The sequence below is a fragment of the Saccostrea echinata genome, unplaced genomic scaffold (genome assembly GCF_033153115.1).
Source record: "Saccostrea echinata isolate AGI-Se365-2 ecotype Australia unplaced genomic scaffold, CSIRO_AGI_Sech_v1 ptg000054l, whole genome shotgun sequence".
NCBI lineage: Eukaryota > Metazoa > Mollusca > Bivalvia > Ostreida > Ostreidae > Saccostrea > Saccostrea echinata.
Genome location: NW_026889803.1, coordinates 66,948,655 through 67,007,500, shown reverse-complemented (window position 1 = coordinate 67,007,500; position 58,846 = coordinate 66,948,655). Strand labels below are relative to the sequence as shown.

General features: G+C 34.3%; 4 protein-coding genes across 5 annotated transcripts in view; 1 reads left to right on the top strand and 3 right to left on the bottom strand.

Annotated features, from left to right (window-relative positions):
* Positions 1-3,929, top strand: part of LOC133172239 (period circadian protein homolog 1-like) — a 49,793-nt gene extending 45,864 nt beyond the window's left edge. For both annotated transcript variants that reach the window (XM_061307090.1, XM_061307089.1), the window contains 2 exons: positions 44-283; positions 422-3,929. In XM_061307090.1, coding sequence (XP_061163074.1) covers positions 44-283; positions 422-1,468 — 1,287 coding nt within the window. In that variant the 3' untranslated portion in view covers positions 1,469-3,929. The remainder of the gene's footprint in view (positions 1-43; positions 284-421) is intronic.
* A 92-nt stretch (positions 3,930-4,021) lies between these two features.
* Positions 4,022-4,945, bottom strand: LOC133205115 (uncharacterized). The gene has a single exon (XM_061340858.1). The coding sequence runs from the start codon at positions 4,943-4,945 to the stop codon at positions 4,022-4,024; it is 924 nt and encodes a 307-aa protein (XP_061196842.1).
* A 10,566-nt stretch (positions 4,946-15,511) lies between these two features.
* LOC133205744 (4-hydroxybutyrate coenzyme A transferase-like) lies at positions 15,512-21,551 on the bottom strand. The gene is made up of 7 exons (XM_061341612.1): positions 21,364-21,551; positions 20,795-20,947; positions 20,103-20,342; positions 18,662-18,850; positions 17,620-17,835; positions 17,210-17,476; positions 15,512-16,642 (listed from the first exon to the last, which is right to left on the bottom strand). Exons 1-7 carry the CDS (start codon positions 21,521-21,523, stop codon positions 16,458-16,460), a joined length of 1,410 nt encoding a protein of 469 aa, XP_061197596.1. The 5' UTR covers positions 21,524-21,551; the 3' UTR covers positions 15,512-16,457.
* An 8,635-nt stretch (positions 21,552-30,186) lies between these two features.
* On the bottom strand, positions 30,187-53,865 carry LOC133171683 (uncharacterized). The gene is made up of 4 exons (XM_061306468.1): positions 53,664-53,865; positions 44,174-44,317; positions 42,358-42,577; positions 30,187-30,414 (listed from the first exon to the last, which is right to left on the bottom strand). The coding sequence occupies exons 2-4, from the start codon at positions 44,295-44,297 to the stop codon at positions 30,300-30,302; spliced, it is 459 nt and encodes a 152-aa protein (XP_061162452.1). The 5' UTR covers positions 44,298-44,317; positions 53,664-53,865; the 3' UTR covers positions 30,187-30,299.
* Positions 53,866-58,846: the final 4,981 nt, after the last annotated feature.

Here is a 58,846-nt window from a genome sequence, read left to right as displayed (position 1 = left end):
GGCCCATGGGCCTCTTGTTATTTCTAACCTTCTTACTTAACAGGTGGACACTAAGGCTAAAGAAAACAAAAGCAATAAACGACAAACAGAACCACCATGGCTAGAAAACATCTGCTGGAATAAGAAGCTGGCCATGAACTACCAACTCCCAAATCGGAAAAAGAACAGGGTATTGAAGTCAGATAAAGCCTTCATTACGGCGTCTGAAGCTTCAAGTGTTCTCCTACAACAAATGATGGAGCTACAGAGTGATATTGAACAAAGTCAAGGGGCTCCTGTTATTGTAAGCATAACACCTTACCCACTGATTTGATCACTTTTTACGAATCAGAAAAGTGTACAATACAAAGAAACCTGGGATGGGGGGGGGGGGGGGGTGTTGAAAGTGCTTTTCATGTTGAATGTCTTTGTTTCCTTTTAGGATGAAGAATGTGACTATCTGTTCTATGAGGAGGAGGAGCCATTTTCTGACTGTGACAGTAGACTTATCTCCCTTGAAGACATTCATGAAGCTCTGTCTCGATGTGAAAATCACGAGGATGGCATTGGATGCTATAAAGAATTAAAAATGAACTCAGAACAGAATAAAAAACCATTAGGGAAAAAATCAAGTGACCCAAATATGGACGTTTCTTTAGAATCAGAAGTTGTGACATCATCTGTTGTCGATGATAGGATTGCTACTGAGCAGGTGGATGGAATGGACTGTCAAACTGAAAACCAGCCACCTCTGGAAACCCAAACACCTTTAGATTCACAAGAACCACTAGATACTCAGGGACCATTAGACTCACTGACAATGGATATTGAGTCTAATTGTTCTAAAACGTCGAGTGACTTAACTCCGAGTGATGAGAGAAGTAGTGGCGAGGCAGGAAGTTCTGTTAAAGAGTCGGACGCGACGTCATCCAAAGGATCACTAGACGAGGGCAAAGACTCCTCCGAATCAGATGTAGATGTGGGGAACAGCACCAGGAAAGATTTCTTTGACATGTTCTTTGTCATTCCACCAATATTCTTTGTAAATCATTGTACAACACCATTCTGGAATCGTAATTTTGATATGACACCATTAATGGAAATGGAATACACAGTGAATGCAAAGAACCCTGAAAAATGTTTAGGGGATGACATGAGAAGCATTAGGAATGTTGTACAACCAGATCTGGTGAAGAAACAAATGAACTTCATGATGGAGGAATTAAATTTGTTCAAAAAATCCCCAGAAGAAAGTGACACTAAACCTCAAGAAACTGTGACTGGTAGAAAGGAAAGTAGGTGTTCTGTGGACAGTAGTTCAGTAAAGAAACCGGCATCACAACTGAGGTGTAAACCAGAGCCAGTCTTAACTGAGGATGTGTTTAACAGTCTATTTGTGAACATGTTTAATGAGGACTTACCGACTAGTTGTAAAGAGCGATCACCAGATATAGAAGATATTTCTGACTCGCTGGATGAGGTGGATTAAAGTGAGATAAGAGATTACGGATATTTGTCTGTGAAAGTTAGTAGAGATTACTGATATAGGTGTATAAGGGTGTTAAAGATTACTAAATTGTGTCTGTGAAAGTGAGTAGAGATTACTGATATATGTGTGTGTGAATGTGTTTGAGATTACTAAATTGTGTGACAAGAGATTGTTGATTTGTATCTGAAAGTTAGTAGAGATTACTGATGTATATGTGCGAGGGTGTTGGAGATGACTGAATTGTGTGACTAGAGATTGTTGATATGTATCTGTGAAAGTTAATAGAGATTACTGATACTTGTTTGAAAGTGAAGAGAGATCACTGATAGTAGAGATTACTGGTATGTGTGTTTGAGTAGAGATTACTGATATGTAACTGAAAGTGATTAGGGATTTCTGATATTTGTGTCTGTGTGAGTAGAGAGATTAATAATATGCTTGCCTGTATAATTTTTTTTTTTGCTATACCAACAACGAAACCATGATTAACCATTTGTCCTTTCTTAAGTGATTTTTATGTTTAACTATAAAAACTTTTCAGGTGTAACAGAGAAAATGTTAATACAGATTTAATATATTTTGTATTCAACACCAGCAGATTGCAACCAGCCAAGAGATTTATCTACCTGTTTTATTTGATTACCTTTTCTACGTAAAGGGGAGAAATGAGAATGATCCTTGACTTTAGCGCTGGAGGTGTGAATATACTATAGGGGAGTCCAGGGGCATGCCCCCTGGAAATTTTCAGATACATGTTCCAAAAATCTGCATTCAGAGAGCTTATCTGGGGGGGGGGTTTATTTTTTGAAGTATCAAAAATAAATATATTTTAGATGTTACACGTGTAAGTTTAATCAGGAAATCTTCTGTAATTAAAAGGGGAATTTTGAAATTTTTTCCAAAGGGGAAGGCTACCATGTAGTGCTAGTTGAAACAGCATTGATAAATCCCTGAAGCCACACTCACTACTATATCTTAACTGTGTGTCACTAGAAGCACACAGTAGTGATTCTGTCACCGACCATAAATTATTAGACAATCAGCAAGGAAGTCCCAACACATCCCTGACTAAATAGTTGTGATACACACAGGGTACCAGGGGTTAAATAAGTAGATAAAGCATTTCCCATGTTTAACAAAATTTTGTTAAACTCTGAAGTTCCTGCTTTTTGATCTCCTTTAACATTGTACACATGTATATACATATTTTACACATTTCATTGTAAGTTATTTTTGATAAGTCCCCTGAAAGTTGAGTGCAGACATATTGTTTGTATGAAAGGACACTTTTAAGACACAAGTGTTTAAGAAACATGGTATAAAATAAAGCCATGTGCTTACATTGTCTTACTGGAACTATTTTGTTGTCATTGATATTATTACAATGTATTGGTTTGTTTATGTGTTGTCTGTAGATTTTAAAGTAAATAGCATTGTTGTGATTGAATATAGTTGACAGTGTGGCAATGCCATAAAAAATTGTTGTGTAGCTTTTGTGATTTATCATGTTTTATATCAATTTTAATTTTGTAAGAGTTAAATTCCAAAATGGGTCTTGTTTCTGTCTCCTTTGCGACTGACCTGAAATATTCACCCAAGTTATGAGATTTTGTTGCTGTGTTTTGGAACAATGCTTTTTTCTTTGCATACAAAGCTGACTATGTACTTTTACTTTAAAGATGTTATAGGAGGGGGAAAGAAAAATCCTTAACTTTCCTCTTTGTACATGTAAGTCAAAATGATGAGGCACAGAGATTTAACAGAATTTTAATTTAAGCTTTGTAAGCATGATAACAAGATATTTTTATAGGAAATGATAAATCCTATTTAACATGGTCTTCTAGTCACAAAGGGTTATATTTCAGATTACATACTATGTATGTGAGTGTATTTTTAAGATAACCATTATCTTCATTAATTTGTAATCACTCAAATCTCTTGACTGTCCACGAAGCATTTTTCTATTAATTGTGATCCGTTTTCAAGGAATTCTAGGTACAGGGGTACCAATGTACAAGGAAGAACTTTTTTGTGCTGAATCAAAATAAAACCTGTATACCAGGATTATTTCCAATTTTCGTGAATAAAAAGACGAGGAATATTATCCAAAGCTAACAGGTTCTTCCCAAGTTTCTTTTCGAGCACATTTTCTGGGTATCTGTATATGAAAATATAGGAATTATTTATAATGATGTTAATCCTTATTATATAGAAAGGGGCATGTGACTAAATATTTAGATAATCCCCTGATTATCTGACATTATCAGGGTGTCTAAGAGTTTTCCAAACTGCTGGACAGTGATATCCAATTAATTCTTTTTGACCAAAGACCATGTAATTTCTGACATTTACTTCTTAGATCTTTTGTAAAACATCGACATCTCAACCATCTGCATTACACATTTGTTTGTCATTCCATTGTTGTTTGTTATTAATGAATTCTGAATAAATTATTTCAAAATGTTTAGCAATTACTTTTTTATTAAGTTAGATACATGTTTGTTGTTCAGTATTATATAACAGATTTACAGAATCTTTGGAAGTTAAATGTATTCATTGTGTAAGATTGTGACATGTATGCACACCGCAGGTATTTCCTTTTGAATAGCTAATTGTCACAACTCGTAGCGGTTTCCGCTTCCGTTTACAACCACAAATCACAAATAGCAAAGCTTCTCGGAAACGAGTTCCACTCCAGCTGTACAGGTAGAAGTTAACACATCTATTGACATACAGCAAGTAAAACGACATGGATGATATAAATCTCTTCCAATCCTTTTCGCTCCTTGATGCGTCCAGAAGTACCGTGTTCGAATCTATTGTGGTGAAAATTGAGAATGGTAAGGTGCAGACTATCACAGTGAAGGAGTCGACCAGCAGCATGGTGGCCACTTGTCGTCTGCGGGATCCTGGTTTTGTTTTGACAGACTCTGGCAGACATTCTCTGGATTTGTACATTGAACAATTGTGCTGATCTTTTCTGATCCTGTCAGAAATCTTGATATGCCTGATGATGATTATATTGCTGATAATTATAGCCGTAAATGATACAAGAAGGAATATGTTGTGAATCCATGGCCAGACAAACTTCCAGAAAATCTTCAAATTTTCTGAGTCAAGGTAAACGTAACACAAGCGATCGGATTCATTCAGGGCGTAGGTGTCGGACGTGAATAAGAAGTTCACGTCTTTGAGGAACACGAAGATGAAAACCAAGACGGTCACCCGCTTTGCTCGCTTTGTTGTGCACCAAGATGACGATCTCAGAGGGAAGGTTATCGCCAGTCCTCTTTCTAGTGTCATTGCTGTCGTTAACAAAACACCGGAATCACTACTCACCCAGCCGAAGAAATGGAAGAATTTACACATATAGTGAGAATGCTCTCCTCTGTAGATGGTTGATGGGTAATTTAGATTCAACCAATCAACGGTAAGGAGACTAGCCAGACTGAATGTATCCACGACAGCATTGGCCATCATGTAGAATGACGTCGATAAAGAGCGGAAATAGACGCTTCTCATTACAAGAACAACCAGCACATTGCAGACGACGCCTGTCACAATAAGAAATGGCGGGAAATAAAGATCCAGTCCATCTGTGATGCGACACAGAATAGATTTATCCGATACATGAACCATTGCAGTGTAGCTGATGTTGTATTGTATGGGTCATCTGTAATATAGAAACTGCACATAACTTGTATTCTACTTCGTGCATAAGAAACAAGAAATTTAAATCCCACCAACACTTTCCATCAAAAAAGGACGAGCAGTTTATTAGAGGTTATGTATAGCTATTGTACTGAACGGGATTGGGCAGCAAGCTAAGCTTATTGGAATACGTGTAAGGTATATCTGTAGTGAAATATTTCTTTTGCACTATATGCGACAAAGAAAAATGTTCTAATGCTGCCGGTATTTTCATATGTACAAAACTAATTAATATTATCCATTAAGGTGCTTCCACCATCACACTTCCATGGGTTAAAAACTGCATTAATTTGTACTTTTAAAATATATAGCTTAATATACAAGTATAGCATCATATATTCAATTGTCACAAAAATGTATCAAATCTTACTGGTAAACAGCAATTAGTAAAATTGCATAAAAAAGGTTCAATTGACATCCTCTTTTTATTACTGAATGTCGCTTATGAGTACATGGATATTGATGAAACATTTTAGAAGTAAGAATTACTGGCCATTTGCAAAATATACATATGGTGTGTTTGTGAGACACTTAACACCCCCACCCTACCCCACCCCCGTATTGTCGCTGAGCAGCTCAATGTCAAGATTAAAAGTCTTGCAAAAGTAATCACCTCTAAGACCATGAAGAGGTCTAAAATATTTATACCCAAAGAAAGGCCTTGTCACCTGGAATACACGTGTGAAATATGAAAGTCCTAGAACTAACCATTTAGAAACTGTGGTCCAGGTTAAACTCTTTCGAAAGTAGTCAAACTCCAAGATCAATGTCATGTCATATTGAAACTCAAAGGAAGGACTTGCCACAAGAAATACACATATGAAAATGAAAGCCTTACCATCAATCTATCAGAAGTTTTGGCAAAATTTTTTTTTGGTTACAAAAGTAGGTCAAACTTAAAGGTTAAGGTCATTAGGTAAAAAAAAAAAAGATACCTAAAGAAAGAGTCTTGTCACAAAGAATGCAGATGTGAAAAATGAAAGCCCTAGCACCAATCATTCAAAAGTTATGACCAAGGTAATGCTTGGTAAAAGTTTTTTTTAAAGAAGGTCAAAAACAAAGGTCAAGGTCATAAGATAAAACATGTTGGTACCCAAAGAAAGGTTTCCGAATCCCGATTCTTTGATTACGGAGGCATAAAAAGTAATCAATTATAGCAAATATTAATATTTTAAAGAAGGGGTTTCCTTCAGAACCCTATCTACACTGCACACTCAATTTGTAATCAATACAAGTATCCTTAATATTTCAAAGGGCCAAGATAAATTAATTAAACACATTATCTACATGTACTTTCTTCATGGAAGTTAACAACTGTAATTTCTGTTCACTGATACTGTGTTGTGTTTGAACATTTTTCCCGGGGGTAAATGCCACGTACCATATATTAAAAATTAAATAGATAAGCTCAATATTTAAACCTTTATTCAAAATAATTTTCTCGATGTCCAAAAAACATTTTGTACTGGTGTAGAGAGGGTCCTTAAGGCTGTTTTTGGCCCATGTTTCTTACAAAAAATGAAATTGGATTGTCCACGAGTTTAAACTTATTTTCATTATTTTCGACGTCTAATTCTGTTCTGTATATTTTCTGGCGAAAAAAGGATAATATTGGAATAAACGATGAAAGTATGGTACCCTCAACCACTTTAACATTGAGTATATGGGAAAATGTTGGAGGGTTATGTTGTTTAACCTTCTAGTACACCACGTGTTGCATTGGGAACCAAAACCCTATTTTGATATGTACAGAAACATTATACTGGAATATAGTTGTGGTTCTCAATGCAGCATGCACTAAGATACTAATGACTTTGCTAATTTTGCAATTTGTTGAGTTGTGGTTAATTCATTCAAACATTTAAAGTGATCGATACACATTCATAACAGGGTCCAATTAATCAAACAGATTAATTATACCCTGCTCTGAAGGAGAGGGGCGTAAACTTTTTCACCCATGTGTATCTGTCTGTCTGTCTAGCTTTTGAAAAAAGAACTATTGGTTGATGTACACAATTTGGTACCTGCGGTTTCAAAAACATTTTGAAGATACGTTCCACACGAAAATGGGCACAGACATGGATTCAAAGGATATATCTTTAGAATATAAAAGTGTATATAAAAATGAAGTTTGATAATAGACAAATCTTGCATCCAATTTCTATAAATAAAATTTAATATAAAACAAGTGTAAGGGAATCCATAAATCTTTCTGCGTTATGTACATGTAAATAACATATATAACTGCCTGTTTATTATAGTGCATAGTACATGTAAACGCATGTAGGAGTTGCAAGCAAAGTTGTTTTAATAATACGTTTTAATATATGATATTTCTTAATATAATCGTGTCTATTTGTTTTATGTTATTATTGTTCATGACTGTATGCCGACATGGTAATTGTCAATAAAGTGAATTGAATTAATATTGAAAGCTTTTGTTTTCATAACTTATTGTTTTTCATATCTTTTTATGTTATTATAAATAGCAAATATATCGAACAAGATAGCGTACACATGCAATTTCCAATGAATTTTTATGGCTACAACTACAGAAGTTTTATTTCCAAAAAATATATAATCAATTAGCCTATTGTGTTACTTCAGCCCTGTTCTATGTTCCCTGATATACTGTTAATCTTTCTTTGGTTTTTCACAATGAATACTAGTAGTCTACTACATGTAATAAATAGTCATAATTTAAGCCTCTTAGATGCTTTTAGAGGGACCCTTTAGATACCACGTTGGTTTTGCTAATAAATAAAATATAACAGAGGAAACATTACTAGACATTACTAAACAAATTAATTTAATATTCATTATGGGCCAATAAAAAAACCAGCCTTATGGAAACTTGTCCTTTACTTAACTAGATGATCAGATGTCACAAGACAGTAATACCCGCACGTAGGTGTTTGCCTCTAAATGTACTCACCTTCATGTTTGGGGAACAATGGAAGTAACCATATTAATTCTATAAATTAAAAAAAGTCCGTTTTGTCGCCCCCCCCCCCCCTCCCGGGTGAAAATCGAAATTCTGAAACCTTATTGCATATCTTTAGAACACTCAATCATATCCCGAAACATGAATGGGCTACTGTGAAAAACGTAAAAGGAGTACAGGGAGCCATGTTTTTGTAGAAAAACACTTTTTTACAACTCCTATTTTGCCGCCAGAGTGAAAATAAAATGTTCACAGTCTTTTTGCACATGTTCAATCGTATTCCAACAGATGGGTTGGCTACAGCTTAAATGTAAGAATAGTTTGAGGAAGAAGATAGTGTGACAGACCGACGGACCAGGATAACAACCATCTAACCAAACTTTCATTACAATTTACAAAGCGCGGATATAATAAAAAAAAATTTGAGGAGAAAAAAAAAGCCTATGGCATAAAGCGAGAGTAGAAATGCCTTAAAAGAATATAAAGATACTTAAGAAACAAAATTCATGACTAGTTTTCACTTTAAAGTAAGATGGTTTGTATATAATCTTGTCCATTCTCTCTAGACAGAATTTTTTTTATATGTATATATATTACCTAGAGTTATATAAAGATCGCCAGAAGATCTTAAAAAACCGGGAGGGGTGGGTTTATTATGCCCCCACCCTAATTTGTGTCCCCTCAATAGTGACGAATAATGACCTCACTTTCTTTGCTTGTCCGGGAATTTCTGTTCGATGTTGCCAATCTGAAATTACTTCCTAAGGGACTTTTTAATTAATTTGATTTCTCTTCCCACATCAGAGGTTTTAATCTACCATTTTCAAAATATTGCCATAACTTAAGCAACGAAGGAAGAAATCATTACTTATTACGATCGGTTTTGTCTATAAGAAACAATACATAAATGTTTTTTTTAAATCTATCCTTTCAATACAAAAAAACTTATCACCTTCCATTTGAGAGGTTATAGGACTTGAACTTATCTTGGGTAAAATAACGGGCCATACAACAGGTACAAATTAGTATAAAACTGAGAGGAGATTACGGGGGCTAGTTCAATTAGATTTTTTGGGGGAGAGGGAGGTCACAGATCTGTCAAACGCGAGTATGATAATAAGGCAGAAATATACATTATTTAATTGTAAACATTGGTCATCAGAAAAATAGAGGTAGGCCTTATTCTGTAACAACAAAGGGGGGGGGGGGCTCATAACTTTACAATACTCTACAGGAGATCAAACGTACTGCTTCCCTCCCTTGAACATGATATCTTCAAATTCAATTAGTGGTATTTATTGTACAGGCCCGTACGAAGCAATTTCAGTTGGGGGGGGGGGGGGGAGGGGGCACAACTATACATTTTCAGTTGAGGGGGCACTATCAACTACCAAAAATTCCTTGACAAGCAAAAAAAAAAAAAAAAAGGTCATCAGACGTTTTTATTGAGGGGGCACAAGCATATAGTAGAGCTCTATGTTTTCTATAGTAAACTATATATCGGCAAAATTATTGGGGACCCCCCCCCCCCGGTTCCTACGGCCATGTTGTACACTTCAGATACCCAGACTTTATAAGACAAAAATGTATAATGTTCACCATAGTATAAAATGAAGTTAACACAAAACAAACCTTACCGTAGCCTAATGCACATCAAACTGTTAAGCCATCTTCATCCTGAATTAGAGGAGAGATTTACAACCAATGTACCTTTCCTGTTAAGAGCGGGTAAAGCTATTAAACTGGAGATTTTATCCTCTAAAGGCATTGTCCACGATAATTCGATATATAATTATATACTCATGAATGAAATTACACCCCCCGGACACAGGATGTGTTGATTATGTCTATTTTCCGACAAGGTAAGAAAAACAATCGCAGACACCTGAACAAATGGTCCATTAAATGACTTTGAAAATAAGGTACTCTAATATTGTAAATATCATTTGAATTATAAACTTTTTTGGATTTAATAAAAATAACATATCCTATAAGCATGTGTAAGGGACTTAATAATCAGATAATTTTAATCATAATAAAGAATGAGGGCGGACTTGATTGAGATTCTGCAGGAATTAAAAATGTGAGAATTTCATTGATCCGTCACATAATCTTATCTTATTTAGGTAACGCTGGATCGGGTTTTTGTGATATGGAAAGGAAAATACGTTCCCGATATTGGGTTTTGATTTGCTAAAATATGTATTGAAATATGACTAAATGAGTCATTTGGTACAAAATGTTACAATTTTTAAAAACTTTATAAATCTGCAATCTCTAGGTCAGCTCCCCACTATTTTTAAACATTACTCATGTGCATTTAATTTAATTCAAAGAAACGAGTAAACAGTTGAAAAAAAATGGAGAGAGGATCAAAAGACTATAAAAATGCCCCCTCCAAAAAAGGGGGGGGGAAACATTGTGCAGGCCCCTAGGAAGCAATTTCAGTTGGAGGCGGGAGGGGGGGTTACTACCAAAAATTCAAATTTTCTTGACAAGCAAAAAAAAAAAAAAAAACAAAAAAACAAAACAAAAACAAAAACAAAACAAAACAAACAAAAAACAAGATGTGTTTGTGAAACACTGATGCCCCAGTATGGCAACTTAGAGCAAAGGTTAAACTTTCTCAAATGCAAATCAAATATGTTACTGCCCAAAGTAAGGTTTCGTTTTGAGAAATATTCCTTTGAAAAATGAAAGCCCTAACAGCAACCACTGAATAGATATGGAAAAGGCTAAAGTTTTTCAAAAGTAAGTCAAACAGCAAGGTCAAGGTCAAATGGTCAAAATTAATGGTGCCCAAGGAAAGGCCTTCTCACAAGAAATACACGTGACATATGAAAGCCGTAGCACAAATCGTTCAAAAGTTATGGCCAAGGTTAAAGTTTTTCAAAAGTAGGTCAAACTTCAAGGTCAAGGTCAATGAATTACAATTGCTGGTATCCAAAGGAAGGTCTTGTCACAAGGAATGGACATGTTAAATATGAAAGTCCTAACACCAACAGTTCAAAAGTTATGACCAAGGTTGAAGTTTTCCAAAAGTAGGTCAAATTTCAAGGTCAAAGGGTCAAAGTTGTTGGTATCCAAAGGAAGGTCTTGTCACAAGGATTACATATGTGAAGTATGAAAGCCCTAGCACCCACCGGTCAAAACTTATGACCAAGGTTAAAGTTTTCCAAAAGTAGGTCAAACTCCAAGGTCAAAGGGTCAAGGTTCTTGATATCCAAAGGAATATCTTGTTACAAGGATTACATATGTGAAGTTTGAAAGCCCTAGCACCAACCGTTCAAAAGTTATGGCTAGTCGCCCGCGTGGCACAGTGGTTAGAGCGTTCGCTCTAGATTCGTGGCGTAAGGAGTTGATCCTTACGTCGCGGGTTCGAATTCCACTGTGGGACGTGGAGCCCGGTCCTTCTGATGAGACCATATAAACCGAGGTCCCGTGTCACAGTAGATGCTGGCACGAAAAAGATCCCTCACTGCTCAATGGCCATAAGTGCCGAGTATAGGACAAAATTTGCAGCTTTCCACCGGCAAGTGGTGGCGTCTCCATATGAGTGACCCCACTGTGGGACGTGGAGACCGGTCCTTCAGATGAGACCGTATAAACCGAGGTCCCGTGTCGCAGTAGGTGCTGGCACGAAAAAGATCCCTCACTGCTCAATGGCCGTAAGTGCCAAGTATAGGACAAAATTTGCAGCTCACCACCGGCAAGTGGTGGCGTCTCCATATGAGTGAAAAATTCTCAAGAGGGACGTTAAACAACATACAAACAAACAAACAAAAGTTATGGCTAAGGTTAAAGTTTTCAAAAAGAAGGTCAAACTCCGTCAAGGTCAAAGGGTCAAATTTGTTGGTATCCAAAGTAAGGTTTTGTCACAAGGATTACACATGTAAAGTATGAAAGCACTAGGACCAACTTTTCAAAAGTTACAACCAAGGTCAAAGGGTCAAAGTTGTTGGTATCCAAAGGAAGGTCTTGTCACAAGGATTACATATGTGAAGTATGAATGCCCTATCAACAACTTTTCAAAAGTTATGGCCAAGGTTAAAGTTCAGTAAAACTTTGCAAAAACTGGGTTAAACTCCAAGATCAAGGTCAAAAATGTCAAATATGATAGAACCCAAAGAAAGGTCTTGTCACAAGGAATACGCATGCGAAATATGAAAGCCATAGCTCTAACCAATCAAAAGTTACGGGCAATGTTAAAGTTTTTGCAGATAAACGGACACACAGACAGATAGACGGACAGGGCAAAAACTATATAATCCCAAATCTTCAATCATAAAAGAAGGTCATCAGATGTTATTATTGAAGGACACAAGCTTATAGTAGGTATGTTCTCTATTGTATTCTGAATATTGGCAACATTACTGGGGAGGTTTTAGGTTTGATATTTGCATGGGGTTTGTAATATTTCTTTTTTAACAATCAATTATCTGTTTTGTTGATGTTTTACTGATTTATTAAAAATCTAAAACTATTCTGTCTATGTTTTACTGACTTATTAAAGTTTAAAAATAGTTATCTCTTGGTTCAATCACAGACCAGAAGAGCTTATGCGATAGTAATGTGTCGGTCCGTCTGTCTGTAAACAATTTTTCAAAACGCTACTCCTCCTATAGTTTTGTTCCGATTTCAATATAACTTGGTACACAAGAGGCCCATGGGCCACATCGCTCACCTGAGCACATTGGCTAGGCAAAAGCACATATCAGTTCAGTATTGAAAAGGTTACCGGGGGGGGGGGGGGGGTGATACCTGATGATGCTTCCATGTCAATATAACAAATGGCTTCGTGTACTTGAGTAAATTTTGAAAAAATTTTCTCATATAATCCTTTGTAAAAATTTGATCCCCCAATGTGGCTCCTCCCTATCCCAGAGGTCAATATTTGAACAAACTTGAATCTACACTACCTGAGGATGCTTCCATATCAATATGACTAAACATAGCTTTTCTGTTCTTGAGAAGAAATATTTTTTCTGCATGTTCTTATGTAAAAATTTCGATCCCCCATTGGGCATTGGGCCCCACCCTACCCCAGGGGTCATCATTTGAACGAATTATAATTTACACTATCTGAGGATGCTTCCATATCAAAATGACTAAACATGATTTTCAGTTCTTGAGAAGAGGATATTTTCCTATATGTTCCTATGTAAAATTTTCGACCCCCCATTGGGGCCATTCCCTATCCCCGGGGGGTCATCATTTTAACAAACTTGAATCTACACTACCTGAGGATGCTTCCATATCAAAATGACTAATCATGGCTTTGCATGGTTTTTCATCAGAAGATATTTTCCTATATATTTCTATTTAAGACTTTGATCCTCCATTGTGGCCCCACCCTACCTCAGGGGGTCATGATTTGAACAATCTTGAATTTACACTACCTGAGGATACTTCCACATAAATATGATCAATCAGGGCTTTGCTGTTCTTGAGAAGAAGATTTTTAAAGTTTTTCCTATATATTTCTATGTAAAACTTTGATCCTCCATTGTGGCCCCACCCTACCCCCAGGGGTCATGATTTGAACAAATCTGAATTTTTACTACCTGATGATGCTTCCATATAAATATGACCAATCAGGGCTTTGCTGTTCTTGAGAAGAAGATTTTTAAAATTTTTCCTATATATTTCTATGTAAAACTTTGATCCTCCATTGTGGCCCCGCCCTACCCTCGGGGGTCATGATTTGAACAAACTTGAATCTTCACTACTTGATGATGCTTTCGTATAAATATGACCAATTAGGGCTTTGCTGTTCTTGAGAAGAAGATTTTTAAAGGTTTTTCCTATATATTTCTATGTAAAACTTTGATCCTCCATTGTGGCCCCGCCCTACCCCCGGGGGTCATGATTTGAACAAACTTGAATCTACACTACCTGATGATGCTTTCATGTAAATATGACCAATTAGGGCTTTGCTGTTCTTGAAAAGAAGATTTTTAAAGGTTTTTCCTATATATTTCTATGTAAAACTTTGATCCTCCATTGTGGCCCCACCCTACCCCCGGGGGTCTTGATTTGAACAAACTTGAATCTACACTACCTGAGGATGCTTCCACATGAGTTTCATCTTCCCTGGCTCTGTGGTTCTTGACAAGAAGATTTTTAAAAGATGCTATTAATTTTTCACTAATTCTTTATTATCTCCCCTTGAAAGAGGGCATGGCCCTTCATTTGAACAAACCTGAATCCCCTTCACCCAAGGATACTTTGTGGCAAGTTTGGTTGAAATTGGCCCAGTGGTTCTTGAGAAGAAGATGAAAATGTGAAAAGTTTACGACAACAACGACGCCGACGACGACGCCGACGCCGACAGACAACGGACAAATTTTGATCAGAAAAGCTCACTTGAGCCTTTGGCTCAGGTGAGCTAACAAGTAGACTACAATGAGATACTTAATTGCTATAATTACTAAAAATAGAAATTCCTGTGGAATTCTTTCAAAACGCCATTCCTCCTAGTTTTAATTCGATTACAAAATATCTTGGTACACAAGTAGGCTACATTAAGATACACAATATTGGTTTTTGTTTTTATTGAAGTGTTTCCATGGTTCTTTGGTTACTAAAAATAGAAATTTCTGTAAAATTTTTCAAAATATTATTCCTCCTACAATTTTTGTTCAATTGCAATTGAACTTGACTCAGAAAGAGACTAAACCAAGGATCATTTTATTATTTATTGATGGTGCCATAGTTTCAAGTCCAATTGCTACCTTTCTCTACTTTTTTGTTTTAAGTAAAAACTAGTAGAGCTACAGTCTCTTCAGAGACTTCTGGATTGATTTCATTGAACTGTTGCCATGTTTACTAAAAATAGAAATTTCTGTGAAATTCTTTCAAAATGTTACTTCTACTACAGTTTTTGTCCAAACTGCAATTAAACTAACTCAAAATGAAAACTAAGGATCATTATTTTATTTATTGCTGTTGCCATAGTTTCAAGTCCCAAGTGCTACCTTTCTCTACGTTTGTTGAGTAAATACCAGTAGAGCTACAGTTTCATCAGATAATTTGTCCACTAAGGAGATGCTTCATCTTTGTTTAGGAGGAAGATTTTTGAAGACAGTGAATTTTGGCCCTAGTTTTACCCTGGCATTCTAATCCCTAAGGAGACAAGAATACAGACGTTGGGTCCTCTGATTTGACTATTTACAACAAGGAATATTAGTAGGAAAAAGCTTCCAAGGAACCAATAAGGCAAAAACTTTAAAGGATTTTAAATTGTTTCTCTTCACAGAAACCAATAACCATAGATAATGCCTTTTTTTAGTAAATCTTTTACGTAGTATGATAAAATGCAGGATCCCCGGAATTAGCACATACCATTTCATGGTTGAATTGGACTTTTCCACACGGCGAGCAGAGTTTTGACGCTGTTTACGGAGACTAAAGAAAATAAAGACAAGCATGCCATATATGGTTGTGTAGATAAATTATCGTAGAAAACATAGGTATAAACAGTTTGTCAGTGTATTTCCTCTGAAAGTGTAAATGAGTGCGATTCTGGGGGAGGGGGGTACTCCGTGTAATTCAGAGTTAGATACCTTGTGTTATTATTATACTATGGGTTAAAAATTTATTACCGAAACAAGTGCCTGTGATACATATGTACATGTATGTCAATATACAGTACTATGCAAAAGTACACAATAAATAAACAAAAGCAAATGCCAAGCAATAACTATTATATAATTAAAAACTTAGGCAAGTCATAAAATATCCCATAATAAAAGTCCAAGGTACAATATATAGATTTTTTTTTACTCAGTTAAAAATGTTCAGGTTAAAAGTATTCTGATTTTATAACAATAAACCAGAATATACTAAATACATGTACTTCTTATACTTATCATAACTTAAACAAGTTGAAACGTACAATATAGTTTAACTGTCCTGCAATTAAACGTTTCCATGGCACCAATAAACAAATCATATTAAATATCCAAACAATAAATCTAGCTTGTTTACTGCAATCCTCTACTCATTCACTGAATAAAGGTACATAGTTACATGATTTTTGATTATGCAACATTAACTGCATATTCAGCAGTAATTCATTAAATGTATTGGCATTTACAAAAACATGAAAAAGAAACATCATCCTTCATTTATAATTAAAACATTCTCTAAATTGTTGAACATTTGAAACAATAAAAAGATCAAAAGTTACTGAAATCTTTTTTTGAAAACAACCATCAGTACTAAAGTTTAAATATAGAAACTGAAAGTTGCCATAAATTTATTGACATGGGCTATCTGACATAAATGATGGGAATTTTGAAGCTATGAAGGTCTATTGGACAGGTTGTTACTTTAAGGCGAGGGCATACACTTCAGTCTGTTGAATGACTCTCTTTCTAACCACTCCCTGTGATCGGGGTGGGCTATGTTAATTAATGCGTAAGCTCGCTGACGGAGGTTCTTTCCAAACAAGTACGCAATACCATACTCCGTGACGATGTAGTGAACATGAGCTCGGGTCGTTACAACACCAGACCCTTAAAGAAACATTGAAGAAAATGTAGGATTATATAAAGCAACTAATAAATTGGATGACATGTTTTACTATCACCTTCTCCAACAACATTTTTATGTGCTAACCACTTTTAAATATGCTTACCAGTTTACTCTTGCCCCTCTTGGTTTTTTATATTACTTTAACTTAACTCTCTTTACTATGGGTACTAGTTTACTCTTGGTCCTCCTGGTTTTGATAAACATACCACTCTTTAGCAAGAACACCAGTTTACTCTCAACCCTCTGTTTTGTATACTTACATTACCACTCTTTAGTATGTGCACCAATTTACTTTCACCCCTTTTTGGTTTTTATATACTCATCACCCTTCAGTATGGGTACCAGTTTACTCTCGTTCCTCTTGGTTTTTGTCTACTTACCTCTCTTTAGTAAGGGCACTTTTACCCCTCTTGTTTTTCTATACTTACCACTCTGTAGTATGGGTACCAGTTTACTCACAATCCTCTTGGTTTTTATATACTTATCGCTTTTTTAGTATGAGTATCAGTTTACTCACACCCTCTTGATTTTTATATACGTGTACTTACCACTCTTTAGTATGGGCACCAGTTTACTCTCGCCTCTCTTGGTGGCTGAAGGCATTGCAATGATGGCTTTTCCCTCGCCATCTAAACTAATAGCAGCACCACGTATAAAATCTATCTGACCTCCAAACCCTGAGTAGAGTCTTTCTCCTATAGAGTCCGCACACACTTGACCAGTGAGGTCAACCTCAATACATGAATTAATGGCAGTCATTCGAGGATTCTGACAAATTATGGCCACATTGTTGGTGAATTCCACATCTCTCATTTCTAAAATAACATTCAAATAAAGTATCACAACTGGCTTAAAAGAATGTTCTTACTTACACTAATCACTAATATAAGCCAAGTCAGTTAAGTAATTTCTACAAGTGTTTAATGTTCTTTACAGACAACACCTTACAGTGCCTTACCTACAGAGGGATTGTTATCAAGGAAGTTGTAGAGTATTTTGGTACCAATGGAGAAGCTGCTGACCAATCGACCAGTCAGAATGGACTTCTCGGAGTTTGTGATGACCCCCCTCTCCACAAGCTCTACCACACCATCACTGAACATCTCAGAATGGACCCCCAGATTTTTATGATGACCCAGTTGTGATAATACTGCATCTGGAATGGCTCCAATACCTGCAGAGAAATCAATTACTTAATGTACATACACATAATGGTTCCAATACCTGTTTAAATTCACATAGTTAAACTTCAGTATCTCAAACCCGGATATCTTGAATACCATGGATATGTCATAGTGATTGGGAAGTCCTAACCACATATTTTTTTAAAGTATTTTACCCTCGATATCTCGAACTCTCATATATCTCAAAGTTTTTTCTTGGTCCTATCGAGTTCCAGATAACAAAGTTTGACTGTACAATACACTGCTGATGCTCTCTATTTTCAGTTTTTATCTTTGGTGTTTCATTGCTTTCTCATGTTAAATATGAAACAATTAATGCAGAATAAAATTTATACATGCTGCAACATACCCAGATATCTTTAAAACTAGGAATGGATCCAAAACAATTAAGTAAGGCCCATGGGTCATAACACTCACCTTACTGACAAATGGATCTCAATCAAAATTCCCTTTAGTATATTAAGTTAATACACTACAGGGCTGAGTCATGGATGAAGACTAATTGAAACATTGAATACTTCAATCAGGAAAACTTTTAGCTCAGTTGAGCTGAACATTTTCATTCAATACTCACTTTTCAAAGACTTGACAAAAACTTGTAAGTAATTCATGTTGTCTCATGATTTTGAATTATAAATACTGTGGACCATCAAATTTTCGCAACACCTTATTTCCGCAAGATAGTATTTATAAGCACAACTTCTGGTTATTGTTTTATATAATCTTTAATAACAAAAATATATTTGAGAATGTCTCGCATAATTACGCAATAATAAAGTTCTCACAAATCAGAATTGATTTATTATAGTCTGGTACCCATTTGTAACGTTGCCCCGTCTACCACTAAGTTTTCTGCAATCAGTTTGCCGATTTTCTTTTCCTCCTCCGTCAATGCTCCTCGCCTAAGTTCATTAAGTGGTTCGCTGTGCTCAACCATGGCATCTATGTGAGACTCGTGAATCACACCATCTCCAAATGTTCGGGGCATATGTTCATTAACCATAGCTGAAAATAAGAAAAAATTCCAGAGCCTTAGTGAGATATTTCAGCTCTTAAAAATGATAGAAATCCAAGCATCAACTTGTCACACTTGTTTCCAGCAAGGCAACAATGCTCAAAAAACCATATTGCTTTTGCTGAAAGAATAATTCTCTGGAGTCCAACAATTACAGATGCCAAACATAAGCTCATTGACAAGATTTCATGTATTGTATTCTACCAGGCAATTATTAATGCTGTTTTAACTACCGGTAAATGGTACCTTTCCCTTTGGATAAAAAGGTAAAAATTCCCCTTTAAGTTAGAGGAAATTTCTTGTTTAAACATACATATAACATTTAAAATATATTTATTTCTGATACTCTAGAAATGACTGCCCAGATAAGCTCTCAGAAAGTAGATTTTTGGAATATTTATCTGAAATTTTCCAGGGGGCATGTCCCTGTACTCCCCTGTAGTATATTCACACCTCCAGCACTAAAGTCAAGCATCATTCTCATTTTTCCCTTTAATATGAAAAGGGTAGTCAAATAAAACAGGTAGATAAATCCCTGTCTACTGAATTAAAAATAAAATGCAAATTAATTTAACCAAAGATACATATACTATCCTTCTTGTTCATGACAAGTACATGTACTTTAATATATTCTATATTCCTCATACTCTATATTACATGAGGATGCTCAATTGCTTGCATATGATTAGCTAAATACAATAATTTATTAGTGGCAATGTTCTTCAAGAAACTTATCAAAGATTTTTCCTAATTATTCCTCATATTTAAAAAGATAAGCTGGATGCCTTCTGTGACCTTGCTCTGACCCCTGGGGTCAAAAGTTCACTTGAGCCTTTTTCTTTTTGTGTTTGAGTCTGTGTCTCAGGTGAGCTAAATATTATTATTTATTTGGTTTGTTACTGACTGTCTACAGAAATATATTGGGTTGACATATCTCATAGTGGGCTCCGCCTTGCCCTCATTGAGTTTTATCAACTCAAATCGCTTGTGATGCAGACACAACAAATCTGATGTCATTTCTTAAAAGGACCACTACTCTAATTTCAAAACAAAACATTATGGAAAGTGTTTATAACCATAATAAATTATTTTTAATATTGAAATGTAAACACTATGCATTGACCATTTTACCAGATATTATTTTCACTTGCCAGGCATACAAATACAGCCGGCAGTCACATGCCATTTTTAAACCAATGAAAGTATGAAATTTCAATCTGAAGAAATGCTTGTATTCCATACCTATAATGTATCTTGCATTCTGTATGGCTGATCTGGTACAGTCTACACTGGTACCCAGTGAACAGAATCCATGTTTATCAGGTGGCGCCACTGTAACAAGTGCCACATCAATATCAATGATGCGGCGCCTGAACAAGTGAGGAATTTCACACAGGAAGATAGGAATGGTATCTGCCCTTCCCTCATTGACTGCTTTTCTGGCATTAGCTCCAAGAAACAGGGAGTTTGATCTGAAGATTCCTATAAATTAATGAAATTCAAATGTAGAAATGAAAATTTTGTCATCCAACAGTTTTGATCATTGTGTGCATGGACACACAGAAAACCATACAGGAGGTCTTATACATTTAACCAAACAAAATGGAAAACTCAGAACTAAGAATTACGCATTTTTTCGACGACACCTTAACAAATGTAAACCTATACCCCATATGTAATTTTATTACTATGAAAAAGTCAATAAATCATTGCACGATAACTGCGGTACTGCTCTTTTGCAGGGCAAAATGATGTAGTTTGGTGAAAAATGCCGTAAAAGTAATTGTTTAATATACGTCATTTAATTATCTGTCAATGAAAACTTCGCCAAACATTATTATTTTGCGCTGCAAAAGAGTAGTACTGCAGTTACTGTGAAAGGGCTAATTAAGTTTTTTAAAAAACATTAAAACCACTACCTCTGCATTAACTACCTTCATATTCCGGATTATTGTAGGTGCCAGGCCCCTCTGTATGAATATGCATGATTTCCACATTTCTGAGCCCCGCCTTCTTCCCGTGTTCTGTCATTGCCTCCACGAGTTTGACTGGGGTTGCTGCAGCACCATGGATGTACACACGACTGTCTGTCAAAAAATTAACACTAAGTGAAATCTTTGTCAATGTTCTAAAGTGCATCTCCAAATAGTGACTAAATGCATGCAGACAGCTGTCTAGAGGACTCCACAAAATTGTGTCTACTTTTCATGGTAGTGCTTTTATATTTATTTTTAAAAAAAATTATATGAAGCTTTCAGCTTGATTTTGCCTTTTTTGGAACCCAGTTCCAAGCAAAAACTACCATGTACCACTACTTTAAAAGTTTAATCGTTTCCAATTTGAGGGAACAAAATCTTTCAGAAATCTGTCTTTAAATTCTGCATTCCAAAACAAAACTTTTATCAATGCATGGTATTAAATGTGTCGCCAATAAAAATGAGTAGCTGAAACATGTTAAAGTATATAAATTGACTATGAGCTGCAGGGCCTAGTTATACCATACCCGACTGTATCACTTGGACTGCCTCCTCGGCAGTTTTATACTCCGGAACTCTGTCGTATAACGGATGGAAAGGTTCGGGTGAATACAGATAAAACGCTCTTTTGAAGCATGCATTTATAAGAGATCGTCCAACCGCTGTTCTTTTACAAAAAACATTCATCTTGCAGTTCTATAATTTAAAGCGAAGGAACATTCTCGAGGGTTTCCGAAGATATTTGTTTGATGACCTTTACCGATTAAATTGGTGCGGATCTATACATTTTCTCAATTTTGGAGGTGGATGTTTCCATTCTTATACAGTGATCGCTGATAATGAGGCATTTAGATAAAATAGAGATAAATCTTTTGGAAGAATGTTTTTCAATAGGTGTAATGAAAAATACATGTATTGTTTATAGTGAAAGAATTTTAAAATAAAATATTTTCTATAATATATTTAATCACAGGTACTTGGGTCTTGGTTTATAAATATGTATGTACCTTATTGATATGTAAAAAAAGTACTTTTTTTACATATCAATAAGGTACTTTTTTTACATATCAATAAGGTACATACATATTTATAAACCAAGACCCAAGTACCAGTGTATTTAATCACTTAAAATGGTGCTAAGGGCAATTACTCCTCCTCGTGTATCTTCTTTATTGTACTTTTAATGTCAAATGGTTTCTCTGATATTCACAATTCATGCATATTTATAAAGTAACAATTATTTCAGAACTTTTAACCAGTTTTTACATAGTTTTAATAATACTGTTTTCTAAAAATGTACGATTTTTCCATGCTGACATAAATGTATATACCTCTGTTTATGTATATCTGACATCTTAAAAAATATGGCAACCTATACATTATTTGTGATTATTAATTAATTTAGAATATATTTAGTGAAAATAAATGCACTTTTTCTACTTTGAACCCATAAAATTGTGAGGGTGGAATTATCTTAAACTTTACATTCCACTAACAAGAGGTCCATGGGCCACAACGCTCACCTAAGTCACTTTGTCCTGCTGTTCTTCATCAGCAGATTTTTTTTTAAATTTAACCCCTCTTGAATTTTATTAAAAAAAAAAATTGAGTCTATATTGTGGATCAAAATGTTGCCCTAAGGAAGCTATGATTTATCGAAGTTGATCCACACAACATTGGGATACTTCAATATCAACATGACTCTGATATTCTTATATTATTTGGCCCCACCCTACCCCCAGGGGATCATGATTTGAACAAACTGGAATCTACACTATGCAATGACGTTTTTACATCAGATTAATCTTTTCTGGTCAAATGGTTCTCGAGAAGGAGATTTTTAAAAGCTGCCAATACATTTTCACTTATTCTTAATTATCTCCTATTGAAAGAGGACATGGCCCTTTATTTGAATTAACTATAGAATCCCCTTCATCCAGGGATGCTTTGAGGCAAGTTTGGTTGAACTTGGTCCAATGGTCCTGGAAAAGAAGTCGAAAATGTGAAAAGTTTACAGACAACAGGCAGACGGACACTATTCGATAAAACTCACTTTGGGTCAAGAATAGAATAAAATAGAAAATCTGCATAAATTTTAAATTAATATAAATGTATATTTTTAATGATAATAATTGATATCTCTGATTAATAAATATAGAAAATATATTGTTGTCACATTTTTAAAATGTCAGACATACATCAGAATGTACATGAATAAAAGTACATTTTTTTTGTTTCTTTCTGCTCTTTTGTTTGTTTGTTTTTTGTTGTTGTTTTTTTTTTTTGTGTGTGTTTTTTTTTTGTTGTTTTTTTTTCGACCATGCCAAGAAAAGGACGCATTCTAGTTTTAGAGCGAACTCAATAAAAGCGGAATTAGCGTTGATTTGTGATTTTTCCGCAGGGAGATGTGCGCGAGGCAATTAATTTCAGCAGTTTTGAGGGAAGGATCTTAAGTTTTACTGGTTTTAAATTAAAGCTAGAATACTTATTATTTAGAAGCCTTTGCACCTTTTTTCCCGTTTTTTTTTTTTTTTTTTTTTTTTTTTTTTTTTTTGAGGGAGGGGGAGATTTTCCATGCAAATCATATGCGGTTAAAAAAGTAAAAAAGAAGAAAAAGAAAGTGAAATAAATTATAGTAAACTAATTAATTGTTAAGTAAGAATTAGACGCCTTTCAAATTTTTCAGTGTTTCCATAACAAAATATTTTTTTCCTAGTATAAATTAACATCGGGCACGATGAACTTGGTTGTTGTGGAAGTCTCGCGCCTTATTAAGGTATCATACCGGTAATTGATCAATGAAAATGAACTTAGTCAATTGTAGTAGTTCCATTCATATAAAATTATTATTTTTTCCTTTTGATTTTTTTTTAATTTCCTTCCAGTCTATTTTTACAATTTTGGTACCTGTGTCTAGTGCTTTTTACATATTTTGTAAACAAAGGTTTTTGACAGGAACTATTTTTTTTCAGGGCATAGGAGGCTACTTCCTGGGGTAGAAGTTTATTTTTCTTTTACTAAGAAAACGGAAAACTTAGGATCCACCCCCTCAAATCTGCTGCCGTTAATTGTCTCGCCAGCGTTAGGGGAATATGGGTGATTTGCATCAATTACACTTTTATTGACTCCATCGCTGTGGAAAAATGGACGGGATTTCTTGGCATGTCTGAGAAGTTAATGTCATACTTGATAAAGGTGTAAATATTGAGTTTATCTGTTTTATTTTTCAACAGGCATTTAGCCTCAGAGAAAACGTTAAAAGACAACGTTTTAAAGTACCCCATTATTGATAAGCAGGAATCGTTGTTGTTTACTTAAATGGGGGGAAATACATCCAAATAAAGTGTTCATTTAATTTATCTTGGTCTAAGAAAATGTTAAGAATACTTCCAATGATTTAAATTTAATTGATTTTAGATCTATGGACAGTTCACTCTAACTGTAGAACAATACCATAGAATTAGAGCTCAATCTTTACTTTGTATAAATTATGGATTTTAGGGAAACCATTAAATAGCAGAAATATAATGAAGAAGAATACATTGATAGAGTATATACTTGAATGAAAGAATATAATTAAGAGTTACCGCCCTTTGCACATCATAGACTATTACCAATTTTTTATCGCACCGATTGAAAAAAAATCGTACAAAAGACGTTCTCCTATCGGACAGGAAGTTCAACCAATGAAAATCTTTTGAGATTTTTTTTTCTCAATGTTATCTCATTCACCATTGGCTACATATCTATGAAAAACATTTATAAACTATTTGAAGTTTTGGAATTATTGATTATAGTTAAAATGTTGTATTTCGTTGGTACATGAAAGAATTCTAGTTCCCACAGATTTCAATATCTTGCTAAATTATATTCAATTATATACACTAACATGTTAGGTCACCTGATGCTATACATGTAATTACGTTTGAAAATGAAATATCAGATTTCCAAATTCGGATTTTTGATAACAGTAAATAATTTTTTGAAATCAAGAAATTAAATATTTTATATTCAAAACACCAAAATAATTTATTATATTACATTAAATAGAATATAATTCTTGATACCAGAAAATATGAGTTAAAAATGATATTTTAATATCATGAAATGATCAAGTGTCGAGTTTATTAAACCAGAAAGGAAAGAAAGAAGGCGTACAAGGCGAGGACGATCCCCCGCTCTGAGACAATGTGTTTCTCGGAAAAGTTTCATTTTTCTAAACTTATGTTTTCAGTAATGTCATCTTCAACACATTTGATTCATTTATTTATTTTATTGACAGTACAAATACAAAATTTACAACGTGACAATTCTCATAGATAACGAACAGTGATGTAGCAAAATACGTCTGAAGTTTCTTCTTCATTACAGTGCAGTTGATATTTTACTAGAAGTAAAACTAAAGGCTTAGAAGTACATTTACTGGACCCTGCAGTGTATTTTTGTAAGGATTTTTATGAAGGGCTGGAATCCGGTTTGAGTATAGTAACTCAAATTCAATTCCATTGACTGGTATATCAAAATTTGAAATTGAAACATGATTTGAAGAGTTCTATCTTTTGAAAGAGAATAGTGAGTATTAGTTAGAACACCAGATGAGGAACTAATGCTAATTTCCTCTAAAATGTCATTGTAATAATGAGTCTTACCAATACCGTGTTGTTACAAGCTTTGTCAGCTGGAAGGAAATATGGAGATAACGAACAGTATTTAAGCTCAAAGTCAATTTAAACAATACAAATCGGAAGCAGACTCAGCAGAGCAAATACGGACCTACAAAAATATCAGAGGTAGGATCAGGTGTCATGGAGGAGTGAGCAGCCCCTGCCGACCGGTCACACCCGCCGTGTGCTTCTTGTCATGATCGGAAAAAAATCTGAAGCTTAAGACAATTCAGTGTGTAAATAATGGCCTAACAATTAGTATGAAAAACGTCAGTCAGCATTTGACTCAATGATACATATAGGCTGTGTTTGCTGATAAGGTCATTGTATCGACCACAAAACCAATACATATTCTCAAGTAGTCTTTCTAATTCTTTTGTCACGGAGAGCCTACTGAAAACGGAAGACTAGTTGGTACGGATTTTGTCTTTATACTGTCTTATATATCTAAAACATTTTATGCAATCTGACAAAATTTCGAGGCCTTCTCCTTCATATCTAGTCTATGTCGGCATACTCCTCAAGAGAATTCAAATGAAAATAAAGTTCTGTCGCCATTTGAATGATCGGGCTCCCAAATTTTGGAACTTTTGAAACGATTGCTTTTGGTTCGTTGCTTTTAAATTATAATTATTTTTTCCATTTAGGAGTCTGTAGCAAAAGGGAAAGGGGAAAAACCTGTTGCTCGTATCTTGAATATTAGTGTGTTATTAAATTTTTATGATAATCAACAATGCTAAAGTTGCACCGAATACAATAACCGATTTTCAATTCAAAAATGGATTAAAAATTTATTCATCCTTCAAGATAGAGCTCTGAATTTTGACACACATTCGTCTAACTCGCTATATAGGGACGTTTGAAGTCGCTTTTATCGATTGTACAGGCTTATTTAATGATGGTTCATACAATTAGAGAGAGCATTTATTCAAAGAATGCATTAAACACATACCCCCAACTAAGTTTAAGATCTATTTAATTTGAATAAAAGTTATCTTTAATTCTACAGAGACTCGTTTGTTGATAATGAGGTTTGAAATAAATGATACAGTATAGTCACCTATCAAGAAGAATTTGTCAAATGTAAAATTAAGTCAAGGCTATAGATTTGGAATGTATAATAGTCAAGTATTTTTAAGTAAAGAATATCAGAAGAAGACCTTTGGAATCAAAGATCCAGGGTCTCAAATATAACAGATCTCCATAATCAAAGATATACGGGGGGGGGGGGGTGGTCTCCGACATATAACAGGGTCTTTTGGGTATAATAGATACTGCTATGTTAAAGTAACAACCACCTCGTTTATCTACCTTGTCTAAAAGTTAATGATATAAGGTGAAAATAGCATTTAAAAAAGTAGAACGAATTACACGGCATGATTTATTTGGTGTCATAACTTTTAATCATTGCTATTTGGTTTCAAAATGCATGAAGTTCACCTGCGCAGATATTTTTTTAACACATATAAATTCTTTTATAAGTCTTATAAGAATCAAAAATAGGATTTAGCGAAGTTTTGCAAATTCTCTAAATAATGCTGAGTAGAAAGTAGAATTAAAACAACGGCAATATAAGCGGGGAGAATAGAAGAAGAAAAAATCATATATTCTGTTCAATCTTTTTATTCATTACAAGAAAATATTTTATTCAATTACATCTGATGTTTGCATGAAAAGTATTTCATTTTATACGAAAAAATGTCATGATGCTGAGTTTAAATTTCTCTGGTCGAAAACCAGAATAACCCATGTATGGGTGATGTGTCAGTTGTCTATATGTCTGTATGAAATAGCTGTCTCTTTGACCACAAATACTGGTAAATTGCTAGTCGTCCAACAATTAATCTTGGTGCCCTGTATAAATATAATAACTCTGATGGTAGTGCAGAGTTGAAAAATTATAAATATTATTTTTCTCATTTATTCCAAGCTCTCTGATTGACTGAAACTTGATCACATGATCAAGTATGTAACAGCATTTCGACTTGTGTTACTATTTAAAGATTCTGAAATGCATATCGACTTGATGTTTCTAAAAATGGATATAATCTCCTGTAAAACAATAGTGCTGATTTCACAATAGCTAATATAGTGTATGATTTGATGTTTCTGGTAAAAAAAAAAAAATTATGCTTCAACTCCTGTGATGTTCTGTAATCATTGGTAAGACGTAACAATGCCTTGAACATGTTGAATAAGGATCTACTTTATATTAAAATATATTAGACATGCTTTTTCATAATTAGATACAAAACATAATAAAACAAATATAGCCTTTTAAATTATTGAATTCCCTTAATTACTCTATCAGTATTAAGGAACCACAATCATATTAAACAGCTTAATTTATTTCGATCTCTAGTTTCTATGAAAAACAAGAGAGAAAGCTTGTGGCTTAATGTTCCCACTTCGTGCTCGGTCGATATGCTTTTCTGTGAAGTCGACCTCATGAAAGGGCTATATATGTTATATATATATATATATATATATATATATATATATATATATATATATATATATATATATATATATATATATATATATATATATATATTAACAACACTGTATATCCTATGCGTCGGATCTACTAAATAGATACAAAGTCACGTATGGAAATCTATATAGAGCTCTAAATATGACCAACGACACGAACAATTAAAAATTGTCAAATTTTTGGGAGGCCCTATCCCTTCCTCAGGACAAAGAAAAGGTTAAAAGGTTATGAGAAATCAAAACATATGCGAACAAAACATCTTCACAACTACCTACTAAACCATGTTTTTTACAATTTTACAATTTGAATTTTGATGTTGAAAACTTAATAATTGGGTGGGGAAAACTACGTGTAGAGAGTAGTATTGCTTGGTATTGTCAAACATTTACGCCTAATTGAAATTCATCCTGGTGAAGTCATTCAGTTTGTTAATACCATCAGGGCGGAATGACTTTAGCCTGTGTATCCAGAATTTTTTTGTGCTTTTTCTCTGAGCATTGAAGGTCACAAATAGGAGACAGTATTGGTTATTGACCATGGCCCAAATGGGCCGATGCTTAGAGAAGAAGCTCCAATGAACTTTTAAAAAATTTTTAATCACAAAATTTTATCAAAATCAATAACATCAGAACGTACGATTTTTCAACACTTTATGCAACCATTCCCCACGATAAACTAAAGTCCAGGCTTTTTGACATCATTGACAGCTGCTTTTTTTAAAAAATAAAAATGGAATTCGTAAATTTACTTACCTTGTCATTGGTCATTTGCAAAATCATTTTATTATAAACATTCTGATTGTAAACACAAGTACCCCGAAATTGATATTAAAAAGATGACTTAAGTTTCTGATTGACATTATCTAAGTAGTTTTTTTTGGAGATCAAGTTTTCCAACAATCTTGCGGAATTCCCATGGGTACTAATTTCACCCCGTTATTAGCAGACTTATTTTTGTATTCATATGAAGATAAACTTCCACATTTAAGTAGAAATCTCTTGCTTTGGTCTTCAATTCGACAATTTTATATATCGACGTAGTTTTATCAATTAACAATGGTCATTTCCGTTCTTACGTCGACATGATATATCCCGGTGAGCTTGAGATAAAAGATATCACAGAATCTGACACATCTGTTTCATATTTGGATATTTTATTAGAAAAAGACGTTAACGGTAATCTAACAACAAAAGTTTATGATAAACGTGATGACTTTAACTTTTCAATCGTCAACTTCCCTTATTTATGCAGCAATATACCCTTATCACCTGCATACGGGGTTTATATCTCTCAGTAGATTCGATACGCAAGAGCATGCTCTACGTATGAACAATTTCTAAAACGGGGTAAATTATTGACAAACAAGTTGATGAAACAAGAATATCAACAGTCTCGTTTAAAGTCATCATTTCGTAAGTTCTATGGTCGATACAATGACTTTGTCAGCAAATACAATCTTTCATTAAGTCAAATGCTGACTGACTTTTTTCATACTATACTAATAACAACAGGTAATGCCTACTCTTCCATGGTACCTCTTACATGTTCTGATCTGCATGAAGTATAAATTGTCCAATATTTTCAACTTTATTCTCTATTTATGTATAATCATGAATTGCTTTTCCTAGATAAATCATTTTTAGCTGGGTTTTTTTTTCCGTACGGATTACGCTATAAATGTTTGCTAAATAAATAAATCATGAAGAAATTCCCGTTTGGTTTTTTGGCAGGGGGCGTCAAGTTCACAAGTACTTAGGACAGTCATAATTTAAATAATCCGAAGAGCAAACTAAAATTTTGACCGTGTTTTGTTTTGTGATTTGTGTTTAAAACTTAAAAGCGCATGAATTTTATCAATCAATCATCTGTATTGATGGGGAATATTGCGTTCATGTGTGTGCGAAAATTTTTAAATTCTTACTGAAATGATACACTTTATAGGAATTGATGGCTGTGATAATAAAGAATGAATGTGAAGTCTTCATTGATCAGTATTAACCCTCACGAGACAGAGTCTGTTAAAGATCAGAATGATTGTTTTGCAATTGCACTCGAGATATGCTTCTTCTTTTAAATATAATTTGATTCTTTTTAAATAAATAGTATTCTGCATTTTGTCACACCCAAGGCGGAAGTTATAAGCACACATTCTTCAAGGTTGAAAAAAAAAAACAACAATATGAACGCCGAAGTATTGAAAAGCACCTTTATTTAAAATCAAATCCTATGATAAAAATAAAAGATGTAGATAATTCATTTGAATACCGGCGATAGTTATTGCAGATAATTAACAGAAGGTCGTGTTTCACGTATTGGTAATTAGGTCCTTCTCATATGGTCGTGAAAATGGATAGAGTTCATTATCAAGCAAGTCTTCTGTCTCTTTCAGAAGTGACAAACGATCCGCCTGAGCAGCATCTCTGTAAAAAAAAACAGAATTAATAATTCTTGATGCTTCATATATTACCGACTCAAATTTGTCTACTGCACAGAAAAACAACAACCAAATTTAATAAAATAATCTTGATTCTTCATAAATTTCTGGCTCAAATTAGTCTATTGTACAGAAAAAAAACAGATTCAATTAACCTTGATACTTCATAGATCACCGACTTTAATCAGTCTACAGTAGGAAAACAGAATTAACCAGAAGTATTTGTGAAACACTGATGCCCCTGTAAGACATCTCATGGCAAAGGTTAAAGTTTTTCAAATGCAAGTCAAACTCCAAGGTCAAGAAATAAAATTTATACCAATGAAAGCTCATGTCAGAAGGAATACACATGTGAAATATGAAGGCACTTTCTGCAACTATTCAAAAGTTATGGTCAACGTTGATTTTTTTTTATGAAAAGTAGGTGAAACTTCCAGTTCAAGGTCATGAGGTCAAAGATATCGGTACGTACGAAAAGGAGTTGTCACAAAGAATAAATCTTTAAAATATGAAAGTCCTAACCCAGCATTTAAAAGTTACAAGGAGAAAATTTTTCAAAAGTAGGTTTAACGCCAACGCCAAGGTCAAAATATCAAAATTATTGGTACAAAGAAAGTTCTCGTCACAAGCAAAACACCTGTGAAAAATGAAAATCCTAGCACTAACCATTCAAAAGTTATAAACAATAAAAAGTTTTTTTTTCAAAATTAGGTCAAACTCTAAGGTCAAGGTCAAAATGTCAAAATTGTTTGTACGTATCTAAGGGATAGTATTGTCACACTGAAAAAGTTAAAGATAGCGAATAGTGATCGATCTAAAAAAAAATCTAAACAATGCAAATTTGTGAACAGGGCATAAAACACGGACCCCCGGAAAGTCCTGAGGTGGGATCAGGTGCCTAGGAGGAGTAAGCGTCCCTTGTTGACCGGCCATACCTAAATCCCTAAAATTTAACCATTCAAAAGTTATGGTCAAGGTCAGAGTTTTCAATCCTCACAACGTCAGGGGTACTAGGTCAACTCGTTTCCGTTGGACCTCTGACAAATTTCATTCCATATCTTCGGCCTTGCCTCTCTCATTGAGAAGCACCGATCAAATTGAAGTAGACAATATAGACAGAAAGGAATCAGTTGAAACTTAAAATGCACTTGTTACGCATTGTTTATGACCGAAAGGCTTACTTACTGTGATTGGTTGAGAGATAAGAAAAACAATCAAAATTTATAATTTTTCCGGAAGACTTCGCTGCAGTCAGCCCGCAAGATATCAAATGAAATTTGTCAGGGGTCCAACCTCAACGAGTTGACACAGGACCACTGACGTTGAGAGGATAAAATTTTTCAAAATTAGGTCAAATTCCAAGTTCAAGGTCAAAAAGGTAAAAACATATGTCCCCAAGGTAAGGTCACATCACAGGGGATACATGGAGTATGAAAGCCCTGGCACTTAGTTATGACTAAGGTTAAAATTTGTAAAATTTTGCAAAAGTGGATCAAACTCTAAGGTCAAGTGGACAAATACATTAGTATCCAAAAAGATCTTGTCACAAGAAATACACATATGAAACACATGTATGAGATCAAAAGTTATGGGCAAGGTTGAAGTTATTTCAGACAGACAGACAGGCGGACAGACAGAGCAAAAACTATTTGCCCCAAATCTTCAATTGTCTATTACCGAAATAAAATAAAATCAAGTAAGTCAAGTAAATAATGTGGCAAGGTTGTTGTGACTGACGTTTATCATACTAATTGCTAGGTCATTATTTATACACTGAATTGTTGACGGATTTTTCCGTTATTTCTCATCATGACAAGGAGCACACAGCGTGTGTGACCGGTCGGCAGGGGATGCTCACTCCTCCATGGCACCTGATCCCACCTCTGTTTTTCAGAGGTCCGTATTTTATCTGTTCCTGATTTGTATTGTTTTAATGGATTTTGAGCTTGAATATTGTTCGTTATATCCATATTTCATTCATGTACATGTCTAATAGATAAGCACAGTGAAGCACATTTATGACCAAATAGCTATTCATATTTCTAGAGTTATGGTATAGTCAGTGATGTGCTGAATCACAGGAAGTATATTTTACCAAATGACCTCGAACCCGATCTGCATTTATCCTAATATGGAATCTAATTCAACAATAATTTACAGGCCTTGTATCTCGAATGTTTGCAGCAGATCTGGAGTGTTAAATCCGTTTATTAATTATTCTCTGTCAACAAGGCAATTCTCCAGAGAAATTACTGTTATTAACAATTTAACAGAGAAAATGTGAAGATGAGGTTTAGTGTCGAGAGTACGTCAAAAAGGGAATTAATTCAGTTGTGGGACATTTCAAAAAGAATTCTACTTTGACAGTGTAACAGAATTATGCATTTGAAACCTGTATTCCCTATGGTCTTGATAATTTACAATACACGGACAATCTTCTTTTAGTGTGCCTCGAGTTAATCTATAATGTCTTTTCGATCTCTCTTCAAGCAAGATACATCATTATTTTTTTTTTGCTATATTGTAGGAGAACTAAAATTTAATGTTACAAATTAAGGCTCATGTACTTAAAATACTCCTTGAAGTTGCACTTTTGATCCTAACATTTTATTTATTAATCAAATCTATAGATTAACGATAAATAACACAAGTTAAAAAAATGATGCATGGATCGGTATAGATTTTTTGAATGATTTTGAAAAGAATGACACAGATAATAAATTCCTAAAATATGGTATTAAAAATTGCCATTTTTCTTAATAAATTTATACAATTTTTTCACACATTTTGAGTTGAGACATTCTTACATAATCTTACATAATTTCTAATTTTACTCTAGCAATCGTTAATCAAGTTGTCTATAAGATCATAAATCTAGTAGACTTACTGCTGATTTTCTTTAAAAAGTTTGATTTTTTTATCCTTAAAGTAAAGGAAAATAATGCATCATTGATCATTTTTTTCCAAGTGTAAAATTAATCTGCAAATTAAGATATCTGAAATAATGGAGTCAGCCATACAAAGAAAACTTAAGACAGTACAAAACAGATAGGCCAAATTTTTTCTTAAATTCAAATTATTTGAAACTTTGATATTTTGTAATATCTCTTTTTATGTGTAATATGAACGAAATTCAACCTTACATTTTTTGCCCACAAAGATTGAAATATAGATATATGATTTACAATATTGCCTATCAGACCCCAGTAATGGGAGGGTGAAATAAGACATTCAACATTTAAATGTGCATTGTTTAAACATTACCATTTGATACATTACAAATACGAGGTGTGTTATGCTGTAAAGGTGACCTTTTTGTTACTGTAATTCAGTAAAGTACATTGATACTAATGTATATGAGAGCTCTGTGATGTAAAAATAAAACATATCTAGCGTATTATCAATTAATAATAGTTACTTTCATTCATATGTCGACTCGATATATCCCAGTGAGCTTGAAATAAAAGATACCACAGATTCTGACACATTTTTTTCATATTTAGATATTTTACTAGAAAAAGACGTTAATGGTAACCTAACAACAAAGTTTTATGATAAACGTGATGACTTCAACTTTTCAAGCGTCAACTTCCCTTACTTATGTAGCAATATACCCTTATCACCTGCATATGGGGTTTATGTCTCTCAGTTGATTCGATACGCAAGAGCATGCTCTAAATGAGGCAAACCATTGACAAACAAGTTGATGAAACAAGGATATCAACAGTCTCTTTTGAAGTCATCTTTTCGCAAGTTTTACGGTTGATACAATGACCTTGTCAGCACATACAACCTATCATTAAGTGAAATGCTGACTGACGTTTTTCATACAAATTGTTAGGCCATTATTTATACACTGAACTGTCTACGGATTTTTCCTTTTTTTTATCATGACAAGGAGCTCACGGCGGGTGTGACGGGTCGGCAGGGGATGCTCACTCCTCCATGGCACCTGATCCCACCTCAAAATTTTGAGGTCCGTGTTTGCTCTGCTCCAAATTTATATCGTTTCATTGGACTTTCGAGATTGAATACTGTTCGTTATCTTCATATTTCACTCTAAATATGACTTTGACTTTTAATCGTACATTAAGTCTGGAGGCTCCCTCTACATATGTCCTAATACTGTAAGTCATTTTAATTCCACGATTTAAAAATTTCACGATCAAAAATTACCAATAAACGTTTTTAAAAACTTATGATAGCATTCACGATGGGTTTAATTTCGTGGGAAAATAATGAATCGCGAACATAGTGAAATTAAAACCATCATGATTATTTTCCAATCTACAGTATCAGGTCTCTAGTATATAGGAATAAAATTTTGCATTTTATTCAATAACAGGCGGTTGAATCGCATGTAGGTAGCAAATGGAGGCTTTAGAATGTCCAATGTTTGGGTTATCTAATTTTGTTTTAAACTGAATAGGGTAAATACTTGTCATAGTTTATATTTTTCCTTCCAAGATACCGTTCACGGTAGCTCAGTCGGTAGAGCGCTCGCTCCGTGATCAGGAGGTCGTGAGTTCGAATCTCGACCGCGACTGACCTAAGTCGATAAAAAAATGGGTAGCAACTGTTCCTTCGCCATGCGCTCTGCACTTTGAAGTGAAAGTTGCGGGTTCTTTCGGATGAGGCACGACAAAGATCCCTCACTGCTCATTGGCCCTGAGTGCCGAGTAAGGTCAAAATTTGAAGCCCTTCACCGGTATATGGTGACGTCTCTATATGAGTGAAAAATTCTCGAATGGGACGTAAAACAACAATCAATCAATCCTTCAAAGATAATTGAACATTGACATTAGAATGATTTTAATCTTTTTTCTAGCGTGTTTTATAAGAACTGATTTTAAAGGTGTTTTGTACTACCTTTATAAGATTGTTTTTAAAATACACATCACAAACTTTTTCAAAAATTTTCAAGGTTAGATGTGAGGAGCATATCAAATAATGTGACGATATGGCTGGCAGGGGATGGTTGCTACTCCTAGGCACCTGATCCCATCTCTGATATTTCCAGGGGTTCGTGTTTTATGCCCTCTTCACATATTTGTATTGTTTGTTGATTTTTTGAGATTGATCACTGTTCGTTATCTTTACCTTTTACATTTTTACATCGATTTGCCAGCTCTCTCTCTCTCTCTCTCTCTCTCTCTCTCTCTCTGATAAATACATTAATGTAAGCCTTCCAGCATCCTTATTCCTACGTAAAAGAAGTGTAAGTAGAAGGCTAAGACTGCCTTTGTAAATTAGTAATTATTTCAGGTAAATGATTAATATGTTTAAAAGATAATTACTTAGCAGTAAATTATTAAAAGCTCGACTAAGTGAAAGTTAATCAACAAATTCATATGTACTAACGAAACATGATCTTAAAATTACTCTCAAGTACGTTTAATCTCCTACACATTGATACTAGTTTGTCCTTTGTTTAATAGCCTGACATCTTTGTACTAAGAGCAAAGTCTTTTTCTGTTAATAATAAAGTATCACTTTTAAGTAAATCAAAACTAGATCACTTCTCTTCAAATCAAATTAAAGTTTATCTGATCTTCGATTTATGTAACGTTATCTTCTTTTTCTGATTTAGAATATACTCGATTTAATTGAGATATCATGTATTATAATCTCACGTGAGGAAAACTATCCGTAAATGAAACAGTTATACTCTTGAGAATAAAAAATTAACAATTCAGAATGCTATTTGAGATTTTTTTAATTTTATTGTCGTACTATATTGTTAAAGAAAACATCAATTATTTTTTTAATTTTGTAGGCAATCTTGTTAGATAAATAAACAGCTAAATAATATGTGGAGAGACTTTTAAAACGGTCAATAATTGAGTTTTTTTTTTTAGATACTTGTATACATATTACAGCTGAACTCGAATATCGATATCTCAAGTACCATGAACATGTCGAAGTCCGAACTACTTTTCTTTATGTATTTTTTCACTTCAAGATCTCGAACTTTTTGTCCCATACAAATATTCAGAAAACGACGTTTGGCTCTACCTGTAAAGTCTTCGAAATCTCATTCAAGATATTAGAATTATTCAAAATGGCATACACTCTAACTGCTAATTTTTTCCTCCTCATATTTCTTGTCTGAATGACTGAAAACACAAGTACAAGTAGTCTAGCATTATTTCACATTCATTTTTCTTTGCTAAATTATGAAATGGCGCAAATGTCACATATGTAAAATATGTTAATCGACCTTGGAATCAAACATAAAGGTTACTTATGTCTAAGATCGGGTAGGATGTACAGCACAACAATACCCGAGAAGTGATGTAAATCAGATGAGGATACTTAAAAATTCCAAGGAACTTAAAGCAAATTTGAAATCACAAAATTTTTACCAAAATCAATAATATCAAAACGTACGACATTTCAACACAACCCTTTCCCGTGATAAATGAGAGTCCAGGCTTTTTTAAACATTATTGACAACTGCTTTTTCAGTAAAAAGGGAACTCTTGAATTACTTACCTTGTCATTGCTCATTTGCAACATTATTTTGTTAAAAACATTCCGATTGTAAACACAAGTATTCTGAAAAGATGCTTGAGTTTCCGACTGATAAAATTTATATAGTTTTTGGAGACCAGGTCTTTCAACAATCTGTCGGAAATATCGGGGGTACCAACTGCACCCCCATATTAGCAGACCTATTATTGTATTCATATGAAGCAGAATTTATTCAAAAACTTCTACATGAGAAGACACTCGCTGTGGCCTTCAACTCGACATTTAGATATATCGAGGACGTATTGATTCGATATGCAAGAGCAAGCTCTACGTAAGAACAATATCTTAAACAAGGAAGCTATTGACAAACAAGTTGATGAAACAAGGATATCAATTCTCGTTTAAAGTCATCATTTCGCAATTTCTTTTGTCGATACAATGATCTTGTCAGCAAATACAATCTATCATTAAGTCAAATGCTGACGGACGTTTTTCATAATTATTGTTATGCCATTATTTACACACTGAATTGTCTATTTTTTTCCGTTTGTCTGATCATGACAATGAGCAGACGGCGGGCGTGACCGGTCGGCAGGGGATGATCACTCTTCCATTGCTTCTGCTGCCATCTTTGATTTTTTTAGATTACCATTTTTGCTCTGCTCCAAATTTATGTAGTTCCAATGCACATTTGAGCTTGATTACTGTTTGTTATCTCCATATTTTTTAAGACATAAGATATGATAAAAAAAAAGAAAAGAAAAATACATCAAAACATAATGCACCAAATGGTTTCAAGCATATTTCCTGTTCAATAAAGTGTCCACAGGTAATGACGCATAATTGAAAGTTACTGAGAGAAAGGGATTAAACAACATTGAAATATATAATAAATTGTGACTCCTTAATTTATCAGTATAGATTAACATGCCTTTATGTTAGAAATAAAGACGTGCGTAAACAGGACTTAGGAGGGTTATAAAATAGCGCTTAAGTCATACATATTCCCTACACAAGTCAAAATCTTAACATGCTTTATGTTACGAGCCTCTGGAGGCTATGTTTAGCTGTGACACGTGCGAAAACTTCTACTGGACAAATATCGAAGAGTGTTTTCATTATTTAGATTATATTTTAATAACTGTTCATTGACCGAAGTCATATAAAGGTGTTAAGCAAAAGATCGAATGAAGAATTAAAGAGCGAGTATAAAATTTCAATACAAAAAGTATAGGGGGAACAAGACATTTAAACTTTCACAGGCATCCCTTAAAACCACGCGATGATCTCTTAATGCTTTTTATATGGACTTTGGGATGGATCAGATTACTTCTAAGATCTACATATTTTATAGCTACAGAACTGTAGCTCTCCGAAAAAAGATTGACCAGAGAGCCACAGGCCAAACCATAGAAAAAAAAATTAGTATATTTATTGCACACAAAAAGTTCTGTTCGATTCTGGATTTATTCCTTTAAATACTTACCTCCACTGCACAAAAGCTCGATTTCAAAAATATTCCTTAGACTTCCATCAACTACTTTTATAGTGGACTGTCAGGACATCTGCACGAAGCGCGCTGGACCGACTTATTTTGCCACTCAAAATGGCAGTAAAAATAGGCGAAATTTTTTATTAATTTCAGACCCAGGAGGACTATTATCAACGATTATGGGATTTTTTTTTGAAATAGTAAATAAATATGTTAAGAAGACACGGTTAGTAATATTTGGAGATGGAAATTTAGATACACGGAAACAACATCTTTTTGTGCACAATAAATATACACTTTTGTCAATGGGTGGCACGGTAGCTCTGTAATCGTCCATCCTAATTTGAGAAAAGCGAGCTACAGATCTGTAGCTACTTTTTTTTACATTCACAAAAAAAGTTTCAATGATTTGTTCTATGGATGTTGCTTAAGCCTTTAAAACAAACAAAATTAACAAAACAGTTGCAGATTATCTTTCTTATCATTCCTGTTTATGCAGCAATATACCTTCATCACCTGCATACGGGACGGGGTTTATATCTCCCAGTTGATTCGATACGCAAGAGCAAGCTCTACGTATGAACAATTTCTAAAGCGAGGTAAGTTATTGACAAACAAGTTAATGAAGCAAGATTATCAACAGTCTCGTTTAAAACAGTCATTTCGTAAGTTCTATGGTCGATACAATGGCCTTGTCAGCAAATACAATTTATCATTAAGTCAAATGCTGACTGATGTTTTTCATACTTATTGTTAGGCCTTAATTTACACACCGAATTGTCTACGGATTTTTCCGTTATTTCCCGATCATTACAAGGAGCACACGGCGGGTGTGACCTGTCGGCAGGGGATGCTCACTCCTCCATGGCACCTGATCCCACCTCTGATGTTTTAGAGGTCCGTGTTTGCTCTGCTCCAAAATTTGTATTGTTTAATGGACTTTTGAGCTTAAATACTGTTCGTTTTCTCCATACATTTCATGGATAGCTTTTTTGCAAATGGGTAAAAACGTGGCATAGTTATGATCCGTTCACTACGCGTGACGATGTTTTATATCTGCACATTTGAAATATTGCTCCGAATCATGATTAACTTTGGGAATTTTGCGTTGTGTAACTTTTTAAAACGTTTTATTGAATTAAATTTTGAAGTCGAATAACGTTTATTTAAAAATACAAATAAATTTTTGCATGAATCTTATGCAAACTACAAATGTTTACACGCAACAGCTGGCATGATGGCAAGTTGTTCTGATCCCGTATTTGTCCTGTCTATGATTTTATATGTGACAGACTTTTCTTGCATTGATTGGATTTCATAAACTATATTGACATGAGAAAAGCGATTTTGTTTTTTTTTTTTTTTTGGGGGGGGGGGGGATGAAAATCTAAAGGATGTACGTACAATGTCTTTTGTCCGGTAGTAGTTTCCGCGATAAAGTAACATTTGACTAATCTGGTCGTTGGACACTTTTTTATATTGGTATGCTATTGTTTTGTACACATTTTACATGTTTCATTACTAGATATAGAAATATAGATGAAAAATAATTCTAATGATAAATAAAGACTTGCTGTTTTTCAGTTTCATCAGTCATCTGGGATGCATACTCCTCCATAGCACCTGATCCCATCTCTATTTTTGTAGATTCGCATAAGCTTTGCTCATAGAATGATCAATGTTCATTATCTTCACTTTTCATTATGACAGACACTTTATCGTCAGAAATGGAAAACGAACAAAACGAATATATCAGTAAATGAATATTTCTTCCAGAACGAATAATATTTATTAGCTCGAGATATTGAAACAACTTGTATATGTGTTATGTATCTATAAATATACAGAAACTTGATAATGTTGTATCGATTACAGTTCTTTTTTATTTTCAATTAGTCGACGGATTCATCAAAATTAGTCAAAACCTCGTTGTTGACGTTAAACCTATCGTTTTGAAAATAAATGATGCCATTCGTCTTTCTTTATTTTCATGTTTACTGTGATATATATGGATGTACATCGTGGACATGAAACTGTTAGAAATGGAACTTCCACTGCCGAGAGTTGTAAGAAATTCTGCATTAAGATATATTACATTTTATTGTTATCCACCATTTCAACTAAAGCAAACCCCTGGATGCGAAAGCGTTTCGTTAAGCCTAAAGTTTATAAACCCGTCTTATATTTGCTATACCGGTATAAGCAATGCATATAGGTATTCACTATCAAAGAGTTATACAACATTCATATACAGAATTCAGTATTAATGAGTTTTATGGTCGATACAATGACCTTGTCAACAAATACAATTTATCATTGAGTCAAATGCTGACTGACGTTTTTCATACTAATTGTTAGACCATTATTTACACACTGAATTGTCGACGGATTTTTCCGTTATTTCCCGATGATGACAAAGAGCACACGGCGGGCGTGACTGGTCGGCAGAGGATGTTCACTCCTCCATGGCACCTGATCCCACCTCTGATGTTTTAGAGGTCCGTGTTTGCTCTGCTCCAAAATTTGTATTGTTAAATGGACTTTTGAGCTTGAATACTGTTCGTTTTCTCCATATATTTCATTTATAAAGAATTCATAATACATACTCACCATTAACGAGTTATACAAGGAATGCATATACATGTTCGCTATTGAGGACTTACCCAAGGAATTCATATATATGTCCACTATTCCGTACTTTAAAAGTCAAGATTTAGTATTTATGTCAGCTATTGACGAATTTTAAAAGGGATTTACAAACGTATTCGCTATTAACGATTTTATTAGGAATTTATGGCGTGCCAATTTCATAAAATAAGCTCAACATAGGTTACCTATATACAAACTAGTTTTATCAATGGAAAACTATAATTGCAAGTAATAGTTTACATGCTACTGAAAAATAAGATGATGTTACAGGGTTTTTAACTATCTCGTCTAAAGTCAGCATATTGCGAATTCTATCGCAAAAACAACCTATCGTTGGGTCGTTTTTAACTGACAAGTTTCCATCCAATAATTAAGCCATTGTTTTACTAATATTCCAATTAGACTAAAGGCTACTCCGTTTACCTGTACAAAACAAAAGGGGTAATGGCGGTGTAACCGGCCGAGAGAGGATGTTTATTCCTCCTGGACATCTAATCCCCCACTTCTGGAGTTTCCAATGTGCATGATTTTGCCCTGCGCACGATTCCTATTCTTTACTAGATTTTTGAATTTGATCAATGTTCATTATCTTCTTCAATTATTATCAATTGCGAACTGTAATTCCCAACATAAACTGTACTAATGAAATGTATGGAGATAACGAACAGTATTCAAGCTCAAAAGTCCATTTAACAATACAAATTTTGTAGCAGAGGTGGGATCAGGTACCATGGAGTAGTGAGCATCCCCTGCCGACCGGTCACACCCGCTGTGTGCTCCTTGTAATGATCGGGAAATAACGGAAAAATCCGTAGACAATTCAGTGTGTAAATAATGGCCTAACAATAAGTATGAAAAACGTCAGTCAGCATTTGACTTAATGATAAACTGTATTTGCTGACAAGGTCATTGTATCGACCATAGAACTTACGAAATGACTTTAAACGAGACTGCTGATATTCTTGCTTCATTAATTTGTTTGTCAATAACTTACTTCGTTTTAGTAATTGTTCATACGTAGAGCATGCTCTGGCGTATCGAATTAACTGAGAGATATAAACCCCGTATGCAGGTAATAAGGTATATTGCTGCATAGGTACTATGAAGTTGATATCGGAAAGATGCTTGAGTTTCTGATTGACAATATCTATGTGGTTTTTGGAGACCAGGTCTTCCAACAACCTATTGGAATTCCAATGGGTAACAATTGCGCCCCGTTATTAGCAGGCCTATTTTTGTATTCATATGAAGCAGAATTTGTTCAAAATCTTGTACGTGAAAAAGAATATGTAATAATTAATGTTAAATACCCACCTTTTGATCCAAGTTTTAAACAAATCTAAACCCTCTATGTGACCATTGTCGTTGTCAAGTGTGCGCTTGTAAGGTGAAACTAAAGCAGCTGAACGTTTGAAGTAACCTGTATCAACGATTCCAATGCAGCCCGCATACCGTTGAAAGTTATTCTGAAGTTCTTTATACATTACGCCATTCATCTCCCTCAAAGCAAGAAGAACGGAGCGTAATGGATGACCTTAAAAATGAAATTTCAGCATTTCTTAAAATCTCTTTACGGTTAAATAATATGTTTTATGCTCTATGTACAGATCACCATCATTAGACCATCTCATTCAAAATATTAGAAATAGAAGTAATAACTCACTTTAAAAATGATAATGAATTTTCTTTTTTCTTTTTTTTTTTTTTTCTTTTTTTTTTAATTTTTAGTTAATTTGATAACTTTAAGATGAAAGTCATTCTAGCCAACTTAGAATTGAAACAGAATATATGTGCCGTAAACCTATAATAAACGTTTATATATTGTTAAAGACTCAGGATAATTAATGGATATTTCTGTTTCCTGAATACCGATCAGGTAAATTTAGTAATTGATCGGTCACGTGATAAGTTTCAAGTATCTTGGTAGTCGTCCTTGGAGGCATAATTTAAAACAAACACGTTTTCTTATTTCTTTGAATGTGATTTTTTTCTGAATCGAAGAAGACGGTATATTACCATTATATACAATGTTAACTACAGCTGACACCTTCTTCCGCACCTTGATTGTATATATTTATAATATTAGATGATAACGCCTTGCTTGGTAGCTAATGAAGACAAATATCATTTTGTCCCGCTCTGGACATATTCCTATTACCGAAGCATCGTCCAAGATGTGTACTAACTATTGAAAAAATGAGGTAGATTCTTTTTCCGATGATTTCATATTCCTGGTGAAATTTATGGGTATAAGACACACTGTTAGATTATTGTAAGCCTGATTGGGACAGGATCTAGTCATTTATCACCTGATACACGACAAACTGACACATTTTACATCAAGTCATTATTCTAATCTCTATCGTAAACATTGAATGCCGAGTATTGTAAAGATTCTTTTGAAAGTGCAGATATATGTACATGCATATGATTCGAGTAATTGAATCAATCCGATTGATTGTATGTTGTTTTACGTTCCGTTCGAGAATTGTTCACTCATAAAGAGACGTAACCATTTACCGGTGAAGGGCTGTAAATTTAGACCTTTACTCGGCACTCAGGGCCATTGAGCAGTGAGGGTTCTTTATCGTTCCAAAGCCTACCGTGACACGGGGCCTCGGTTTTTAAGGTCTCATCCGAAGGACCCGCAAATTTCACTTCAAAGTGCCGAGAGCTTGGTGAAGGAACAGTTGTTACCTATTTTTTTTTTATCGACTTAGGTAGTCGCGGTCGAAATTCGAACACACCTTCCGATCATGGATCGAGCGCTCTACCGACTGAGCTTCCATGACGGTTTACACGAATGAAGAAAAGATAGAATGGTGTCAAGTTTTTGTCAGTATGTTTTTCTGACTTTTGCCTGGTGGAAACCTTCCGGTTGGAATAGACTTCCGAGTTTCCGGTATTCTTTTGTTTGGTGAATACGTACCTGTTTTGATTGATATACTGATTAGACTTTGGAGTTTCCAGTAAACTACTGTTTGGAGAGAACGAACCTGTTTTGACTGATATGCTGATTAGACTTCAAAGTTTCCGGTACTCTATTGTTTGGAGAACCCCTACTTGTTTTGACTTATATGGACATTAGACTTCGAAGTTTCCGGTATTCTATTGTTTGGAAAACACGTACCTGTTTTGACTGATATGCTGATTAATCTGCGGAGTGGGTTCTCACCGCACGGATGAGCTGGACAAACGTGGCAAAGAGATAGATAGATTACAAACACTTTCACAATGTCTTTTTTCCTTACCATTCTTCTATACGTCTGAATTCCTAAAATTACAAGACAGAATTCCTAAAACTACAAGACAGAATTCCTAAAATTACAATACATACATTTCTGGTATCCTTCTGATCATATCAAATTATTCTTCTGCAAGAAAAAGGGATAAAACAACTCATACACCATATAAAAGCAAAAATTAACACACAACAGTATTGGATTTACTCTCATAAATAAAATCACTTGAATATTTCCTATGATTACAACCAAACCCTAGCAAAAGTTGTATTTTGAAAGAATTTGACAGAATACTTAATTTTAAGTAATCATAGCAACCATGGCAACACCTTTTTTCGAAATATATAAATGTAATTCTTATCTTGATGTAGTCAAATAAAAAATTCAATTTAATCTGCATCAGACCAAAATAGGAAAGAAAGAGTGTTTTGAAAGAATGAAAAAAGTTAATGTAATGAACAGATATCAATCTCGTAAATTCTGTAAGAATTCAGACGAAAAACAGGACAAAAATATGAGCTACCGTGAACGGTGTGAAGGAATGAAGACTGGGGTTGCGGTTGTAAAGGTCATGGAAGAAAATAATTCCCACAATTGACTAGGGCTACTGCTTATTTGTGAAGGAATGAAGACTGGGGTTGCAGTTGTAAAGGTCATGGAAGAAAATAATTCCCACATGTTTCCAGGGCTACTGCTTATTTGTGAAGGAATGAAGACTTGGGTTGCAGTTGTAAAGGTCATGGAAGAAAACTATTCCCACACGTGACTAGGGCTACTGCTTGTTTATGAAGAAATAAAGAGCTGGGGTTGCGGTTGTAAAGTACATGAAAAAAACAATTCTCCGCCAATTCCTACACGTGACTGGGAAGAAATAAAGACTGGGGTTGCGGTTGATAAGGTCAAGAGAAAAAACATTATACCGACAAATCCCATACGTGACTACGGCCTATTCCAAATAATGCGTTTTGTCTAGTCATATTTTATAGCTGTTACACGGGAAAACACTATAAAGTGAAGCAATGGGAATCCGACTCCGAAAAACTAGAACTTCTGTTCGTTTCTATCGCAACATCAATAAAAGTGAAAAAAAAATGACACTGGGCTACTTTTTCTCCTTCCCTTTTTGTATACCAGTGTAGCCTTTGTCGGAAAAATCATTACTTTATAATAGATCTCTCTCTCTCTCTCCTAGAAAGGTGGCAATTTCTTTGAATCTTTATATACCTTGATTGTAGATTTTTTTCAATAGTCCAAAAATTAAAGCGCATGCATGTTCATGACATTTATTTAATTATTTATAAAAATTATTTCAAATGAGTTTTGCCCAAGAAAAATAAAACAGCAACATAAATGATGTGTGTTTAACGTATCAATCAGATGTACATGTGCATAAAAAAGAAAGAAAAGCCTTGCCAACATATTTGTTGTACATATGTTCTTATATGTATGTTAAATATTTATCACCTTTATTTATATTTATTTATATTTCAATTAAAAATTGTTTCGTGAAAAATGGAGATAACGAACAGCATTCAAGCTCAAAGTCCATTTAAACAATTCAAATTTGGAGCAGAGCAAAGACTGACCTCCAAAAACATCAGAAGTAAAATCAGGTGCCATGAAGGAGTGGGCATCCCCTGCCTGGTCACACCCGCCGTGTGCTCCTTGACATGATTGGGAAAATACTTAAATTCAGTGTGTAAATAATTACCTAACAATAAGTATGAAAAACGTCAGTCGTCATTTGACTTAATTGATAGGTTGCATTTGCTGACATTTAAGATAATTGTATCGACCATAAAACTTGCAAAATGATGACTTCAAACGAGACTGTTGATATCCTTGTTTCATCAACTTGTTTATGTTAAATATATGTTAAGCATACGCTGAACTTATGCTGCTTGTATTATAAAATGAATTTTAGCTGGGTTCAATTTTACTGTGAGTTAATTTTAAAATCTAAAATCTTTAAGAGCCACTTGACCAATGAAAGATTATATAGGTAATGTTTGTTAAAATAAATATTATAAAGAGTTTTTCATTTGAGTACTGAAGTTAAATAATTTATAGTGTTCAGTCCTGCATTAACCAGAGTTGCATGTATATAATATTGCATTAGATAGTCAGTAATAAATGTGATCGACGAGAGTAATGAAGGTAAAGTTTCTTAAAGAGATTCAATTCTAAATCAGGCCAATCCATGACCAAAGTCGCAAAGATGTTGCTTTTGTGGATACATACAGCAATCATGTGTTTGGATTCTACATGTGACCAACAATTAACATCTGAAGTATCATGTTAAAGTTTTTCTGTAAATCTAAAAATACTGATTATTCAAGCAGTTGCAAGACTTTTACATTAGATATGAAGATAACGAACAGTAATCCATTGGAACGATGTGAATTTGGAAGAAAGCAAAAGGACCTCTAAACTCATTAAAAATGGATCAGGTGCCATGGAGGAGTAAGCTATCCCTGTCGACCGGTCACATCCGCCTTATAATCCTTGTCATGATCGGGCAAACGAAAAAATCCTAATCAATTCAGTGTGAAAATAATGGCTTAAGAATTTGTATGAAAAACGTCAGTCAACATTCGACTTAACGATAGATTGTATTTGCTAACATGGACAATGCATCAACTTAATTGCCTCGTTTAAGATTTTGTTCGTATGTAGAGCATGCTCTTGCATATAGAATCAACTGAGAGACATTACCTCCATATGCAAGTAATAATGGTATATTGCTACTTTATTTGACGATAGAAAAGTTGAAATCATCACGTTAATCATAAAGTTTTGTTGTTAGTTTGCCATTAATGTCTTTCTCTAGTAAATATCAAAATTTGAAACAGATGTGTTCAGAGGGATATATCCATTCAAGTGGGAATGAAAATGAATATTGTGAAATAATAAATCGTCGTCGATATATCTCAGTGTCGAATTTAAGATCAAAACAAAATATTTCTTCTTTTCATGTAGAAGGTGTAAAATAAAACCTGCTTCATATGAATGCAATAGTAGATCTGGTAATAACGAGGTGCAATTAGTACCCATGGGAATTCCAACAGATTGTTGTAAGACTCCAAAAACTACATAGATATTGTCAATCAGAAACTCAAGCATCATTTTAATACTAGTATCAATTTCGAAGTATTTGTGTATATAATTAGAATGTTTTTAACAAAATAATATGCAGATGACCAGTGACCAGGTAAGTAAATTTACAAGTTCCATTTTTATTGAGGAAGCAGTTGTCTATGATGTCAAAAAGCCTGGACTTTAATTTATGATTGGGAATGGTTGTATAAACATAGTGTTAAAAAGTCGTACGTTTTGATGCTATTAATTTGGATAAAAATTTATGATTTCACATTTTCCAAAAGTTCCTAGGAGTTTTTACATATCCACACCTGATTAACACTACTTCTCATATATGTTGTTGTACAGTGATCCTGAAGTTTCTCATCCAAGTTTGAAATTAAACTACATATCAAATATTTTTGGGGTTCTAAGGGGTCTTGAATAAGGGAATCAATTTAATTGAGAAAACAATGAGTCATTTCGGGGCGAAAGCAATATAACTTTATTTTCTGAGAAGATTTTAAATTTCAAAAACCCCACATATAATTTTCAATAAAGAGTTTTTATGATGAATTCTTTGTGTTGATCTGCAAAAGAATTGTGCTGCAAAAACACATTTTTGGTAGAAAAACAATTTGCTGAGGGCTGAAGTTAGCGATCCAATGAGTTCAATAAAACAAAACAAAAATTAAATTGTTGCCGATTCTAAAATTATAGTACAATAAAATATATGGAGATAACGAACAGTATTCAAGCTCAAAAGTCCATTTAAACAATACAAATCAGGAGCAGAGCAAACAAGGACCTCAAAAACATCGGAGGTGGGATCAGGTGACAAATCATTTTTTTTCTGGAGAATGAAAGCATTTGTGAATTTTGTTAATAGATTGGAGAAAATTCTTAAGGTCATTGAATCCATTTATCGCAGAATCATAAAAAACCCATAAAATCCTGCAGATACAGAATCAGTTTTGTAAATAGACTTTCCGAGCTCAGAGAGAGAAAAAGCTCCGAAAATTCACTTCCCTTGCTTATATATATCAAACCCTTTGTTGTCAAAGAATTGGAAAGTGATATCTCCGTGTCTAATACTATTCAAGCAATTCCGTCTCTTACTTAGGAATTATTTGCCATGCATGTCCTTTGAGCATCGTAAAATGGCATAACATAGTTGAAGCCATCGTATATTCCAATTAAATTCCATAAAAACACATGCATGTTGAGCGAATTGATAAAAAAAATAAATATGTAAATGTGGATATGGTTTTCACTTTAGTTTTCTCTGATAAATGTTTTATTTTCGGCGAAGTTTGCTTCAGCACGTCGTCTGTCTAGGAGAATTTGTCTTAGAGAATTTAACAAATTGTACCGAAAGATACTCACTCTCAAATCTTTGTATGAATGGTCTAACAAGTCATGAAATAAAAATAAATTCGACAGTAAATCAACGGATACTTGTGAACATCCGTGACTTTAAAAGAAAAATAATCCGACAGCAAATCAACGGATACATTGTGATCACCCATGGACTTGTGATCAGCTTCGATCACAGATGATTCCATGAAATATATGGAGATAACGAACAGTATTCAAGCTCAAAAGTCCATTAAACATTACAGAATAGGTGCAGAGCAAACACGGACCTCCAAAACATCAGAGGTGGGATCAGGTGCCATGGAGGAGTGAGCATCCCCTGCCGACCGGTCACACCCGCCGTGTGCTTCTTGTCATGATCGGGAAATAACGGGAAAATCCGTCGACAATTCAGTGTGTAAATAATGGCCTAACAATTAGTATGAAAAACGTCAGTCAGCATTTGAGTCAATGATAAATTGTATTTGCTGACAAGGTCATTGTATCGACCATAGAACTTACGAAATGATGACTTTAAACTAGACTGCTGATATAAGGCACTCGGAAACTATAACCTTAAGTGTGAAGTATTTTTATTTACACTCCACTGACAGCTTCATGTAAATCATAACATGTTAATTCTTATGGAACTTTTTTAATGCATTTTCTTTGAGGTGCAAACATTTATACATTTAAATGGTGAGTTTAAACATGTTTTCTCAATGATTTCATTCGTGCACCCTTTCCATTTATAGTAATTTATTCGTTCACTGGTGTTTGGAAGAAGTCTAAACTCGTACATAAGTTTATTCGTTTATTAGGTAATTGACAGTTCTGTACATTTTTTGTCATTATGTAGACCATAGGTTTGACATCTGAATGTTACACTCCCCAATCTCCTCCTTTAAAGGGAATACCTATCTGGCTTTCTTCGGCTTCTGTTAAGTGTACTTTTCAGCTGATATCAAGCAGAATAATTCACTATACTCTTTCTAAGAACAAACATGTATTTTGCATTTAGTCTTTTTATCAGTAAAATAAGCAATCAATTTCTTATGTGTGTAGATGTTGAATTTTTTATGAGATGAGTTGAACCATTTCTTCTTCATGGCTTAAATATTTTATAATACACCTTGTAATTTGTCTTCTAGCATTAAAAGGGCTCGATATCTTAATATCTGTCAATTGATCCAAAACGACATAAAGGCTAGGCGATAACTCAATTAATTCCTCATATATATATATATAATACATTTGACGTAAATAAGAACCGTCTTTTTATAATCACGTATGCTATACAGCTTTAGTCCGCCTACTTTGACGTAAATTATATAACATGGACGTGTTACTTGATGCTGTGACTCCCTATAATAATCATGCTTCACACTTTGACAAATTTATATAAATATACAAGTAGCAGGAGAAGGTTTGTCAATAATCATTATTTATGCTATTATGGTATATATTACTGAAGAGGACGGGGGGGGGGGGGGGGGGGCACGTTCTCATATACCATCTGTTCCGACCTGACAAGCATACACTGGCCTATAGTATCAATTATATTAAGATTCGATAATGATAAGGGTAAATACACATACACACTCACTGAGAGAGAGAGAGAATAACAAAAATAAGCGAAAGTCAATTTATATTGAAAAAATAATGGACCCTTTGAGATGAGAATGGGCCTTATTTAAAATTGTAAACAAAACATAAATTACAAGAATCAAACTGGCTCCTCCTATTGTTAAGCGCCCAGGAAATATAATTCTACGCGTTTTTCATCTTCGTTTCTTTCGCAGTTTCAAATCTTCCACCAATTTGGTCGAAGAGATCAGCACACATGTTCACAAAACTTTTCTAAGATATATCCTAAAATTATTCATAAGATATGACTTTGGAAGAAAGTTAGGAACATCCAAGAACAACTTATTATATATCATAAGAATGTAGCTCGACGGTAACTTAGGAACAACTTAAGTTAAGACATCCTAACATACAATGAACACTCGTGTTTTTTCACATTTATCTATGCATGTTAAATTTTAGAGACTTTTGTAGCCAAAAAATCTTTCACATAACATGAAAAAAATCCATTTACATGTGACTTCAGTATATTTTCATGTTCGCATCTTTTAAATTATAAAATATTTTAATACCGCATGTAAATCGCATCAAAACAAGCGATTTTTTCTACCGAAATGAAAGATTTAAGGAAGCTCTAAACACTAATCAAAAATGCTTTTTGGACTTTGAGAAAAATAAGTCATATAAAGGTACACATATTCAGTGTATGTACTTCATTTTCAACATAGGGCACCTGCCCTATTTCTGCAGGAAAAATGTTCAAAGACAGTGAACTCTCTGTGAACATAAATCACTGTAGTTTACTTACATCGGGAAAATTAATGGAAATGATGTATTCAATTACTTAATCTTGGTCTAACATAACATTAAGAATACTTTAATTCATAACAAATTGTGTCATTAACTGTAGATTCCCACTTATTCTATTTTTCTTCTATGGGCAGATAACTGTAACTCAATAAAACTCTCCTACAAATAGTACTCTAGTGTGCAGTGTTTAGAGCTTCTTAAATTCAGTGTTCTACCTTGACGATGATTATGATATTATGTATTATAAAAGTCTGTATCATTTTTTTTTTTTTGAAAAATAATCTGATAGAAAAAAAAATTAAATGAATTTTGCAGAACTCGAAACCATGTATTCAAACAGAAAAATCACTATTTTAAAGGCAATGTTTTATTCCAGAGTATAGGAACTCTCAACGGTTTAAATATTTTATTTGATTTAAATAAAAATGATTTGCCCCGATTTACTCATGTTAAGGCCATAGAAACTATTTTCACAATTTTGAGAACAATTTTCACTTTTTTCCCTTACAGATAAAACCTGTATGATTGTTTTTTCTTCTTCTTTTAAATAGTTTCATTGACTCATCATAGCACGTAGTATGCAAGTAGATGGGGGGGGGGGGGGTATTTTCCGAAAATAGTCTATTGCTGTTAATTTATAATGGAAGATTTTTAATAAAAAGCGGTCCATCCCAACATTCACTTTCTGTTGAAGTATGGACGAAACAACCTCCCCCCCCCCACCCCCACCCCACCCATCCCCCAATTTCAAAGGTTTCTGTGAGTGGACACTTTTCTATATTCAATGTCAAATATTTTCCTGAAATTTTATTTTTTGGCTTGTCAATTACATTTTTCTGTCCCCTACCCTTTAAAACAACTATTTTCTCCCCTTCCCCAATTAGAAAAGGGGTGTTATGTACCTGCCTTATGAATAAGAAAAGAAACTCGAAATTTTAAAGTGCGAAATCTAGGTCTCCTTGATGAGGCGGAAAAAATAGATATCTTCTGTAAATAATCAAACATTGTAACTAATTTAGGTAACATTTGTGAAAAAAATGTTTATTTTTTGTAAATCATCATCAGCAGCTCTCATATACACGGACTGGTGAGGAACAAGAAATTTTCGCTTATGCTTGCAATTCAAAAACATAAACATTACAACAAACTTGGAATGATCTTAGGACAAGGTTTATGTAGTTAGGAAGAAGTTAAAAGCTTCGAGAAACTGACTTAAGACAAAGACATTTCCTAAGACGTTCTTGGGACAAAACGTACTCCTGAGACAGTTTCATGAACATGCCTGTAGTTCATTAGGTTTGTTGGACTGATTGTATTTTTTATAACGTCCCATTCTAGAACTTTTCACTCAGAGAAGTCACCATATACCGGTGAAGGCCTTTACTCGGCACTCAGGGCCATTGAGCAGAGAGGGTTCTCTATCGTGCTAATGGCCTCAGTTTTAAAGACCTGCAACTTTCACTTCAAAGTGCCAAGCAATTGGCGAAGGAACAGCTGCTGACTTAGGTATGTCGCGGCCGGGGTTTGAACCCACGACCTTCCGATCACGGAGAGGTCTGTTGGCCAAAGAACTGATTATGTACAACATATATCCTCCTCTCTCTCTCTCTCTCTCTCTCTCTCACACACACACACACACACACACACACACACTCTGGAAGAAAATGGAATTTTCACCTAATTGAAGCTGCTAAAATGCGAGATCTTATTTGGTGTCCTGGCATTATTTAGTATTAAGGCTTTCTCACTTATTAAAAGGAAGATATTTGTCTTAACAATAAAACATTTTCCTCGTTTCATTCCGTTAAAATCTGTCGATTTCAGACATCATTCTCATTCAAATTCTTTATCCATAACCACTGGAATGAAAGTGGAAACTTTTATTTCACAGGACATTTTTCACCCATTTTATTTTACTGTAGACTAGATCCTCACTTAAGAAAATCTAGGTTCACATATCATTGGTCTTCACACCAAATCAAATTATGGAATGAAATTTTAAACAAAAAGGCACCAATGCCAGGAGCTTTTGCATTAATGGTAATGCAGTTAAAGGAAATGCGTGTAGAATTATTGCAAAAGACATGAAAACATATACCATCAGCCAAGACATTTACCCATACTTAATACAAGTTTTATACAGACAGTTTTCCCAATGAATACATGCATTGCAAGTAAGTTGGAAGAGGGTTGGTTGGTTGTTAGTCTCAATATTCTCAATATTTATGTAAGTTATCACCTCACATTTTTACATTTTGGGATCTGTGTGTGTATCTTTATAAAATTTTTCAATTGGTATTCATTTTAAGATTAAATTGCTTATCTTGGACGAAGTTAACTAATGCTTTAAATAAGTAGAGGGCTTAGTAAAACTATGTAATGGTATTTTAAAAATATTTTACGAATAAATTTGTAATAAATTGTAAACTAAGACCGAAGAATCTATTAATTTTCCAGATAATCGCAGGTTTGCAATACATATTCATCCATTGTAATCGTGCATTTCTTAAAAATTAAAACAAATCTAAAAACAATTAACAAAATTACCTTAATCGTAAAGCGGACCTCCAGTCCCATAAATCCATAACCTAGTTGTACAGACTTATATGTACGGATCGGCTTAATTGTACACCATCATTAAACTGTCATAAAATAGACCTCTTATAAGTATTTATCAATGCGTAATATTTCCTGAATCCCATTCCTCGGTTCATTGATGTGATCTGCTGTCATTATGCCACCCACCAGCTACCAGCCAATCAGCGTCACCCCAGCACCTCAGAATCAAACTAATATCCTCCTAATTAATCCCACCAAAATTTGGAAGAATTCTTAACTCATCAAAGAGTCATGAAGAGCAAAGAATGTACAAAACTGTTTTTGCTAAGCTCTATCATACAGCATTAGACTTGCTTACTTGATTTCTATGAAATCTTGTAAAATAGATCAACGACATTAAGAAATGAACTTTCATAAAATTGTAATTGCTATTTTTCTAAAAGATTAGACCAGGGAATATCTTTTATACATAATCCTGTAATCTGTATTGGTTTTCAGTCTCCAAGCGCGTCTTCTCGGTAGGCTATTTTTTGTGTTGGAGATAATAAAGGCATACTAGGTTTCTCTTCAATGGCCGTATTGTCGGGATAATTTTTATTAGAAATGTTCAAATAAAGAATAAATATGACGAAAAGCTATGTTTATTACAGTAATATTCTTTACATTGTAGATACATTGGCTTGGACATGCGTGGAACAATTCTATAATGACACTCTCTCTCGGATGAACTGTAGCGTTATTGAAAGAGGCGATAGTTTCCTATATTTATCTGTTATTTGTGATATAATGTGACAAAGTTCAAATATCGTTCTCAAGAAAGAGTACAAGAGTACTCAATGCATATGAAGTCATTAAATATCATTTTGTTGTACTTATTTTATTAGAATTAACCAAGATTCACTGAATGTAAATGTTTTGCATTTGGGATATGTTTGTTGTATTAACTGCCACCTGGAAAATTCAATTCCATCAATAAATGATATACGGCTATTTCTGATTCAAGAGTTCCAGGAGCGCCGCGTAAAAGGGTTCGTTTTTGAAGAATAAATATTTAGATGTATGAATATTAAGACATATTTCTAACTGATCTCAATTGAAATTCATGAATGAGGAATGTTTTTAATTCCCACCACACTCCAAGGAAATCATTAGAACACCCCCTTTTTCTCCCAGGAAAATTCAGATTCATTTTTCATCATAGATCGTTCAGTCTACTTTTCGAGGTATTAGTTGTTTACTTATGTGTGATAGAGACCACGTTGATTAGCGTCTCGTCGTAATAAAAACTAAACAGACTCCTCGCCTACTAATGAAAAAAAGACTCATTTTCAATTATTGGAGGGGAAATGATTAAAAAAAATATTTGGAACGTGATTCAACAGGCCTTCTACCATAAGGCTCACGTGTGTTACAATTTCGTTTTAACAAATGAAAATTTATAGATAAGAACCATCTGATTTTCACCTCAATGAAGACAAAAGGTTCTGATTTCAACATTTTTGTTCATAAGTACAAGTACTTTATGTTTTTATTTTTACAATGTTTTTTTGTTCATAAGTACAAGTACTTTATGTTTTATTTTTACAATGTATTCAAACTTTTGTCAAGTTGTTCTCAAGAAGGACTGAGTATCGTGTTTGTTATTCCTTTGAAAGAGATTCATGACCCTTCCTTTGTTTCCCAGCTGTAGCCTCATTATGACTCTGCTGGGTATGCTAAGTGTAGAATCAGCTCTTAATCAGGATGCTTACGATATATATCGATATGATAGTTAAGTTATTTTTCAATGGCATTTGAAAGGTATTCCCAATATATTAGTATGTAAAATTAGAACGTTATGTGGCCCCACCCTGGTATTGTACTTCCTTATTGTATTGGCTCGGGTGAGCTGGAAAAAAATCCAATCATAGAGACTGGAAAAATCCGTTCTTAGAATTAAAAAAAAGGAAAACTAAATTACTTTGAGTTTATATTAAAGAGTATAATGAGGCGATTGACTTTATTCGATAACAAACTTTCATTCATCAGACCTACCACCAAAATTATGTTAACTGATTTGAGTTTATCGGACTTTTTCTTCAAAGTCCATCCACCGGGAATGACATAATCACACCCGAGCTGACCTTAGTGAACTTCTGAGGGATGAGGAAAGAAAAACAGAATTCAAAGTGTTCCTCCCCTGGATAGATCAATCAGAACCCAGAAATCTTAAAGCCGAGTCAATTTTTCTTCCTGACAAAGACTATACCCCTGACAAAATGCATATATGGAAACACTTATTGCGAGCTTAAACTTAACACACTTTTATCAAATAATTGCTCTAAGCCTTGTCTTTAATAGGTCTATGATTTCACGATCAAATCTATAACACAACCCTTTTGGGGCAGTGATAGGGATAAAGTTGATTATAAAGTGAAAATGCATTATTCTTTGGAAAGCTTCTACTCTATTCCTAAGTATTAAGCTGCAAACGAAGTGCATAGTTATATTGAACAAAGATGTCTTTTTCAAAATTGTGAAATTCATGGCCCCTTGGTCAGGGGTTCTGGTGTGTCTCTATTGATCATATTGTAAAAATGCATTAATTCTTTGAAAAGCTTCTCTGCTCCTGGGTATTTAGCAGACAAACTAAGTGCATTGTTAGGATGAGCAAGGGTGCTTTTTCTAAAAATGTGATTGGTCATGGTGGGAAAGTGGCAGGGTGCTCGCTTTTTTAACGGAAGGTCCGGGTTCGATTCTCGTTCGTCGCGCTGCATCAAACCTAAGATGTAAACATAGGTAGTGAAATTTTCTTTGCCAAGCGCAAGCGAAAGTGAAAGTCACGGGTCTATCGGATGAGATCATAAAAACCGAGGTTCCTTGTCACGGTAGGCGTTGGCACGAAAAAGAGCCCTTACTGTCCAATGGCCCTGAGTACTGAGTATAGATCTAAATTTTAAGCCTTCACCGGCATACGGTGATATGTCTCTATACGAGTGAAAAATTCTCGAATGGGACGTTAAACAACATACAATCAATTAATCAATCTAAAAATGTGAAGTTGTGGCCTCTGGGTCAGGGATTTTGGTGTTAGGGTGGGGCTCTATTGATTATGTAGTGATGGGGATCATTCTCTTTTTCTGGGCATCTAGGGGCAAACAGAATACAAAGTTCTAAAGATCAGTGGTGTTTTACCGAATTTGTGAGATTTTAACCATTGAGTCAGGTGTGTGTTGCTAGAAGGAATCTATTGATTATGTAGGAAATTTGTACTCTATTATGAGATATGCTATTCACCTTTTTATTCAACTATGATTAAGTAATTGTTAACAATATAATTGATAGGTCAATTGAATAAAAGAAATCTTAATTTGGTATATAAAATGTAGTAGTATATTTTTATTAATGGTCAGGTAGACTTGTAAATTATAGACATATAAAAATGAGATAAAATTACCTCTATTTCTTCATAGAATGTTATTCAAAGACCAAGATGGGCCTAGTAGAGGGGTGTGCTGATTTTACTATTGGTATACCGTTATGCATGCTCAGGTACAGTTGTGTTGTGGTAGTGCAATGACACTACGTATGTACAATTTCTAAAACGATATAATTTATTGACAAACAAGTTGACGAAACAAGAATATCAGCTGTCTCGATTAAAGTCATCATTTCGTAAGTTCTATGGTCGATACAATGACCTTGTCAGCAAATACAATTTATCATTGAGTCAAATGCTGACTGACGTTTTTCATACTAATTGTTAGGCCATTATTTACACACTGAATTGTCGACGGATTTTTCCGTTATTTCCCGATCATGACAAGAAGCACACGGCGGGTGTGACCTGTCGGCAGGGGATGCTCACTTCTCCATGGCACCTGATCCCTACTCTGATGTTTAGAGGTCAGTGTTTGCTCTGCTCCTATTTTGTATTGTTTAATGGACTTTTGAGCTTGAATACTGTTCGTTATCTCCATATATTTCATACAGGTGATCTTTCACTGGCATATACAGTGTAGTAAAAACATCTACATGTACTTTAAGCGTTGTTGTTGATTACCAGACTAACTATTTTGTTGATCCTTGATTGACTATCTATGGATCCTTTACAGGATTGTATTTGTATACAGGTGATCGTTAAGGCCCATGAGTCTCTTGTGTTTTTTTTTAATGATATTCATACAGAAGTGCATTCTATACAGATGTTCTACTCACTACTCTACTCACTACAGCTTACGCTGTGTTTTATTTCCATATATGGTTAAAGCTATACAAGGTGGCTAAACTGCTTGTGATTGATTTCATCTTCCTATTCCAAGAAAGATATGTTTTTAAATTTTATATCTTTTATTTGAGCCGCCTAGTAAAATTAAATACTAAAATCCGACATTAACCTCAGAACCAGGAATAGCCTGGCTATCATTTCTGTGTCTCCGGTCATCAACTGAGTATACAGTATTTGCAACGTCAAGTCAAACACTCGAATGGAAAGTCCTTTGGAAAACGATTATTTTAGGAATGACTCTAATTCTTGGCCAAATTATTCGAGTATAACCTGGTTTGGGTCAGTTTACGCTTTATAATCCGCGAAATTTCGTTACTTTTTATTAGTTCAAATTTGCCGCTCAATAATACAACCATAGTAACGGAAGTAACGGAAGTGATGGGAATCGAGGGGAAGTAAAAACTGATACATAGGCATAGCAGCCATGTTGTTTGGTTACATGTGGTAAGATCGAAATTAAAGGTACATTTATTAAATCTGGAATTTTCCATGAATCCCGAGGACTGGAAATGAGAGGATTGTATGGATACAGATGATTCAGCTGGTTGTCAGGGGTGTGTGTCCCCATACCAAACCAGGTTATAAAGAAATAATTTGTGTTCCTTTTTGGATATTAACCAATCAGAGGTTAGTATACAAACAAAATTAAATTATATACGTGTAGTCTCTTCATGGTATTGTGGCATGTTTTCCATAGTGTCATTACTTGTTATCAACTGTCTTTGTTCATTATAGTCAGCCACAATTTCTGATTATATTTCAAAGTTTTTACTGTTGATTCGTCAAAACTCACATCTCTGGTTGAGCATCTAGATTAATTATCCACTTCAGAAACATAACTTTCAATATGCTTTCGTCAAAAGTTATTACCTATGAAAGGAAAAGAAATTTACTTATTCCAAAT

Bases quoted from the DNA above. Each gene is read 5' to 3' on its own strand.
- LOC133205115 (XM_061340858.1), bottom strand. From the start codon at position 4,945: ATGGCCAATGCTGTCGTGGATACATTCAGTCTGGCTAGTCTCCTTACC.
- LOC133205744 (XM_061341612.1), bottom strand. From the start codon at position 21,523: ATGAATGTTTTTTGTAAAAGAACAGCGGTTGGACGATCTCTTATAAAT. The intron at 20,948-21,363 runs GTATGGTATAAC...ATTTTTTGACAG, and splicing joins AGTCCAAGTGATACAGTCGG to ACAGTCGTGTGTACATCCAT. The intron at 17,477-17,619 runs GTAAGGCACTGT...ATGTTATTTTAG, and splicing joins TGATAACAATCCCTCTGTAG to AAATGAGAGATGTGGAATTC.
- LOC133171683 (XM_061306468.1), bottom strand. From the start codon at position 44,297: ATGGTAAGGAAAAAAGACATTGTGAAAGTGTTTGTAATCTATCTATCT. The intron at 42,578-44,173 runs GTACGTGTTTTC...TTCATTTTTAAG, and splicing joins CAGCATATCAGTCAAAACAG to GTCATCCATTACGCTCCGTT. The intron at 30,415-42,357 runs GTGGGTATTTAA...TTTTTTTTACAG, and splicing joins TTTAAAACTTGGATCAAAAG to AGATGCTGCTCAGGCGGATC.